The sequence below is a fragment of the Miscanthus floridulus genome, chromosome 14 (assembly GCF_019320115.1).
Source record: "Miscanthus floridulus cultivar M001 chromosome 14, ASM1932011v1, whole genome shotgun sequence".
In the NCBI taxonomy this organism is placed as follows: Eukaryota; Viridiplantae; Streptophyta; class Magnoliopsida; order Poales; family Poaceae; genus Miscanthus; species Miscanthus floridulus.
Window position 1 is genome coordinate 21,413,601 of NC_089593.1, and position 71,553 is coordinate 21,485,153.

General features: G+C 46.8%; 4 protein-coding genes and 1 long non-coding RNA gene across 5 annotated transcripts; 2 read left to right on the forward strand and 3 right to left on the reverse strand.

Annotated features, from left to right (window-relative positions):
* The first annotated feature begins 12,342 nt into the window (after positions 1 to 12,342).
* LOC136505955 (uncharacterized) lies at positions 12,343 to 14,238 on the forward strand. The gene is made up of 3 exons (XR_010771363.1): positions 12,343 to 12,694; positions 13,294 to 13,435; positions 14,105 to 14,238. It is a non-coding gene; the product is annotated as an uncharacterized lncRNA (long non-coding RNA).
* Positions 14,239 to 14,789: 551 nt separating this feature from the next.
* Positions 14,790 to 15,643, reverse strand: LOC136503167 (uncharacterized mitochondrial protein AtMg00810-like). The gene is made up of 2 exons (XM_066498329.1): positions 15,239 to 15,643; positions 14,790 to 14,825 (listed from the first exon to the last, which is right to left on the reverse strand). The coding sequence occupies exons 1-2, from the start codon at positions 15,641 to 15,643 to the stop codon at positions 14,790 to 14,792; spliced, it is 441 nt and encodes a 146-aa protein (XP_066354426.1).
* A 19,036-nt stretch (positions 15,644 to 34,679) lies between these two features.
* LOC136504874 (NDR1/HIN1-like protein 1) lies at positions 34,680 to 35,825 on the reverse strand. Its single transcript, XM_066499912.1, has one exon. It carries the CDS (start codon positions 35,649 to 35,651, stop codon positions 35,019 to 35,021), a length of 633 nt encoding a protein of 210 aa, XP_066356009.1. The 5' UTR covers positions 35,652 to 35,825; the 3' UTR covers positions 34,680 to 35,018.
* A 25,929-nt stretch (positions 35,826 to 61,754) lies between these two features.
* Positions 61,755 to 63,214, forward strand: LOC136503168 (receptor kinase-like protein Xa21). The gene is made up of 5 exons (XM_066498330.1): positions 61,755 to 61,823; positions 61,915 to 62,038; positions 62,162 to 62,374; positions 62,479 to 62,532; positions 62,838 to 63,214. The coding sequence occupies exons 1-5, from the start codon at positions 61,755 to 61,757 to the stop codon at positions 63,212 to 63,214; spliced, it is 837 nt and encodes a 278-aa protein (XP_066354427.1).
* Positions 63,215 to 63,700: 486 nt separating this feature from the next.
* Positions 63,701 to 69,843, reverse strand: LOC136505493 (exocyst complex component EXO70A1-like). The gene is made up of 12 exons (XM_066500651.1): positions 69,609 to 69,843; positions 69,422 to 69,517; positions 68,479 to 68,684; positions 68,051 to 68,272; positions 67,510 to 67,636; positions 67,223 to 67,435; positions 66,751 to 66,956; positions 66,026 to 66,226; positions 65,842 to 65,941; positions 65,091 to 65,191; positions 64,854 to 65,000; positions 63,701 to 64,358 (listed from the first exon to the last, which is right to left on the reverse strand). Exons 1-12 carry the CDS (start codon positions 69,780 to 69,782, stop codon positions 64,262 to 64,264), a joined length of 1,890 nt encoding a protein of 629 aa, XP_066356748.1. The 5' UTR covers positions 69,783 to 69,843; the 3' UTR covers positions 63,701 to 64,261.
* Between the last annotated feature and the right edge of the window lie 1,710 nt (positions 69,844 to 71,553).

Below are 71,553 nucleotides of genomic sequence, written 5' to 3' on the forward strand. Positions count from 1 at the left end.
CACCTGGCATCATCTGCACGCTTCATCGGACCACACACGTCATCCTCTTCTGCCTTTGTTTTGTTTGCAACTTCCAAATGGGCCCATATGTCAGGTGTTTTTGGGAACCATGCCATTAATTTCCCCTTAGAGGTATAATAAGAGGCTGTAAGTAGTATGCTGAGGTGGAGGAGAGGGGCGAGAAGAAGGAATGGGCTATACATTTACATCCGGCTTAGACACAAGAACCAACAAACTTTGCGAGATAGATAAATGGGCCACGTATTAATAGTGAAGATATAACTACTATATGAGTAGACTGAAAGATAGATCGCAAAAATTCATACAGCCAGCAGCCGACTGTATTATTTCTCTTGTCTCGTTGTGTGGTCTCCCCTCTCTCCGTTTCGCTCGAGGTTAGTTTGGCCAGCATAGCTTATCCACGACGATTCAGTTTTCTAGGTGAGTTTTGTTCGATTTCTGCTGTACATCTATTGAACTATTTTTTATTTTTTCTGTTGTACATATGTGTTCTAGAGTTTCACGTTTCTGTCCCTTATGCGATTTTGGCCGAGGGACCTTCATCGTTGTCTAATCTAGTCTCTAGTTTTGTTATTTTTCCTTTTGTATGTTGGATCTCATAGATTTGGTCATGTGCCTTAGTGTGATTTTGGTATTGCTTTGTTTTTTCCTGGTTAAACATACTCTTGCTCATTTCCTTCCTTACGCCTTGTTTTGATTTCATCGAAGTGGACCTTGTTCATTTCCTTCCTTTCGCCTTTCTAGATTTATACTAAGTCATTGGACTATAATGGACCCAAACTGTGTAGTCCTTCACATAAAGCCTCTCATGATCAAGTACCATTTGATTGTACTCACATCTTTCTATGTTAATTTGCGCTTGAGTCACAACACGGACAACGGATTCCGGTTTCATTCTCTGTCATTGCATGCTTCTCTGCTACTTCAGTGAATCCATTCACTTCATCACGGAAATGTGGCTTCCACCCTAATGAACCATATATACATCCAAGATTTATTGTCCATGTTTTAAGACATTAAATAAAGAAAAAAGTTAATTGATATATGTAACAGTAACCAGTATATAAAACGCCCCCTAATTAAACAATCAATATTCATTTTACAACTGTAATCAACAAAACTTAAAGAAATTAGTTTAAACTATTAATATTCAACACATTATTGATACAGACTTAATCCCTACTTAAAAAGTAACTAACAGACCATACAAACCCATCAACTTTACATTAATCATATCATTATAAAAAAAACATACATCTAGACATGACTACCAAAAGACAATTAGTGAATTTTTGCACCAACTAATATTCAACTTGTAGTTTGATGCACTTAATCATCTTTCGAAAACAAAAAATATGGATGTTGAGCAAAAAAGTAATTATAATTTTTCTAGATCTAATCCCTATTTTAAAACTAACTAATATACCACAAAGTTAATACATGGCCACTAAATCACGATAGAATCTTGTTACCCTACTAAATTTGGCATCGAAAGTTTTGGTCTAATTTCTTTCATAAATGCAATAGAAAGAAAATCAAAACCCTTGTACTGTGTTAATGGGAACCATCCTTAGTGGCCGTCTTTGGAGTTTGGACGGCCTGTCCCTTCTGTTCGCCCCAATGGATGTGGTGATTCGAGCATGCATGGATATTTCATAGTATATATTTGTTGCTGTTTTAATTTTACAGAAAAATAAACCACCCACGTGCATAGGCCCGGAGCAATAATCCAGTGACACAAAAATAAAGTTGGCTCAATTGCATGCCTTTGTATTTCTTAGAGTTAACAATAGTCCCTGCAGGACATTCACAATCCTTAAACCACGGAATAGTTTCTCTAGTCGTCATGTTATCAAGAAACCCCTTCTATAAACCATATAGTAACCTCTGATCTCTCCGTGATATTCTCTCTGCATTTTTTTGCCTCTCCCATGCTCTCTCTCTCTCTCTCCTTCCGTTTCTCCATAACAGACGCGCAGCAATGAGGGGCTAGCTTGTACCGAACTCCAACTCCTGTGCGGCACCGCCCTATGTGTGACGCGTGTCCTCTGGCCCACCATACCGACGCATCGAGATGTTGGCGACCCTGCTGTTTCGTTCCACTCTGTCCGGCCCAACACTCCGACGAGTCCGTGTTCTGTTCCGTTCCGTTGGCTGGTGGAGCGATGCAACGAGATTACATAGACGGCGTATAGGCCGTGCCATACGCGAGTCAGAGTACGGCAGTCGGACTCCCGTACAGCACCGGCTATACGCCGTCCACGTATCGCTCCGTACGCATATTTATCTCCCACACACATGCGTCGTGGTGGGGCCAGAGGAGCCACGGAGACCGAGCCAGAGTATCGGCATCGGTGTTGTGGGGCCAGCAGACACGCGTCATGCGCGCATAGAATTTTTTTCCGGGGCTAACGTGCAGCAGCGAGCGACTGCCTCCTGTTGTTCACATTTCACAGCACAGGCACGGCCGTCCCTTCCTGGCCAGGAGCCGAGGCCAACCAGAGACGGAGCAGCAGGCCGCCTAGCACGACGCCCACGAGGTGCCTAGTCTCTCACCTGCTCTTGCTTTTTCTTTCCGTGATCCCTCATCCCACCCAAGGCCCAAGCCAAGTAAAAGTCCGACATGTAGCCGCTCAAATTTGCTTCTTCGGTTCCTGATATGGTGTTTGATTTATTACTGAAATTTGAAGAATTGAAGGCTACTTTCTATATCTTATTTGTCCGGATTTAGTTTTCTGTAAGGTGGCCGCCAGTCGCACGGCGAGCAGGACAACCGGCACGGCGGCGAGCCGGGCACACTGCACGGCGACCGGCAAGGCGCGGGCAGAGCGGGCCTACACGCTGGAAACGAGTGCATGCCCCATCGCTGAAACCACATGTTTCTTAGCATTTTGGAGGTTAGGACAACTTGTTTCTTCTCTAAGAAACAGTTTTGTATCGGTCACATTACTTTGATTTTTATTTTTCTCCCGCTTATTCCCCTGCTCTCGTCCCTACCTAGTGCCGGGGACGACGGGCTCACCATGTAGGATGACCTCAACGCAGAGGCGGTGGCCTTGGCCTCGGTCGCGATCGCGGTGCGGTGGCGCACAAGATAGTCAGGATAAAAAAAAACAAAAATACTTTGCCAAGGGCGTCCGATCGTCCGAACGTTTCCGTACGCAGACCCGCAGACCGTGACACAGCCCAGCCCAACAGTCGGCATCCTTAACAACACTCGGACGCTTCCAGTTCTCCAGAAGGCTTTCTACACTCGGACGCTTCCAGTTCGACGCTTTCGTTCCGTGGCGCCATGACCACACCCCGCCACACCGCCTCGGTGTTCTCCACAACATCTGAGTGCCCGCAGGCGGACATCTCCACCGTGTTCGGGCACGGCCGCCCGCCTTCCTCCATCTCCGCCGTGCCTCTTGTCCGTCATGGCCTTTTCTACCGCGTGGATGGCCTTCTCCACTGGAGCGGTGATATCTCGCGCCAGATCCGTCGCGGCCTTTTCCACCGGACCTGTCGCCTCGCGGCTTTCTCCACCGGAGCGACGAGCTCCGCGCCATCGACGAGCTGAACACTGCTGAACTCCACACGCCGACAAGCTTCCATTCCCAAGCAGCAAGGAGATATTGCGTTGAAAGCGCATGTTGCAAACATATGTTTAAGGTGTTTCGAATGTATGTTGCAAGTGTTTCGTATCGGTGTTCCTAAAGTAAATCCGAATGTTGTAAAAGTAGATCGGGATGTTGCATTGCAATGACAATGCACATATGTTTCAAGTGTATTTTTTTTTCAAAATATTTCATACGTACGTTGCAAGTGTTTTCATCTGGATGTTACAAAAGTAGATCTGGATGTTGTATATACATGCATGTTGCAAGCATATGTTTCAAGTGTTTCAGGTGTTTCATATGTCTGTTGCAAGTGTTTTCATCTGGATGTTGCAGATGTTTGCTATGGTTTTTCAAGTGTTTTCCCGGTGTTTTTGCAAGTGTTTCAGACGCATGTTTCAAGTGTTTTATTTGTTGCAACTATTGTATCTGGATATTTCAAAAGTATATTGGGTGTTGCACATGGGATGTGCGTGGGAAGCGGTTGGCAGCGCGGGGCGACGTCCGGGGTGGTGCGGGCCTGCTGCTAGGACGCTCGCTCGCAATCCCGATGCGCTGGGGTGCTCGTTCACTCGCTGAGCAGGTACCGTCCAACACTAACGTCCCGTATCGGACGCCGTATCAGACGTCCAGACGCTAGCAAATCTCCGTAAAAAAATATGGGGAAGCAGGGAGTTGGTAGAGGGGGAAAATGCTACAAAAAATTAAAAAGCTCTTTACATCCCTCTGGATGGTGGGGCTGAGTAGGAAAATTTAGAAACCTCCATAAATTAGGGGACTCGAGTTAAAGAATTATATACAGTATTTTTTTCTCTGGCACCAATAGTAAAGCATGAGCCCCTATTTTAAGATGCTTGCAAATAAAAACAACAAGCTTCCATCTTGAGTGGATCGATTACATTACAGATCCATCCATCGGTAGGTCCATGGACCATGGGGGCACGCGACTTGTCGAACTAACACAAAGAGGTCACAGGCGCCAAACGAAACGCGAGAAACCAAATTACATGAACAACAGGCCAGCACTTACATATGTATAGGATGCATGATGGCCCATGCATAGAATGATATAATCTTGTGCTGTATCTTATGCATTTGTCAGATTTTGAACTGAATATTGTAGTCATTCATATTTCTGTTTGAATAACAAATCAGTGTATTGTGATGGGTTTTTTGGACAAAAAATGATGGTGGTGGTTCTGGTTCATATTTGAATATTTCATTGTAGAATTCATGTGCATTTTCCTTAGAGACCTCACATTTGGAGAACTAACAGACATCTTGTAAACTTCAACTCTTTGAGTAGTTTTAACAGTGTTGATGCAAATTTCCCTACCAAGTTTTTATTTAAAGGAAAGGGTTCCTGCCTAAATTTGAACTATGTTGCATTCTGTGAATAAAATTTTGATTGTAGATACCAATGTATACTGCAATATTTTCCACATTTCCTTTGTTAATGATAGGAGAATATTTGCAACCACTAGTACAGAAACGACCTTTGATCCAGCTTGAAATTTGGCTTTAGTCCCGTTATTTTTCGCGCCCGGGAGTAGAGAGACCTTTAGTCCCGGTTTGTAGCTCCAACCAGGACTAAAAGTCCCTGCCCAACGGCTACTGCGGTAGGCTTTTGTTGCAGGGGACTAAAGGTCCCCTCCTATATAGCCCTTGTTCCTCCCTGAGCCTGAGCCACTTCGAGCTCAGTGTTCTTGCTTCATCGCCGGCCTCTCTTCTTCCTCATCACCGGTGTATCACAAGATTTCTTCCATTTCTCCATCGATTCTTCGGTTCTAAAGGTTAACAACTTTATACTCATGTTTCATCAGTAGCTTATTTCATTTTATAGACTAGATATATGTGGTTTTTTTATGGTAGATTTTTTATTATTTGTAAGCCATTTAAGCTCAAAATCACTTTAAAGTTTGCGTATTTGGATGAAGGAAGGTTAAAGTAGTTATTCAAAACTAGTATTGAGTTTTCATTTCTAGCATGCTTAGCACACTTCATGGTTTAGAGATATAGAGAATTTTAGAGTTTTTTAATTTTATTTGTTTATAAAATTAGAAATTTATATTATATTAAAAATGAGTATAGAGAATAGATGACAACTGCTTCCGAGTCCTCGGCCTCTCATCGGGTTTCGAAGCGACTGAGGCCGGACCTTCCTCTCCTTGCATGCAGCAAGTGTGAGGAGAAGATTGTGATGGAGTACCGGGTGAGGAAGGAGTGTCCCAACAAGGACCATATCTTCTATAAGTGTCCGTCGCAATGTGAGTTATTTTGTCGTATTTGATGATTATGGTTAATTTATACTTATTTTCATGATGATTGTGATTAAAGTTCTAATTTTTTGTTTTAATTTCAGTGGGATGGCACTGGATGTTCAGGCTGGTACTGGGAGGAAGAGTATGTTGAACACATGCAAAACTCTCTTGCACAGGTGGCTACGGCGGCTGATGAAGCAGTGATCCTGCGGAAGAAGCCCATAGATGTTGAACAAACGCATGATCTTTCTGTTTTAGTTGGGATTGGTCGCGAAATCCTTATGCTGCTGAAGTGCATTTTAGCTTTAGTTTTTTTAGTGGTAGTTGGGATTGTCTACATTGTAGCGAGACTTTCATAAATTATGTTCTAGGTTTTAATATGGTATGTATGTCATGTAATGTAGATGAGCCAGCATTGGATGTACAATGCTGATCGCCGCTCCCAAGAGTTCATTGAGGGCGTGCATTCTTTCTTACGTGTGGCCGAGGTAAACAAACGTGATGGTTTCATGTGCTGCCCATGTGCCATATGTAAGAATTTGAAGGAATATTATAGCTCAAGGAGTCTTGATTCACATTTGTTGAAGTAAGGTTTCATGCCAAACTATATTTGTTGGACGAAGCATGGAGAAACCGGAGTTGTAATGGAAGAAGGTACAATGGGACGATGATGACATTATTGATGAATATGGTGCCTTCAATGATACTGCAGTGTGGGAAAGTGAGAAGAGGTAGTGGCAGAAGATGAGCCCGCTGATGATCTTGGTTAGGCCATTCATGACACACAAAGAGAATGCGAAAGTGAAAAGGAGAAGATCAAGCTCGAGCGTATGCTAGAGGATCACAAGAAATTGCTATACCCAACTTGTGATGTGGGACAGAAAAAGTTGGGTACCACACTGGAATTGTTGTAATCGAAGGCAAAGAATGGTGTATCTGACAAAGGATTTGGGGAGTTACTGAAAATCCAAAAGAAGATGCTTCCGAAGGATAATGAATTGCCCATCACTACGTATGAAGTAAAACAGGTAGTCTGCCCTTTGGGATTAGAAATCCAGAAGATACATGCATATCCTAATGACTGCATCCTCTACCGTGGCGAGGAGTACGAGAAGTTAGATGCATGCTCGGTATGTCATGCATTGTGGTATAAGATCAGACGAGATGACCATGGTGATGTTGAGGGCGAACGTCCCACGAAGAAAATCCCTATCAAGATTATGTGGTATGCTCCTATAATACCACGCTTGAAACGTCTGTTCAGAAATAAAAATCATGCAAAGTTATTGTGATGGCACAAAGAAGACCGTAATGTAGACAATATGTTGAGACACCCTGCTGATGGGTCCCAGTGGAGAGCAATCGATAGAGAATTCCTAGAGTTTGCAAATGACGCAAGATACTTAAGGTTTGCTTTAAGTACGGATGGTATGAATCCTTTCAGGAAGCAGAGCAGTAGTCATAGCACTTGGCCTGTTACTCTATGTATCTACAACCTTCCTCCCTGGTTATGCATGAAGCGTAAGTTTATTATGATGCCAGTGCTCATCCAAGGCCCAAGGCAACCTGGCAACGACATCGATGTGTACCTGAGGCCACTAGCACTGATACAGAGATGGGCTTTACTCCCGGTGGGGAACCCCCTCTAGTCCCGGTTCCCCACCCGGGAGTAAGCATCCGGGACTAAAGGGGGGGTCCTTTAGTCCTAGGTCAGGAACCGGGACTAAAGGTCCTCCCAGCTTTAAAAAAATAATGCCTCCCACCGCTGCGTCTCGTGAAATTTGAACCCAAGACCTCATGCATTACCTCACGCGTAGCTTACCACCCCACCTACACAACACATCTAACAATGGATAGGATGCTTCCCTTTTGAACTAACCCATCGGGGGACCTTTAGTCCCGGTTGGTGTTACCAACCGGGACTAAAGGGTCCTTTAGTCCGAGTTGGTGTTACCAACCGAGACTAAAGGTTGAAGAACTTTTAGTCCTGGTTGGTGGCTCCAACCAGGAGTAAAGGTCCACCTTTAGTCCCGGTTGGTGTCTCCAACCGGGACTAAAGGTCCCCTACCACTGTGCCGAGCGCAGTAGCCGTTGGGCAGAGACCTTTAGTCCCGGTTGGAGACATCAACCGGGACTAAAGGTCTCTCTAGTCCCGGGTGCAAAAAATGCCGGGACTAGAGCCCATTTTGGCCTCGGATAAAAGGTCTGTTCTCTACTAGTGTAGTTGAAGAACTTCTACTTTTGTGGAACAGACCAGGTATATGTGTGTGGACAGGTAACCAAAGAAACTAATTAGCTGGTATCATTGATACAGTGACCAATCTAGCTTGAAACATCCATCATGCAAGTAAATAATCAGACATATTGTGATTGAAACATTATGTCAAAAGGCAGTTGAAAAACAATTAGCCTAGGAGAAAGATTAAAGGATATAAATTTATCAATAGAAGGGGAAAATGAGAAACTAAATTAGTAAACATGGTGTGTTGTTTACTCTCAGACGTTCCAACCTGCTTACTATCAGGAAAAGAAACTAATAAGATGGAGGGCATGGAAAAAAAGGGAGAGCAAATTAACAAACTCGTTCTGGTCTCTAATATCAAGTATACAAACATTCATAGTATGATGAAAATGAGTACTAACTTTGTCTTCCTCTCTATGGCATGATTGGCAAGGATTCTAAAGTCTTCTTAACATTGAATGAGAAGTTATATAAGGATTTTAGCTTTGTTCAATCTGCTACCTTAATCCATGGCATCAGATTATTGAGAAGCGATTAAAATAGACATCTGTTAGAGCATTGGAAATAATTTTGCTTCACTGGTAATGAAAATAGGACACTTACTAATAGATGTTGAATCTTTAGGAGGTTGGTATGCTCGTACAAATGCACATGCACTAAGTTGGCTTTGGTGTCGTATCCGGGGATATTAATTTAAAATTTCATTCAAAAATGCCTGAAAACATACATTTTCTTGCAGGTTCTTCTAATACCCACTTCCTATTCTAAAATTCTCCTAAATTTATTTTTTCTTCAAAACAATATCAAAATTCAATAACTTAACCTTAATCTCAAGATACGTTGCATGGACTAATCAGTAATACTGAAAACCATGTGAAAAAAATAAAACATACCATTTGTACGATAGCAGCCTAACCCTCTGTCCAAGCAGTTGAATTTACCGCAGAGATGCATAAAGAACTTTGGCAGGTATATCTTGTACCACCATCTTCCTAGGGAGCCTCCAGAATTATTAGCAGTTACATTTCCATTGCTCTCGCCTTTGCAGACAGAGCCATGTGCGAAGCTAATAAAGTGCAAAGGAAATATAATTAGTTATCGGCATAAAAAAGTTATAAGCCTAATTTGTTTTCATGATAATTGTACTGCTCACTGCAAATTAATGAGATTTTTTCCAAAACATTAAAAAATGTACGACAAGAACAATAAGGACAATGACAATGTAAGTACAGCATTAACAATGCATCATGTGTCAGTTTCATCTACTAGCATTTGCACTGAATTGAGACACATTAACATTAGCCATTAATTTGCACTGAATCACTGAATAGAGTAGATTCAGATAAGATCATGTGAAAACAGAAGAAAGGCAGGGGCTTGTGACCACCAGCATCCTCCTTCCAATGCTATGAAACAGCCAGTACAGCATAGCTATGAAATCGGTTCAGCACACGGTCTCATGCGTTTTGAGAGTCTCAAGAACAATCCAAGCCAATTACCTTTGCCTGAAGCTCGCAAATGGCAAAGCGTCCCTTCTCCAGCTCCTTTGTTTCCATCTTGCACCAATTCTAGAAGCAGATAGCCACCAGCTAAACCATTAAGATCACATAATATTGTATTCAGATACCAGATCCAACTAACCCCTAAGCACAGTGCAATAACAACTCGATGTGGATTGTTTAGATCGATAAACCTGTTCATATACATCAAGTTCAAGAGATCATGGCTAAACCAGCACACATGTTCATAAATCAAATCTGTCGAATTCCAACTATTAAGGATAAATAACAAACCAGGAGATTCCATCAAGTGAAGGAGGGATGAAAATAATACCTTTGGAGGAGGTTCAGTGGAGGGATCAACAAGAGAAGGCATCTCAGATCAAGGTGCCAGTGAGCAGATCCATGCTAGGACGGAGCCCTGCTAGACGAACGGCGGCTTGGGGGCGGGGCACGGTCGGGGTGGGGCGGGGCGGCTGCGGACGCGGCAGTCGGTGCGCGCCCACGGTGGCGAACGGCGAGGCTGCGGGTGCCGGCGCGGCGGTTCACCACGTCCGGCGGAGAAACAGCAAAAGGCGGTTGGTTCAGAGCTGGAGAGGGATCCATGGCCTCCTCGACGCGTCCATTGGCGGCGGCTTTGGTGTCGCATCCGGGGATGCATGCCTGTGGCGGGCACGGGCGGCGGCGGCGGCGGCGCGGCCTGCTGCGGGCGGGCACGGGCGCAGGGTGGGCGCGATGGGGGAGCGGCGGCATGCGGCCAGAATCACGGGAGCAGGTTTTGTTTCCTTGCAGTGACGTTTCTTTCCTAGAAGGGAGACGGGATCACAGGCGTGGGTAGACTGACGAACCAAAACAAATGTCTCACAAAAAAATATCCACGTTTTGTTCTTTTTAGTTGTAGGAGATTCTTGTCAAAAAAATAATTTCATTTATTATTGTGACTGAAATTCATCCATTTTACTGCTTGACCTGCTAGCAATAGCTTCTAGCTGACCATATACATATAGCTTCACTTAGTGTTCACCTTTGCTGGATCAGAATTTTGGATTTGAATGGCATCCTTACCATATCGTTTCCCTGATTCTGCAGTTTTTTCTCACGCTATCATGCTTCATCGCCATTGGCGTCAATCTGAGCCAGTTCATCTGCATCGGGCGGTTTTCTGCGGTATCCTTCCAAGTCCTGGGCCACATGAAGACCGTGCTTGTTCTGTCCCTTGGGTTTCTCTTCTTTGGCAAGGAAGGCCTGAATCTTCAGGTCGGTATTGGGATGGTCCTAGCTGTTCTTGGAATGATATGGTATGGAAACGCATCTGCTAAACCAGGTGGCAAAGAGGGCGCAGCGTGCTGCCGGTGAGGTCTGCGAGCCTCAAGGGAAGTTCAGAAGAAAAGGACGGTGCGGAGAAGTAAACTTGCTAATCTCACTGCGACTGAGATGAGAAACTAAATTTCTGGTTTGGCAGAGCCTACACGCTGGAAACGAGTGCATGCCCCATCGCTGAAACCATAGGTTTCTTAGCTTTTTGGAGGTTAGGACAACTTGTTTCTTCTCTAAGAAACAGTTTTGTATCGGTCACATTACTTTGATTTTTATTTTTTTCCCGCCTATTCCCCTGCTCTCGTCCCTACGTAGTGCCGGGGACGATGGGCTCGCCATGTTGGATGACCTCAACCCAAGGGACTCATTCGCTCTGTCCGACGCCAACGTCCCGGATCGCAAATCTCCGTAAAAAAAATATACGGAAGGGAGTTGATGGAGGGGAAAAAATGCCACAAAAAATTAAAAAGCCCTCTGGATGGTGGGGCTGAGTAGGAAAATTTAGAAACCTCCATAAAACAGGGGACTCGAGTTAAAGAATTATATTTTTTTCTCTAGCACCAAAAGTAAAGTATGAGCCGTGTTTTAAGATGCTTGCAAATAAAAAACAACAAGCGTCCATCTTGAGTGGCTCGATTACATTACAAATCCATCGGTGGATCCATGGACCATGGGTGACTTGTCGGACACAAAGAAGTCACAGACGCCAAACGAAACGCGGGAAACCAAATTACATGGACAGGCCAGCTTATATACATATATACATATGTATGTATAGGGATGCATATGATCGCTCATGCATGAATGGTCGCTATATATATACATATACTGATGTAGCCGGCCGCCGGTTGCTGCTGTATCATCATCATGAGGTATACATACATATATACGAACATATTACGTACGGGATATCAAAACAAGACCGACTTGTCAGGGTCCCTAGGTCCCTGCTGGGCCTGGGCGGCGATCGCCTCGCACCGCTTCTCGCAGTTGAACACGCCGAGTCGGCTGAGCTCGGCGCACCCGGCCTTGCAGTCCGTGACGGCGGACGCCGGAGGGGCGGCTTCCAGCGCGATGAGCGCGACGAGCAGCAGCGCCGCCACGGCGAGCACCGTCTTCTTGGCGGCCGCCATTCTTGAAAGCTTTTCCCCTTTTTTTTGGTGGGATTTGTTGGTGCGAGACGTTGGATCTAGTGTTCGAGCTAGGCTTATATAGGCCGGAGGGACCGAGGGAGTAGTAAATTGGGAGCGCGTGTACGTGAGGCCACGAGAGCTTCGCGCTCTAGCGTGCAATTATATGCATGCATGCGTGCGTGCGTGCGTTTGGTTTTGAGCACGTCCGTCCGACGACAGGTGCGCTCTTCCAGATCCAGGAGGCCAAGCTCCTGGCTCCAATTACATCCTCCCAGGCTCCTGGCTCCTCACACGCCCTCCGTCCTCCCAAGCGCACCGCCGCCCAAGCCGCAAAGGGCCCCTGCGGCACCGCGCGTGCGCTCAGCTCCACCACCGCGAGGACCCGTGCAGTCCACTCCGACGCCGCGCTGCCGCGCCAAGCCGTCGTCAGACCAAATCCCACGACGCCGTCGCTCCGCCACGCCCTTCCCTGCTCGGCTGCTCCGACGATCCAGGGGAACGAACGCCGCGAAGAGGAAGGACCGTTGAAGGAGCTCCGAGCAGCCGAAGAAGCGCGCCCTCTCCCCGCGGCTGTGACCTACAGCATCTAGGGTTACGGTTCGAGCCTTCGAGCCCTTGGCCGGTATGCTGCGTCTCGCCCCTCCCTAACCGCATCTTGAAGTTGAGTTGAGTTGGGTGACACATTTGGTGTTTGAGAATTTTGCCACATTTTAATAAGAATTTAGTTGGAGAGAGATGTTGCTATGCTGCTTGTACTATAGTTTTCTTTTTCCTTCTAACTATCACTGCAACAGTCATGAGAGGCTTTTGCATTACACATATATAGGCCCCGTTCGTCTGGCAGAATTTTGGCTGAAACTGGCTGAAAAATACGGTTCTGATTGAATTGTTGTAAGACAAAAACACTATTCCGACTGAAAAAGAAGCCGAATAAGCCGAATATGAGGTAAGACGAACGGGGCCTAATCATTACATGTATTAGGTTTTCTATGTGACCATCTTAGGTTTTCTACTATAGTTTGGATACATATTTATATGAGCAAAAATCCTCAATATATTTCCTCATTTAAACACTTCAGTAGCAAAGCTACTATGGTGTTATTAGATAAATCTTTATTTCACTGAATATTCTGTGGTAAGGGCAAAGCTACTATGGTGTTTACCGGCAACTTAGACGTGACTCACTCATAAATATGTTTTGTTTTTATTTCCCAAAGCCAGGTTCCAACTTCCAAGTGAAGAAGAAACAGACCTTTCAAAACTGATTACTACTACGTTGTTCTATGGATAGTTTGACCACAAGTGCTCTAGCACTAATATCAAGGCTTAAATATTGGTGGACTGGAGCTTGGAGACTATCTTGGTGAGTTCATTGTAATGCAATCACAAGCTCCCATCCACTTCTCCATTTGGGTTTCAAATCCCCTAAGCTGTTGGTAAAAGAAAACCACAATGAAGGAAGAACGCTACAACTGTCTGATTTATGGACCAATCGGATAGAAATCCTTTAGAAAATAATAAAAATAACAAGTTCTGGATTATACCTATACTGATATTTTTCATTATTCAAGTGCCTGCAGTGAGGAGCTTAGTGTTTTGTTCCATCCACAAATGACAATAAGCTGCCCAATTGGTTTTCCAACCTCTTTTTCAAACAATGATTCTCTTAGGGCTTTGACAGTCTTCTTGAATATATATGTCGACTGACCCCAGTGTTCCTTTTAGATACCCTTTTCATAAAACATACTAATATGGTTTAACTCTTTAGTTCCAACCATTACAATTACCTGTAGATTTATTTGTCAGATGAACTCAAAACTAGGTGTCATTGGTAAAAGAAAAAACATTGATCCAAAAAGACTAAACTATATAATTGCTAATTGCTATGAACTAAGGTTACTACTTTTGCATCTTTTCTTGCCAAAAAAAGAGAGAAAACTAACTATTTGCGTCTTGAGGTTACCATTACCACAAACTATTTCAATGTAACTATATAGGTATTATGGTCTCAGGTTACCACTAAATTTTTCAGGTTGCTACTTGATGCTGTTTAGTCCAGTTAATGAGATTGATTGTCCTCTTTCGGCACCAATGATAAACAGCCTGCTCCCAGTAGTAGTCGCAGTGCTCCCAGGAGCTTGGTGTCCATGGTGACAGGCGTAGTCCCTATTCTACACCCTTGACGATTGAAAGGGCTGATAACGACCTCCTGGCCTGAGGTGGGGCTGGGAATGCTCGGCTTTGCTGAAATTATGTGCTATGTTTTCAGTTTTCAATGGAATATATTTTTTTTGAACGGCTATGTTTTTACTGTTGGCCCATAGGATCACTGGCTCAGGTGAGTGAACCACTCACCAGTCTTGTCGAGCACCCGCTAGTGTTACCGAGCACCCACTAGCCGTGCCGACCACGAACAAGCGTTATCTGGCCCCACGCACTATGGCTAGAGGTTGAAGAAGAAGGAAGAACAGAGCATACACACAGTACAAGACACCAGCATTGGCCGAAGCCCTGTTTGGGAGATGGCAAATTTGAACTCTCTTTACTGAGTTGCCGTGGTAGACTATCTCTACAACTCTATCCATCTAGCCCCAGTACAGCTGCCCTGTTGCAACAGTGACTAGATAACATACAGGGCTGACTCTGCGCCGGCCTCTGCATGTGGCTACAGTGCTGTAGGTGAGTCGTGCGGCGCCTGCACCTGCAGCGCTACAGTATCACAGCAGGGGGCCTTTCGGCACCGCCTTCCCTTGCTGTATTCACGCAATGTAGCAGTAGATTAGCTAACAATCTTCTCCTAATCCTGCTGTTAACCCTTGTACCCTCTCTATGCCGATCATCTCCTTCAGCTCCGTGAGTCGAAGACGTCCGAGCGGCTTGGTAAGGACGTCTGTGAGTTGTCAACCAGTTTCGACGAACTTGATGACGATCTGCCCTCCATCGACACAGTCCCTAAGGAAGTGGAACTTCACGTCGACGTTTTGCTCCGGTCGTGTAGAACCGGATTCTTCGCGAGGGCGATGGTGGGCTGGTTGTCCACCATAAGTGCTGGTGGGTGAGCTTCCACGCCAGTCAGCTCGCCTAGCAGCCGGTGCAGCCACACAACTTGGCACGCTGCTGTGGCTACCGCTACGTACTCTGCCTCACACATAGATAGCGCCATCACCTTCTGTTTCAACGACAGCCATGAAATTAGAGCCGACCTGAGGAAGACGAGCATGCCAGAGGTGCTCCGTCGTCCGTCGAAGTCCCCCGCCATGTCTGCATCGCTGAACACAGTGAGCTGCAGCCTACTCCCACCAGTCTTTGGGAAGATGATCCCATGATCCACCGTCCCCTTGACGTAGTGCAATAGCCACTTCACCGCAGCCCAGTGATCCTCTCTGGGATCCCCCATAAAGCGACTGACGTAGTCCATGGCGAACACAATGTCTGGTCTCGTGTGGACTAGGTAGCGTAGACCGCCGACGATGCTCTGGTAGAGTGTTTCATCCACCTTCGTCGTGGTGCTAGCCTTCGTCAGCTTCAGCCGCTCCTCCATTGGAGTCACGCATGGCTTGCACTCAGCCATGCCGCTCCGCTCCAACAGTTTGGAGGCATACGCGCTCTGACCGAGCGTGAGTTCCTCCTTCCCCTGTCTCACCTCGATACCAAGGTAGTAGGAGAGTGCACCGAGATCGCTCATTCGAAAATGAGCCACCATCTCACGCTTGAAGCTATTTATATCCTCCGTGCACGCACTGGTGACGATTAAGTCATCCACATATACGCCGACGACGAGCTCCTCCTTCCCCTATCGCCGCGTGTAGAGCGCGTTCTCGGTTGCACACCTCTGAAACCCAAGCTCGCCCAGCGTGGCGTCAAGCTTGGCGTTCCATGCTCGAGGGGCCTGTCGTAGCCCGTAGAGCGCCTTGTGTAGTTGGAGCATCCTGTGCTCCTCTCCCTTGACGGCGAAACCTAGAGGTTGCCTGACGAGGACTGTCTCCGCTAGTTCACCGTTGCGCTAGTCTTTTGCTGCTGCCAAGGCTAGTAGCAAACGGACCAACTCCATGCGCGCTACTGGTGCAAAGACCTCCTCAAAGTCTATGCCCTCATGTTGAACAAAGCCTCAGGCGACGAGGCACGCCTTGTGCTTAACAATGGTGCCGAGCTCGTCTCGCTTGATCTTGTACACCCACTTCAGGCTGATTAGACGGCATCCTGGAGGTGGATCGATGAGCTGCCATGTCTCATTTTCCTCGATCACCTTCATCTCCTCCAGCATCGCCCATCGCCAGTTTCTGTCCCGCTCGGCTAGCGCGAATGTGGGTGGTTCCTCTGCACTGACGAGCAGCAGCTATGCGTTATTGAGGAGCCGACCAGCCAGTCCTGAGGGTCCTGTGCCACCGACGATGTCATCCAGCCTACGAAACCACACCTCCTCACCTTCGTGGAAGACATCCACGAACTCAGTGATGTCACTTAGAGGTGAGGCGAACTCGATTGGCATCGATGGAGTTCCCTGTTCCACCGGAGTGCTTGGCATAACACCTTGAGTGCTCGGCACCCTCGTTGCAGTGCTCGGCACTACTTCTGGACAGCTCGTCATTACTCCTGCAATGTTCGGCCATACTGTAGGAGTGCTCAGCCTTAGTCTTGGAGTGGTCGGCACCACTGCAAGACGTCTTGGCTCCGCCATGGGAGTGCTCGGCACCCATCCTATTGTGGTCGCCACCACTGCAGAATCTCCCGGCACCACTCCTGGCGTGCTTGGCATCCCTCCAGGAGTGCTCGGCACTCCTCCTGGAGTGCTCGGCATCCCTCCCGGAGTGCTCGGCACTACCCTAGGAGTGCTCGGCTCTACCGCTGGAGTGCTCGGCACTCCTCCCAGAGTGCACGGCACCTCTTCCCCAGCGTCTCCACCACTGTGGATGACTAAGTGCTCGACGACGAAGGTGCTGATGAAGCCGCCAGCTTCCCCCGTGCTCGGACTGCTCCAGTCCCAAGCCACCTTTTCATTGAACACGACGTCGCGTGAGACAAGCACCTTGTCTTCACATGGGTCGTAGAGCCGGTACGCCTTGGTACCCTCCACATAGCCTAGGAACACCATGGGTGTGCTCCTGTCCTCCAGCTTGGTGAGGTTCGACTTCATCTTCCTGACATGGCCGATGCAGCCGAATGTCCAGATGAAGGACACGCTCGGCTTGCGCCCATACCAAGCTTCGAACGACATCTTGCCCGTCAGGGCCTTGGTCGGAGCGTGGTTGAGGATGAACACCGTTGTGGTCACCGCCTCATCCTAGAACCTTGCCGGCATGCCTTTGGCCTTCATCATGGATCGAGCCATGCCAACCACTGTCTGGTTCTGCCTCTCCACCACGCCATTCTGTTGTGGCGAGTATGGCATGGTGTGTTGTTGCCCTACACCCTGATCCGCGCAGTACGCAACGAACTCCACCGAAGTGAATTCGTCGCCGCAATCAGTTCTCAGCATGTGGAGTTTCTTGTCGCTCTCGGCTTCCGCGCGCATCTTGAACTTCTTGATCACCGCCGCCGCTTTGTCCTTGCTCGTCAGGAGTTGCAGCCATATGTAGCGACTGCAATCATCCACGAGTAGGAGGAAGTACCGTCGATCACCGTTTGTAGCAAGCGTGATTGGCCCCTAGAGGTCGCCGTGGATGAGCTTGAGAGCGTCCTTTCCACGATACTTGGCTGCCTTTGGGAATGGTAGCCTCCTCTGCTTCCCAGCCAGGCAGCTGTCACACAGCTTCCCTCCGTGCTTGATGTGGGGTAGCCCTCGGACCATCTTCTCCAGCCGACCAAGCGCGTCGAAGCTGAGATGTTCGAACCGGGCATGCCACATCCACGGTTCCTCGGTGTGCCTTGCCGCCAGGCACACCGGCTGCTCTACCTTTAGGTCAAGCAGGTACAACCAGTTCAGGGACCTCTTCACCTTGGCGAGAAGTCACTGCTCCTGCTCTATGATCCTAAGGACTCCATCCTCGATCAGTACCTCGCTACCACGCTCATCCAGCTGACCAATGCTGATGATGTTGGAACGTAGCTACGGGATGTAATATACATCCGTTAGCGCGCGGTGCTCCCCGTTCTGGCACCTGAAGATGATGGTGTCGCGCCCTTGGATTGCCACCCTTGTGTCATCACCAAACTTCACCGTACCGGTAACATCGTCGTCGAGCTCGAAGAAAGATGCCTTGGAGCCCGTCATGTGGTTGCTGGCACTAGAGTCTAGATACCACCGTTGCTCCTAGTCGACGCCCACATGTCTGAGGTAGACTTGGGCACGTGGTTCGTTGAGGTTAACGGTCTTCAGGGCCTTCCCAGGTCCTTCCATCGTCGTCGCCTCTTCCCTCTCCTCGGCCTCGACATCGTGCAGTGCACAGAACGTCACCATCAGGATAGTGGCTCATCCTCATCATTAGTTTGCGCCCGATGAGCCTCAGCCTTCTTCTTCTGCTTGCGATTTGGGCACTCCCGTGCCCAATGGCCCATCTTCCCGCATTGCCGACAGGCGTTGGGGTCGACCTGCTTCTTCTTCTTCTTCAAAGAAGCCTTGCCGCGGCGCTTGCCATCACCACTGCGGCTGGAGGAGGCTGCCTTCCCAGAGTTCCTCCGAGCAGCCCACTCCTCTTTCGTCAGCAGGAGTTTCCCGCTATCCTTCGTTGCTGTCACCTGCTCTAGGCGCTCGTCCATCGCTCACAGACGGCCTGTCACATCCTCAATGATGAGGGTGGACAAGTCCAGCATCGTCTCTATGGAGAGAGCGATCTGGATGTACTTTATCGGCACGGAGTGGACGTACTTGGAGACCGCCTCTTCTTCATCAATGGTGACACTGTGGCTCTTCAGCTTGCTGATGAGCGTCTGCAGGCGGAGGGAGAAGTCCTCCACCGTTTCACCATTCTTGAAATTGAGGTTGGCGTACTCCTATTTCAGAAGCTGGGCCATCGCCTTCTTTGCGCGGTCGGAACCGACGGCCATCGCCGCAATAGCCTTCTATACCTCCTTAGCAGAGCTCTTTGCCCCCAATGGCTCCCAGTACTCTGCTGGTATAGCAGTGAGGATAGCCTCCAATGCTGACATGTCATCTTCCTCATTATCGGTGCCCTTATCTACAGCATTCTAGAGCCGTCGGGATTTGAGCTTGACCTTTATGGTCTACGACCACTCTCCATAGTTGGTGCGAGTCAGCGTCGGCCAATTGGTGCCGCTGACCTCCCGCACCGTGAGAACAACGACCTCCAGTCGTGGCTACGCAGCCACAGCAGTGCCACTGCTGTCGCCCATCTCTGAACCGCCTATCATCGCCAGCGGTTAGTCTGGCGACGGCGCTTGTACGGCTCTAATACCACTTGTTGGCCTATAGGATCACCGGCTCAGGTGAGTGAACCACTCACCAGTCTTGCCGAGCACCCGCTAGTGTTGCCGAGCACCCACTAGTCGTGCCCACCATGAACAAGCGTTGTCCATCCCCACGCACTATGGCTAGAGGTTGAAGAAGAAGGGAGAACAGAGCATACACACACAGTACAAGACACCAGCATTGACCGAAGCCCTGTCTGGGAGATGGCAAATCTGAACTCTCTTTACTGAGTTGTCGTGGTAGACTATTTATACAACTATATCCATCTAATCCCAGTACAACTGCCCTACTACAACAGTGACTAAATAACATACAGGGCTGACTCTGCGTCGGCCTCTACATGTGGCTATAGTGCTGCAGGTGAGCCGTGCGGCGCCTGCACCTGCAGCGGCTACAGTATCACAGCAGGGGCCCTTTCGGCGTCGCCTTCCCTTGCTGTGTTCACACAAGGTAGCAGTAGATTATCTAACATTTACCTTTTCTGTTTTCACTGGAATATATTTGAACAACAAATGTTTTACTTTTCAGTTTTCAATGGAATGCTCTATCTGAATGTAGTTGCTGAAATTATGTGCTTTGTGTTTAATTTTAAAATGAATATATTTTCTGAACAACTATGTTTTTGCCTTTACAGTTTCCAGTGGAATATATTTGAACAACTTTTTTTTTGCCTTTTATTTTCAATGGAACGCTCTATCTGAACATAAATGTTATGTTCATGTGCTTCAATTCCATGAAGTATTCTCCCCTGAAAATGGATGCATTTCCAATTTACTGTTACTTCCAAAGTCATCTACACTTATGAACCCTTCTGATTTTTGGGTTTCTTTATGGCAACATTTATACAAGAGATGAACTATAGTGTAGGTTAATGATATCAACAAGTTTTGGAATTTTAGCTCAACCCTACAGTTCCTTTTGATGCAAAATAAATTAACTGTTATGTGTTCTTGGCCAGCAATGTGTGTAGCGCACGTACCGACGGCCGTGTGGGCGGGGACGTGGGCGCGTCTGCCGTGGCCCTCCCACCCGCGAAGACAGGTCCAGCGAAACCAGGGTGGTCGACTCCAGCTTCTATGAAGCAATCTTGTGGCCGCAGCGCTACACTTGGGCAATGACATCAACGAGGTTGGCGTCGTGGCAATGCCGATGGTGCTGTATGAGCCGGCCATAGGCGATGCGTGCGCGTCCACGTCCAGTGGGTGGAACAGCAATGCGCTGCTCAAGAGGACTAGGGACCGCTTAGCTGATAAGCCATGGCTGAAAGTACTGTCGACTGATTTGTTATGAGAGAAAAATATTGTTCGTTGGCTGAAAAAATATGGCTTATAAGCCAAGCGAACAGGGCGCAGTTCGATAGACACACTGAAGTTGTGCTCCTAATTCTCTGTTCATGACAATGGGTGCAGATTGAATAAAATTCAGTTCAATTAGTGATGTCAGTCATTTGTTTCTTGCTATTATGACCCATAACTATTTTATTGTATGCCATATGTACGAGTTATTTCAGAAAGGGGAAAAACGACAAAATCAAGGCTTCATTGAATATTGATAGGACCAGTAATAGAAAATCAAATGGCACCATTTCCACTATATTACTTGTAACTATATTTGGAGCATTGAGCACCCATCGGGACTCGAAAAATCTGACAGTTGTTTGGCGATATCCAACAATGTAGAACATCTGAATGCTTTTCAAGTTCACTTGTAATTTATTCTTAATGAAGTATGTGACGTTCTTGAGAAAAGCTATGCACTATATTTTCTCTGTATTGATCAATTTATTCTCTTTTTGCAGGTTACCATGTTGGCAGGGAATACAATTAGAGTACTGTATTTAAGTATTTAACTATCTGCAATAAAAAAGTATAGGTGACCCTGATGATTGTTTCAGCATTTCTGTGTTCTTGACATTCATTTTCCAAACTTTTGCAGACCATTTTTAATTTCTTCTATATATAGGGTAGAAAATCTTATGAGTGGATTGGTACTTTGACTAGCAAATTTTGTGTACGCTCTACCCGAGAACAACCACCTGTATTATTCACTTAAGTTAATACTTTCATAATAAGGAACCTTAATATAGCTTTGTCTTGCAACATCACCTATAATTAATACCTATGTTACATTATAAATTGGATGATGCAAGTTTGTTAGTAGATGAATGTAATTGAGTCATGTGATGTTCCTTTGCTTACTCTAATAATAAGTAGCTGAGCTAATAGTCGTTTATAATCCTTGTAAGTAATTACTTATGCATAATCTTGTTAGTAGACCAAGTGAAGAACTTGGTTGCTCTTGTATGCTGAAATGGTTACATGAGCCGTTCATGTCACTACTACAATAAGTATTTATAGGGGTGGTTGGTGATGGTTTGTAGAGGCGGCTTGGTCAGCCGTCCCTATCATACTGTCTCTACAAATCATGCATTACAAATCGATTTATAGAGGCGGCTGACACCAGTCGTCCCTACAAATCGATTTGTAGGGACGACTATAGTACCAACCGCCCCTAGAATACCTGTTTGTAGGGGCGGTTCAGTCTAGAACCACCCATACAGTATATTTTTCCGTAAAAAAAATTCAAATTCTACTAGAACATATATATATATATATATATATATATATATATATATATATATATATATATAATTCAAATATGACAAGAACATATATAATTCAAATTTGACCACAAGCACAAGATCATTATATAAACTACCATTACAAGTCCAATTCACAAGAATATATACAATCCATCATTAAATAGACATAATTCAGAATCATCATACTTGCTTGGATCATCAGACAACCACCTCATCTAGCTGCTCACCAAGCTACCTAACTACACACCTGAATTGGTGATTGGGATCATCATACTTGCTTGGATCATCAGACAACCATTGAATTAAAATCACAGTTCACTCAAATCAGATAAATTTTGGTATAAGTAACGTAGGTGAGCTCACCATCTCATCTATTCATTTACAGAGACATGGTTATTGTCCAAAAACCATCATAGGCCAAGCATCCTGTAATAATATGTAAGTTCAGTGCATCATATTGGTAGAATGGAAGACTGAAATATTTTTATTTGTAAAATGCAAGATTGAACTCTACAGCTAGCATGTATTTAACAATATAAATTTAGCCTTTTTATCCAACTATTTATAGTTTCTTCGAAACATTTTTTAGCATGACTGACAGGTGCTCTGCCTTTTTAGAGCATTTACTCTCTAATGGCATTCAAAATGCTTCGTAATTCAGGAAATATTAACTTTGAGCTAGAAACCTGATGTGTAGAAAGCAAAATAAAAACTGGATCAGGGGAAAAGCTAAAAGATTATATACAGAGGATGCATACTTGGTAGCACCTTTTCAATTACTCTACAATTCTGTGGACACCTGGAGCTAACTAAGTAAAAGCAGAAGCAGCATCAAAATGCTAGACCTGATTTTGCTTTAGCCCCAAACTACAAAAGGTAGTCATAGAGCAATCAATCAAGAAGGATAGTGAGTAATTTTGTTTTCATCTAGAATGAGAGGTTTTTTAGTAACCTGCACATTCTATCGTGAAGCCTCATCACAGTCTATCCTTATCAATGCACAGGCACAAAACACTTTTCACAGTCTATTCTTGAGATAATTAAGTATACTAACCAAGAGGCACAAGACAAACTTACCAACAAATTAAACCCATCAACTATCATCTTGGTTTTCAAAAGACTGCCTCCAAATTAAAGAACAAAAGAAGTGATTGATCAACAAATTAATTTCAACGTGGTAATAGAAACTTTGGAGTGTAGCTACAAAATCTAACGCTTACATGCATTGGCAGCATCTTGGTTAGCAGAGGAACTGCTAGTACTCTTTTTTCATCTGCATAGCAGAGGCACATCAATTAATAAGTAAAACTATCAAAAATTAAGTAACAAAATAGAAGAAAATGAGACATTCATTTACAGAGCCTTATAATTTCTGTATAGCATTCCAAACGGTATCACATAATAAGGCACATTCCATACCACAGTATCACATAACGAAATGTTGTTTTTATACACTGAAAATGAGATATTTGTAATGCTTTGGAATTTAATAAGGCACATTTCAGATCACAGTATCAGATGACGGAGCATAAATGCCAGGAGGCTTACTTGCATCAGTGATTGCATGAGCTTGTATCACGCATGCATATAATTTTTTTAGCATTAACCATTACACATGCACTCATGCAATAGATGAAGACTAATCTAGTTAAATTAAACATGCTAGCATCACATGAAAAGCAACTGAAAGAACCATATCATTTCTTAATCCCAACCTAATGGTACCTAAGATCATAGACCTCAGGTTCATCCATCTACACTGAAACTGAGAGAAGTAATAGAAATTTGAAGCAAAAATAGAAAAAACTGCATAAGGACATGGCGCTTCACACCTGAATGCTTAAATCCCTAGGCACATACATTCGATCCACGATGTAAAATCAGAACCAACATGTAAATGCAATTAATGGAGAGAAGCACACACCTTTCGTTTGAGGATTATCACTTTGCTGAGGGGAAATCCTCTACCACCTTCGTGTTTTCAAAAGATGGAAATGGAACCTGATTTTGCTTTAGCCCCAAACTACAAAAGGTAGTGATAGAGATCAATCAAGAAGGACAATGGGTAATTGTTTTATTCATCTATAATCAGAGGTTTTTTAGTAACCTGTGAATGGCAACTCTCTTCTCAAAGCTAACCAAGCCATGAAGCAGATGGTAAAAACAACTCAAGCATTATCCAAGTAATTTCACCTTATCATACACATAGGACCAATGCCTGTGCAATCTCCATCCTAACTTTGATCTGTTGCATCCTCTCAACATAGGTAGGCGCCTCCCTAGGTTGGCTGTGTACTGTGGCAGAACCGCCCAAAATAACACACTTACGGAGGCGCTCGTCTTCCACTAGACACTAAGCACCCCGTAAGCAAGTTACAATGGGCGGTTTCCGTCGGGCACACCCTAGGGAGAGCCCGAAAGATCCACATTTTCCCCCTAAGGATCTAATAATGAGAACGAGTTACAATACATAATCCATTTCATACATCCAGAGTTCTTAAAAATTACATTATTACATTTCCAAAGTCAGAGTGCGGAATATTAAACAGTAGAATTAAAAATAAACATCTATCGATAATGAACAAGGATCCGTCTGTGCCCACCAGAAGAATCCTTCACACAACGATACTCCTCAAGCATTACCTACAACAGGGGTAAATAAACTCGGAGTACACAATGTACTCGCAAGACTTATCCGACTAGTGGAAATAATTTCCCGACTCCAAGGGATAAGCAAAGCTTTATGGTTTGCTGGTTTCCTTTTACAGAAAGCAATACTACTAGTGAGTCCTTTTTTATGTTATTATTAGTAGCCATGATTAATTGATTATCTAGCCATTCTATGTAAGCATCTATTCTACTTTCAAGCAAGAGTTGAGCAATCAGTTCCATTTCATCCATTTTATCTTTCAGTTCTTACTACGGTGCTAGACCCAAAACAAGCCGTACTGGATTGCCCGATAATTCGCGAATCAATGCCCCTAGCTGGGTACCCCAAAAACACATGCCCCACTTGTACCCCAGGCACAAGCAGGACCAACCCATCACCCTCCTGTCATGGGGTCTAGGTCCCCGTCCAAACTTGGACTCCAAGCCCCTGCTCCTAAGTCCCGGACTTAGTGCGGTGCAAGAACCTCCACCATCCCCGCCTCCAATCAGTCGGTTCGGAAAGAGCCAGAACCCACGACAAGAGAGCAACAAGTCTTCCCTGCGCCCATACCCAAGTATGTGCTCGGGATAATAAATCTGTGACTTGCCTCAAGACATGCAACGGTCGGTCCTTAACCGACACAGACAGGGAAAAAAGTGTAACCAAGCTATGCCATGTTGGCCGCAGGACACAACCTCTTACACCCACCAATACCTAAACCATATCCCCGCCCGATCATCATTTTTCCTTTCCACCAGTTTATCATCAGTGATCATAATTATCATTTATTGTGAGTAACGGTAGGTTACTCACGCTACCGATACCCTGAGCATAGCAGCTACTCGACCTATACTAGTAGGACTCATAGGTAGATATATTTATGCATGTAGTTTTCATAAAATTCCTATAACATAAATACACATCATATATATTCAGTAATCATTCAAAAATAGGAGGTCATGCACCGAGGCTTGCCTTGGGCAGGCGGTGGGTCAACAAAGTCAGCAACGAACGGCTTCGGGGCTCCCTCCTGCACGAGAATCTCCTCGTATTCCTCAATGACCTCCTCATAGTCCTGCTCGTCCATGGGCACGAACTCTAGCAACTCGTGATCTACATGCATAAAATGATGATGCAACACTTAGTAATACGGCAACAGGAACTCTTAAAATAAAAATACATCTGTCAAGCTACTGAACTAGCTCTACCGATGAAGACACTAAGTTAACTACTGTTACCACTAACAAGTATGAAGCATAGCATATATTATCTTAGCAACTAAAGGTATTCTTACTTTTAATATGGATTTACTCTATATATGATTCAACAGGGAGTACTAGCTACTCTATTTATCAACCTACTTTAGGGCTACAAAAATTACAGTGAGTACATAATAATCTAATGAACCTACTGTACAAATTTCATGGCTAAATCAATCATCAATTTGCCACAAAAATAACATTTTTGTGAACCTAACAAATTTTATTTCATAATTTTTGGATATCTATAAGATTTACTACAATTTATCAAAGTTCAGTTCAAAACTAAATTGAATAAGCCTTTATTAATTCACTGGAAAATAAAAAATCAATTTCCTTAGCGTGGCCCACGAGCGAGCGGCTCGGCCCACTCCAGCGCAGTGCAGCCCACGTCCATTCAGCACACGTGCCTGCAAGGCTACAATGCACCAGCGCGACCCACGTGGGGGCGTGGCCTAGTCCGCGTGACGACGACGCGCGATGGGGATGACCCGCGTGCGCCGGTCATCTTGCGAAAACACCCTCGGCCTATCCGGTAATTACGCGAGCGCTAAGAGCATTATTCCGCTAGTCTGCTATCTTACAACTATGCCCCTCCCATTATCCATCTTTACCACGGCCATACCCTCGCCCCCCCCCCCCCCCCCCCCCCCGCGCGCACAGGCGTGGCGGCATTGGCACCGGGTGGTTACGTCGGCCAGGCCAGCCCTTCCCCGCCCTATCTACGGAGCCGATACCTACCTAGGCATGAACGTGAAGCACTAGGTGAAGGAAGCGCGAGCTGGGACACCGCAGCAAGGCTGGACCACGGTGGCGGAGCTCCTGCACTAAAAACGGTGACGTTCCGGTGAGCTACAACAATACCGAGGCAATTAGGACACCGAGTGAGCTCTAGGCACTCACCACGGGCCTAGAAGAGGTGGCGGTTCGACCGGAGGTGGCCTGAGTCAAGCTGGTCGTGTGCGCACAGACGGTGCGGTGGCGCACGACGGTGGTAAGGCTACGTCAGGGGTGGCTAGGCGGTGGTAGCGATTAAGCAAAGGTGCGCAGGGTAATGAGCAGATGGAGGCAAAGCTGGTGGTATAATGAATTGGACACGAGCAGCAGAGGGGTGGGGCTTCACCGCCGACGCGTGCCACGGCGGTCTTAACGACCCGGCAGGAGGAAAACTCCAAATTGGAGCATGGCACAGTACGGATCACGGCGCGATGGGGTCGAGCGGCTGGCTGACTACATCGTGAAGCTATGGATGGAGTTAATTGGGTCGAGGTGGCTCCACCTGGTTGAATTGCAAGCGTGGGACCGGCGACCAAGGCGATAGAGGAACAAGGGACGACCGGCATGGCTTGGCATGACGTTGCCTTGGCGGCACGCGGCTGTCAATCGGTGCACAAATGCGTACGGCTACAGGGCGATGGGGAAGTGGCCAATGTGCTCAGGATGGTGGGCCGCACGGCCATAAACTGCAAACCGACGACGGTGGCTCCTACGCGCCACAGCGGATGGCGCCGGTCTGAGGAGGCAGCAGCGCAGTGTTGACGTGATGGCAAGGCAGGCAGGGCAAGCCCATGCTTGGCAAGGCGATGTGCGGGCAAGGCCAAGTGTGGCCACGCACGCACAGTACCGCTAGGTGAGCGCGAGGCAGCAGAGCGGCCAGGCAGACGCGATGGCGGTGGTAGAGCGCACGCGGGCGACTTCGCTTAAGCGGCCATGGCCAGCAGCAGTGCAGTGACATGACGCTCAGAGTCAGCGACATGGCAATGCGGCAGCAGTGGCTGAGCCAGGGCAGCAGGCCCGCGATGATGGTGGTGGTGGCCGAGCGGCCAGGTCACCGGGCGCAGCGTGCGCATGCGTGCATGAGCGCGTGCATGAGCGTGGCAGTGGTGGTGCGGGTGTGCACGCCAGAGCACGGCAACGGTGGGGCGGGTGTGCCTAGGCAAGGCAGAGCCACGGTGCCAAGCCGAACCGAGACAGTGACCGTGTCCAGACGCTGACACCGTCCGGAACGTGTCATGCATGATTTTTTAAGCGCTCTAAAAATTCACCTCGGTGCTTCAATTGCTAAACCACCAATTCTATACTCAAGAAGGCATGTTAGGCTACCAAAACCCACCATGAAACCCTACCCCTACTTAACCCAATTCGCTTACAAAAATTACCGAACTTAGCTTCGTCGAAGTGTTTTCTAACTTAAGAAATTCAACTAAGTTCTTATCGGTTTCACGTCGAATTCGATTTCCAAGCTATCAAGTATGCTAGCTAGCGAATCCCATTCTCGACCGGAAGTATTTCACTGCCACCTACGAAGTTTGTACTACAAACTTTATCAAAGTTTCGTCTATGCGTTCTATAGCATTTTCTTTTAATAAAAATTCATTTAGAACTCTAAGTGATATAACGCGACATGAAACATAACATTCGTTTCGTGTTTCCGATGAACGTTTTAAGTTACGTATATTGCTTTACACCCTATATTACACACATTTACACATAAGTATGATGCTCATGCAGTGTTTTAGCAAAAGACTGTACAGTGTAACACTGAGGGTGTTACATGTACGTGACCACCAATCACAAGAATAATTAGAAGAGAATGGAATGGACAAGAACACCTCATCGGAGCAGGGAGCCATGGTGAGGAGCCATGCCTGCTCTGCAACAGACAATTTCAGCCCAACCTGCAAGAAATGGCCCTCTATAGCGGCACCCACAGTTGGAAGCCTCCATGCCAAAATTAAAGGAGGAACAGAAAAAGAGAGCAAGGACTAGCGAACCTGTGCGGAAGCCGAAATGAATGGAGGAACACGTGCCCATGAGCGGAGGGAGGTGGAGCACCGGGAGCAGACACGCAGGAGGCAGTGGCTAGTGCCATCACTGGCCCACAGTCGTCCACCATGCCATTGCCGCCCTTAGCCTTCGGCGGCTTCGTGATAGGTGACCTGCGCAGATCCGACAGGAGGACAACGGATCCGGTCGGCACTGGATCCGCCAGATCCGCCGGGGGCCTCCGCCAGCAACGAAGACCGAGCGGACAAGCCTATGTCCATCCCGGCGCCGGCGAGGGAAGGGGACGGGGAGCAAAGCACCTTAACCTGCGCAGCGACCGGGCAGCAGTCGTTCCGTGGCCAGCTCGCGTGTATCTCGCGGCACAGTGGCGGCGGCCAGCTGGCACGACTCGCGCCCAGTCGGGCTGTAGGCGGCCAGTGGGCCTGCTCGCGCCGCCGCACCACCTCCACATGGGGGCCCATAGGCCATGACGCTGGGGCCGCCAGACCACCGCGCTGTTGTGCCGGGTGGGGCCACCGCACCTGGGCCCTCCTGTGTCGCTAAGAGAAGAGGGAGGGAGGAGAGCGGAGACAAGAGAGATAAGGAGCCACCACCGAGAGAGGAGGGAGAGGCGGATGTGGATGCGCGAGAGGGAGTTAGGGTTGGAACCTTTTTTGCTCGGGTTGGAGAGAGTGACCCGAGGTGGAAGAAGGTGACTGCTATATATACAACGGGCATTTGTATGGGCGGCTGGTGATTCAGCCGCCCCTACAAGCCGCCCCTGTTGTGCTGGAGCCCGAGCATGCCACTGTAGAGGCGGCCCCAATGCCAGCCGCCCCTAAAAAAACTCCATTTGCTACAAACTGTTTTTTCACATAGTGTGTTAAGTGGTGGTTTCCATGATGCAAATCATGTTTTCTGTAAATGTGTTGAATACAAAAGTTATAGATAACTTCCATGTCTTGCTTTGTATTAGTCTCTTCTATGCACGATATCAGTCTACTAGAATTTCAATTTGGACTTAGTAAGGCCTTGGATGCTACACGTTTTCCAGGAGTTAGAAAATGGACGATTCATTCATGGATTGAGTTTGATATGTGCAAAAAAGGGGAGCCGTGGCATGGATGCTTTTATGGGTTCTATATGGTGTTTTGTTGCTTGATTAAATGTTGTCGGTTGTGGATTGTACATTTCTGTTTGATGCTATGTTTGTGGCACACGGCACACTGGGTTAGTGGTTGTTACGAACATGAATTAGCACCCAAGAAAACGTAATAAACAGGAAATATGTGCATGGTTGTTTTGACGCTATTAAATTGGTGCCCATGATTCTTTAGCTTAAAAACATGTTGCTAGGATCAGATGGACTGTAGTATCAGATGACCTCAATTTTTTCATGCTCCTACAGCATTGAAAATTTTGAGAGTCGTGGCAACGCACTGGACGGAAATTTGAGCTCCTCTTAGCATTGAAAATTTCAATACTCACGTAGAAATGCATAGGTGAAATTTTCGAGGCTCCCGTAGCAACGCATTGCGGAAAAAAAAAAAGAAACAACAACAACAGGGGGAGGCGCTCTGCTGCTCTCCGATGAAATCGGGCGGGAACCTTACCGATGGCCACTCCACCTCGCGGCCGACCAGCCCACCACCAAAAGAAATTCTGCCCACTGATCGCCTCATGGGCCCTAACACACGTGCGAGGAAAGGAAAAACCTTGAGGGCCCATGTAGCCCTTTTGCACCCAGCGGGAAAAGGGGGCCTCCAGACGCGCGAGGTCACAAGTCCCTCGCAACTCAACCGGAGACAACGCATGCCATGGTGCTGCACTGCGCCTGATCGCAAGTGATGGGAGAAGAAGAAACGGAGCTTTCGCGAGCCAGTGCCACGTCGCACGCTGTGTGTGTCGCCCTGTTCGTTTGGCTGTCACGGGTGAAAGTACGGTTGACTGATTTATTGTGAGAGAAAAATACTGTTCGTTGACTGAAAAAGTACGGCTTATAAGTCAACGAACCGAGCGTGTGTCTGTCTTTGAGAATGAATGGAAACAACAACAGGCACAGGCCGGTCCTCCACTCCATCGTAATTCATAATTTGGCGCGTCGGCGTCACGTTTGGTGGTGCAGTTGACGGTCGATCGCCCAACCAAGGCCAACTGCCTGTTGCGTGCTCTCTCCGTCTCGACTCCCTCTTATCACTCTCTCAAGCACCGAGAGAGACCGCCGGGATATATGCTCTCATTAGGCGCTGAAACAATCACAGCTATTGGTGGTGGTGCTAGCTAGTAGAGTACTGCTACTCCCTAGCGTACGCGCGTACGTTCATCACCTTCACCGTACCGTACGTTTAGCATAATATCCAACGACGCACGGCTTAATCTCGATCATCTTGAGGCAATAATAAAACGAATAATTAAAAGAGTACTTCACCACAACTCCACAAGCAGCGAAAAAGCACGCTCAGTCAATCCTTGCTCGGCGGCTCCGTTCTTGCTCCGAAAAAAAACCGAGCCACTACAGATGGATCTTTTTTTTCTCTACCTTTACCGCTCACTCTATCTGTCCATTAACACCACACGTATCTTTTTCCTAGCACTAGCGCTAGCACGGATCTATCCATGGACAGATGATGGATAGAATGGAATGGACCGGTGACGGACGGGCGCTACCGATGCAAATTCTAAAGCTTTGGATGCCTAGTGTTTTCCTTATTTTCTGTGTGCGGCCCTCTTGGGTTCGCTTGCTTTCCGCCGGTCGTGCTCGTGCACCGCTCATTTGCGCACTGTTATATCAGCCACTTTATTTTATTCGTGGGGCCTGCTAAGCCTAATGATAGAACAAAAGTACACACGCGATGACTCGCCACTCAATATTTGTAGCTAGTCGTGTTCGTTCATCCGCTCGTATATGGCACCCCTTCTCTCCTATCTTTGACAGCACAACCAGGCACCGGACACCGTTACACCGATCGAGCTAGAGAGGCCGGAGTCCTCTCTCGATGTCAAAAGCTTCTTAAAAATACTTATATCAAGTTATTGGTTATTATTTCAAGTGCACAATATGTATGGAGTGATTTTTATGCGTTTCTCTGACCGTTGCCAGTAATTAATTATTTCCTAATAAAAAAATAAGAGAAGGGAGAAAACAGCACGCTGCTGGGAAAAAACCAAAGGGAATCCAGCAAATAGAGGCTCAAATTCGACGGGTTATGGTTGTTTTATAGGTGCGTAGAATTTTTTATGCTGATAGTGCAAATACGGTGACGATTTGACTATAATCACTGTTTTTTTTTCTCGTGCGACTCATACATCCGCCCCTCAATAGATCGAGGAGATGTCGGAGACATGCATGGACTCACGCAGGAAATTTACTGAAGCTCGGGTGATTAGAGGGTTTGGATGAAAAATTGTTAGAATTCTATCTTCCCTTTTGTCAAAGTCAAAATTAAATAACGTTTGGAGGATCTAAGTAATGAAATTTTGGAGATGCTTCCAAGGCAAAATTAGAGTACCCCTTCAATTCTAAATTATAAGACGTTCTGACTTTTTTTTACGTACACTGCAAGCCATGTATGTAAAAAAAGCCCAAAACGTCTTATAATTTGAAATGATGAGAGTATGATTACTTATACTTATGTATATACATAATTTAGTTAAGAAAATGTATGAGCGGAAACTGAACTTGTCACGATATGTCACAAAATGCATTTTTAAAGTTCATGTACTTATTATCTAATAAGCGAAGCCACTTACAAAGTTCAGAGGCTGCTGATGCATTTAACTCTTCGTGTAAATTAAGTTGTACTTTATTTGCATACTGACTGGCAGATTTACTCCCCTCCAGGACCTCATGGATCCGGATCAAGATCACCTTCAATTTTTTTGACATTTAGCGGAGCGGTTGGCCTCGTGGATTGGTCGGGCTAGCTTGCTTGTCCCGTAAAAAACACGACGAACGCAGAAGCCACTGCCACGACCACCGACCACGGTCGTGTCATGTACAAGCGACGATGATGGAGGCGACGGAGGCCACCGCCACCCAACGGTTGGCAGGGTAAGAAGAAGCGGCCGACGACTGCTCTCGAGTCGTCCCCATCCCATCTCCATCCATGGACAAGCATGGGGCTGCGCCATGCCCATCATGCATGCCCATGCCATCCCATGATCGATCCCCGTCCCGTCGCGCGGCGAGACAATCGACCGACCTCTCAAAAGCGAGGTGGTGGTGGTGATGGAGTTGCTTCGCGGTGTAAGCAAACGTCAAACCGGAGCCCCGGAGGAAGCAGATTAAAAGGAAAGCGACGCGGCAGCGCACACGAGGATCGGATCGGAGCGCACGGCGACGGCGACGGCATGGCGCGTCCTCCGGGATCCTGACGCGTCTCCTCCCACTCTGCCTTCTCTGCCCTTTCACTACGCAAGCTTTCGGTCTCCTCTCAAGTCAAGCCTCGAGCAACTTTGGAAAAGAGTCGCCCGTTTTCTACCTCCCGGCAAATGGCGTTGGCAACCAAAAGTTCCTCGGCATGGATGGGGGACCACCAGCCACACAACTACCTACACTGCACACACGCGGTTGCCACCAGCAACATCGATTATTCAACCTGTTCGGCTGGGATAGATTATTACTGCTGGCTAGTTTGGTGTAAAAGAAAAATACTATTCTGGTTAAAAATTTACGATCGTTTACGACGACCAAGCGGCAGCACCTAATAATACGAGTCGTTGCCAGAAGAGAATAGATGCTTCCACAAGCGAAAGCCAGCTTATGCATCGGGCAAACTGGCACACTACCCTCCTATAGTAGGAGCACTAATGTACAAAACAGAAGGAAAACGGCAGGCACATGTGATTCACCATGCTCAGTACATACCCCCTCCTCACTGCTGGTGTCTTCTCTAACCCAACCCGGTGTCTTCTCTAACCCAACCCGTCCCCCCACCCCCCAAAAAAAAATGGTTTCCTTAGTTGTGAAGTGAAGCTCAGGCCCCAGTTGGCCAGTTGTGTGTTGAATTGAGACACAGAGAGAGAAGAATGATGAGTGCTGGGCGATCAACCACCGCTTTGGCACTAGAGAGAGGATCATCACAGAGGAGGAGAGTCCCCATGTGTTGTGTACTTGGGGGTTTCCGGTTTCCCCACAGCAGATCTCGCCTTCAACTCAGATACAGCTGACTGCCTCGGATCTTCTGGTGGTAAGGTTGTTGCCACCAAACTCCTTGCCCCAGCCCCCCAACAAGACTCCAAACTCTAGATCACGCACTTGCATTTGTAGTGTACTTCTACGCCTTTTTCAACAAAAAAAAAAAAAAAAAAAAAAAACTACTAGTACTAGAGATCGATTCACCAGAGATGATTTGGCTCCGAGACCAAGAGAGGGGCAACCATACAACGTCATCCCTTTTCTCTATCTTTAAAAGGAAGGAGAGAAGAAGAACAGTTTTTTTTTCAAACAAAAAAATCCACGAAAGAGAGAGTGAGGGAGAAATGCAAATAAAGCAACCTCACCAAAACGGCTATATAACTTAGGGGGTGTTTAGATCCGGTGACTAAAGTTTAGAAGATATCAAACGAGGGTGTTGTATGGGGTGTTCGAATACTAATAAAAAAACTAATTACAGAATACATCAATAATCTACTAGACGAATTTATTAAGCCTAATTAATCCGTCATTAGCATATATTTACCGTAGCACCACATTGTCAAATCGTGGACTAATTAGGCTTAAAAAATCGTCTCACAAAACAGTCTCAATCCGTGCATTTAGTTTCGTAAATAATCTATATTTAATACTCCATGCATGTGTCCAAACATCCGATAAGACAGCGACTAAAGTTTACGAGGTGGAACCAAACACCACTTTAGTTATCCCCTTTAACTGTGGTTGATCCTCCAAAAATAGGTTTATTCACAATTAAGCTGCCTCTTAACAACAGTCAAACAGCAGCAACCAGCTAATGAGACGACGGAGACAGCATATATGACCGTAGTAATTATAGTTATCAACCCTACCGAAACAAGAAGAAAAGAAAAGAAAAGAAAAAACGAAATTACCCTCCTTTACATCCGCATCACTGCAGCAATAACACTAGCAGCAGCGGACAGAGAGAGTTATTACCAGCAGCAAGCAGCCATGGCCCATGGCCGGCCATGTCGACCGCCAGCCAAAGATCTCTGCTTCTTTGGAGGCGGGCGGCGCCTCTGTTTCTTCTTTCTTGCTCCTTGCTACGGAGTATGGACAACACAGCAGCACAGACAAGGGACCGGACGACGGACGGACCTCACCTCACCTCACCTGAGGCTGGCAGCCTAGACCTCGACGCGGCAGTAAGTGGTGGTCTGGAACTTGAACCCACTCGCCCCGGGCTCGCCGTTCCCACCGGTAGTGACAAGGAACGCCGGGCAGGTCACAAACAGGTGGTAGTGGCCGGAGATCCAGCTGCCGACCTTCCACCGGACGCGGCCGTCGATCTTGACCTGCAGAATGAGGTACCCGGACTGGCAGTCCTGGCGGAGCGCGTCGGCGAGGTAAGGCGCGAAGGGGACGTCGGGGCCGGACAGGACGGGCGACCAGATGTCGACGTCGCCGTGGCCCTGGTACACGGCCGGGAGCGACGCCGCCACCGTGATCTGCTGGTACTTGTACGACGCGTACACGTCGAGGCGGTCGTAGTAGACCCCGACCTTGTCGTTCGGGTTGCGGGAGGCGACCGTGATCTGGAGCGCGGTGGAGAGGACGGAGGAGGAGGTGCCGTTGGAGAGGTCGAGCTGGCGGAGGGACGCGTCTTGCAGGAAGAAGCGCGGGTGGGTGGGGCGGAGGACCAGGTAGATGATGAGAGCGATGATGGCGACGAGGAGGGCGAGGACGAGTAGGATGGCCAGGAGGCGGCGGCAGGAGCGCCGGAGGTCGTCGTCGCCGTGGTTGCCGCAGTCCTTGCTCATGGCTGATGGTTGTGGTGGAGGAGGTGGTGAGTGGGTGAGCTGTGGTTCTTGGGAATTGGGATCGAGTTGGATTGTGAAGGTGGAGTGGAATGGAATTGGATGGAGAGGGGGGCGAGGAGGAAGGGGAAGGGAAGAGCAGAGGAGGAGGAGGGTGCTGGTTTGTGAAGGTGAGTCAAGTGGGAGTTATTATGGGTCAATTAATAGGCTACTAGGAGAGAGTGAGAGTGCGCCAAGAAAGAAGAAAGAAAAAAAAAAGCTTTGGAGGGCTTCTGAACTAATAAACTTGGCTAATACTGGTTTGTTGGGAGAGAACTGGTAGCTGACTCGTAATTTCTGACTGAAATAAACATGCGAACGGGCCGAAGGTTCCCAGTGAAGTTTCGAGGGGGCTTTTTGCTTGCGCCTGCAACGTGTCTCATGTGTATTCTACCTCTCACTCTCTCGTAGTCGTAGACTCGTTAGGTGAAGTGAGGACTGACTACTGAGGATTACCGCTGACTTGTGCAGAGCAGTGAGTAGTACTAATCAGGATGTAGACATGTTGTATATATTATTGGCTGTGGTTAGGATTAGGAGACTTGATGACGCACAGCAGGGTGCTTTATTAGTTGCGAGATCTCTCTCGGTCAGCCGAGCCCGAAACTAACGGTACTTACTCTGCATAATATACATACATACGACTGCGAGTTCCCATCCATTCACATGTTCGCTTTGGTTTCAGCCAGCCCAAATCAGCCAGCCAATAGTATTTTCCTTTCACAACAAATCAGCACCAGTCAGTCCAAACCAGCCCAGAAACCAACCAACGAACAGGCGGATCGTTGCATCGGTTTTCATTCATGTGCAGGCAGGTTTGAGGAGGGACACACGGTGGGTGGGCTCCGAGTTGGATTGGAATGCTTTCAGGTTGCGATTCGTTCCAGCAACCTTATTACGTCCTTGCTCACCGATTGCTCACCGGACGTAGTATATCGGATTACCCACTTGCTATCTGCTAACTACTAGTACCTTATTACGTCCTTGCTCATTTCTCTTTTTCAAAATAAACTTTTCGAACCACGCAGTGCTATCTTTTCGAATTCGCCGAGTACTCCTAGCGCCGACGTAGCAAAAGCGACCAATCCTGCTAGTGGTAGTGGAACTCCCTCTCCTTTGCCCAGTCAGAATCAGAATCCGATTCGGCGCCCGGCCCTTGCCTTTCAGGCTTTCAGCTTCTAGTTTCACCTCCCCTGCCTACCAGTAGCGGCCAGTCCCCCAGTGCCAGCCGCGCCCGTGCAGTGCAGGTGCAGCTTCTCACGTCAGGCCATCATCACGGCGCGACCGTGCGAGACTCGAGCAACCAACCACGGCAAAGAAAACAAAAACGGCCTGTGTCGTGCTTGCAAACTTCACGCGGAACAGTCCCGATCGGTCGCCGGAGTGGCTTTTATTTGATGCGTACATGGAGAGGTATAAAGCAGCAGTATACCGAGAAAAAGGGCCCCGGCCTCTCAGCTCTCAAAGCGCTCTTTGTTCCTTATCAAAAACCACGCTTTCTTTCTTCTTTTTTTAACGGTGCGCCTTTGCAGCATATAGGAAAGCAAAGCAAAGCAAAGGCGAGAAAAAAAAGCAGAGAGAGATCGCTCGCTGCGTTCAGAGAGTGGGCGAGTGAGACTGTGAGAGTGACTAATAAAAACTAACTCTTCCTGTTCAAGGACAGGGACGTCCACGTCTAGCCTAACGCATCGCGATCAGTTACCAAATCACAGCAATGTCAAGGCAGCATCATATCACCAGTGACCTGACTGTCATAGAAATACTTTATACTCCCTCCGTTCAGAAAAGACAGCAACTACGTGGCTGATGTTCTTCAGAGACTGATCAAAGCAGATGACAATATGAAGGCTCCTGTCCAGTATTGCAATATGTAGACGACATGGTCATCCTGATACGAGGTGACCCTGGAGATGCGACTGGACTGTCATGTCTGTCGGTCCCGTCTTGTACAGTCTGATGACAGATTCTGCATAGCATTTCTCACAGTCACAGGCCACTCTGACGCTCCCTGCCAACCGTTACAATCTTGCTTGCAAAACTCTCCCACGCAACCCCTCATCACACCCACCATCATGTGGCCAGGCCACTGGACACAGCAGCAAGAAAATCATGAGCACTGTCATGCTTATACTATCACCAGTGCCTCATCCTCACTCACACATGTTGCCATGCACCATTTTGCGCCAACCACGGCATGTTCTAGGGCAGGCAACTACGCAGCATGATGCGACAAGACAGAGCATCTGGGAAGGATGGTGAGGTGGCGCCGGCAAACATCTTCCAGAATAGGAGTACATCATGCTGTGCTCCTCGCAAAGAAATCATTATTCTGTTTTTTTTTTTGGAACAAGAAATCATTATTCTGTTTGAGCATGCCGACCAAACCCAGAAAACGGACTATGCTCTACACCACATATGCAGTGCTGATTCGTCAAAATTAGGCAATAATTGATGGAAGGCTCACTCTAATGCAGTGCCAGCAAAACTTTCAGGTGGCAGCATCAACAAGCAAGCAAGCAAACAATTTGACAAGCAGCACCACCAAGACGTGCCCAACCAAACATACAGTTTTATAACACCAGCTTTTGACGGTCAGGCCATGATTGAGATACCTAACCTACCATTAGTCATTACCCACTGCAGTTTAGATTTACAAGGAACCCACAAAAGGTAACTGCAACAATTGCAGCTCAACAAATACAAGACAAACAAAGAGTCCCTGTTGTTATAAAGAAAAAAAAGGACCAAAACCCCTCCTACGCTGCGTCTGACTTGCAAACATCCTAATCCAGCAGTCGAGTAAAAGTTGCCGGAAGCACAGACCCGGTGTGAGGATCAACAGCATGAGCAAAGGCAACATATGATTGGCCTGAAAATTATTGACCCCCACAAACTGAAATCGGGAAAAGGATCCTGACTCCTTAGGTTGCATATACGTCAATAAATGTCTTCCCAAACGTTAACATGGAAGGCTATTCATCAACCAAGTAATGAAAGAACGTCAGACCTTTGCGATACAGGTGTTGCAGAGGAGCCATAGTTACGCTACATCAGTAGTTCACTTCGGTGCCATTTAGCTTGGCAGCGAATGAAGCTTTTATACTTCAATCCGTGTTGATCATCGTCAATTTTCAACTTTGCCAAACAGCATCTAATGCATACGATACATTAACACTTAGGGACATAGAATTAAAGGGACCCTTAGTCGCTGAAATGACAGTGGGCATCACATAGGGAAATCATTGTATTATCTACAAGGAAAGTAAGCCAAATGATATGGGTTCCTCCATAAAGGACAACATAATGAAATTGGCAGCTATGTGGCTTGTGGCATGACTACTCTATGCGACAATATACCGGCTAGTAGCAGCGTATATGTCACACCCCGCCTACTATAAGATATACCAGCCAACTACCAGAAGATAGAAAGCAGGTAAACAAGTTTGAATCCCAAATCACAACAAGCTAGAAACTAACTTGGTATTAACCAACTGTCAATTATAGTACTTATCCTAGGCTCTGAAAGGCCACAGGGATCTTGACAACTACAATGCTAATAATGATATTTCTTACATGTATCTTTTACCTATGAAAGTTGCGCTATCAATTGAGAGTATCCCAGAAGGGTATTGGTCATCGTCGCTCTTTCCAAGCAGACATTTTTTTTTGCTTAAGTCAATGACTTTGCATGAAAATGCATTTCCCAGATAAATGAAAATTATTTGTCTTATCTGTTCTATTTAAAAGCTTCTTTTCATGCCGAACAATGAATCCATCCAAGCCATGCTTTATATAGAACATGAAATATGTTGCAATAAATATAATGACTCATTTTTACTATATGGTATGAGTATTTAGGTCAAATTTTGGGCAATAAAGTAAAGAACTGGACCAAGATATTACTCTGCATTCAAAATTTCTGCTTGGCAACCACGACTAAGTGCCATATTCTTGCTATCATACTTATGCACACCAAGCTCAACGCGCCTGAAAGCGCAATGCCACCATTATTGTATTTACTCATGCATATGACCTAGAAGGTCGATATCCGTAATGCATAGATTGATTATCAATTAAAGAACAATTGGTGATCATTAGCCCCAGAAGAATTGTTATGGCTAAATTATGGGTTACATCGGTAACTACAGGTGTAAAGTCTAGAAGGCTACATATGCATTTATTGAAATCAAGAAATTGCAGAACAATAGTTTATAATCCACCAGAAGTTATGGGCTCAACAAGAAGTTGAGAATACTCCTCCTGTAGTAGGAAATACACGTAGTATTCATGTAACTGCATTAAAAGTCCAAGCTAACTGCATACAAAAATAGTAATAGACCTCCCTAATAAAGTGCGTAATATTTTCCAAATAAATCACCACTAAAGCATACATATACACCACTAGAAGTTGTTGAATGGGAAATTTTAGTTTGCTATTAAATATCTCGGCATTAGGGGGAGATGAATGCCCATATTATGAAATGCCTTGATATTTATAAATCAAAACGCACAAATCCAAACTAAACTAGTTGTTTAGTTACACTACTCTATTCTATAGTATGGAGTTATGCCAGATAACTATTTGTATCAATGAGGAGCAACTAGATTGGTTAAAGTCTAAATGAATGCTTCTACCCGAAGTAGATATGGATATACTCGGGACTAATTTCATATCCATTTGACCTTGGTATTTTGATTAAATTATGCGGGGACGCCTGAAAATAAGATCTAGTGGCCTAAGTCACGAGCACATGCTCATGAAGCAAGCTCACATTATATGTGATAAAACTCCTCTCATACTCTTGTAGAGAAATCACCCTGCTGGTGAGTTACCTCACGACGAGGTTCATCTTGAAGATAAAAATCCTAGCAACGTGTGTGTACTATAAAGCTATGAATACGGAACGACAATGGATCTATCTTTCGGGAAACAACAAAGATCATTATTAAGATGTGAAAGGATCAAGATGCCCAAGAGGGGGGTGAATTGGGCTAATTCTAAATTTCTTTGCAATAATTAAATCCTATTGTTAGCACAATTAACCCCTTGTGCCTAGAAAGTGTTTCTAATGTTCTACCGCACAAAAAGTCTTGCAACCTAAGTTCCAATCCTACTCTAGCATGACAATTCTATGAATGTAAAGACAAGTATTGAATTGCTCAAAGTAAATGCTCAAAGTAAAGAGAGAAGGAGGAATGCGGTGATGTTTTGCCGAGGTATCGGAGAGTCGCCACTCCCCACTAATCCTCGTTGGAGCACCCGCGCAAGGGTGTAGCTCTCCCTTGATCCGCGCAAGGATCAAGTGCTCTCTACGGGTTGATTCTTCGACACTCCGCCGTGGTGAATCACCCACAACCGCTCACAACTTGAGTTGGGTCATCCACAAGCTCCGTCGGATGATCACCAAGCTCCCAATCACCACCAAGCCGTCTAGGTGATGGCGATCACCAAGAGTAACAAGCATGGACTCTCACTTGACCACAACAAGCCTAATGAGAAGGGTGGATGCACACTTTGCTACTCTTGATCTCACTAATGAGGGCTCTCTTTGAGATTCACAAATCTCAATCACCTCACTAGGACGTTGCTCTTCTTGGCACTCTCAAAGGTGTTTCTCAGCTGTTGAAATGAGCAAAAGTACCCCCACACGAATGGAGGAAGTATTTATAACATGGGCTGAAAAACGAACCGTTATGTGCCTCTGCGGGGTGACCCGACGCTCGGGTCATGTTGACCGGACGCGCCGGTTAGTTCACCCCGAACTACAGTGTTTAAAGTGTGACCAGACGTGTCCGGTCGTGATTTTCCCTCTTTGGAACCTTACTGGAGTCGACCGGACGCTGGCCCTCAGCGTTCGGTCACTTAACCTCTCAGTGTTCGGTCACTTCCAGACGACTTCACCTTGATCAAATGAACTGGCCGAACTCTACGCTAGTGTCCGGTCACACCGAAGCCAGCGTCCGATCAGTATTTGACTCTCCATTCACTTCCAACTTTCGAACGTACGTGAATGAAGTTTGCTCCAATGGATCTAAGGGCTTTTTAGGAGCTACCTAGTGCTAGGTTTAGCAAGTGTGCACCACACTTAACCCACTAGACTCACCTAGGTCAAGCTACCCGTCCATACCCCCCTTAATAGTACGGCCAAAGGGAAAACAAAGTCCTAAACTACTCTAAGTGTCTCTTCCACACCAAACGACACTTAGAACTAGTATATCCTTAACCTTGTCGTCCATCCTTTGAAAACTGAAACGATTTCCATCGTAGGGGCATAACCACCATGATAGCCCAATCGATCTTCATTACCATGACCTAACTTAATTGCCTCTGCAAAACACACGTTAGTCATAGTAATCATGTATTATCATTAATCACCGAAACCTAACTAGGGGCCTAGATGCTTTCAAGATGTTTAAAGTCGAAAAATATGTGTCGACACTTGTTTGCCTCTATAATTGCTAAATGAGTCTCTTTGTGAGAACTCGGATTTGGAACAAAGTTTATGGCAAGAGTGCTTGAAGCTCTCATATTGGGTCAAATGAAACATGCAATTGAGGTTGAACCAAAAATCGCTATGTGAAATCTTGAACCTGACGTTCGATTAATTATGGGTCATCATGAGTGGTGAAAAGCGATGGTTCAAAAGGTCCTAACAAAAACTAGTTCCGGTATAAGTTTTACAAATAAGTTCCATCATATAATGAATCTGGTTGCATGAATTAAAATATGCAGTTATGGGATTCTAAAAATCCATGATGAGCAACATTTAAATCTCGTACCAATATTGTCTTTTATGTGAAATGATCTCCATATAAAGATAATAACTCCCTGAAGGATTTTCCTTGAAGGAATATATGGTTATAAGTCTAAATGCACCAAAGTAAGTTAATTCCTTTGAATAAATAAAGACCCATATAAGACCCGAGAGATAAGAATGAAAAGAGAAATTAAAAGGAACAAAAGTATACCATATAAGCACATGCCTATTTCATGAGGTTTTACTATGGGTGTGTATATACTTGTGATATAAAACGTTTTCCACCTGAAGTTTTGGAATTAAAGTATCCTCTAGAAATTAATATGATATATTGGTGTTACTAGCAATATTTTCCCTATTATGCTAGAAATACAGACTTGTGATATCGTATTATGTATTAAAATAAAGGTTCCCGAAGAATCTAGAATTAATTCTAGAAGGAGTAACCACGATTGTGAATAAAGAAAAAATATAATAATTATTGATCACATCTTAAAGATGCATGTCATTGCAATTGTTGAGTGCACAAATATGCATCCTGATGTATGTATGATATAATATAATAAATTTCTCTAAGCATTATTCTCTATTCTCAATATTCTTGAAGAATAGCGAGACAAATGTCATGAAGCTTAAATGTTGTGGAAATCTTGTATCTCACTTGGACTATCCATGTCTATGTTTATTTCCAAATACTGGTTAATGTCATGGGAATGAATTACTTCAACAGATATTGTCGTCAGGGGGAGTATTTACAAGATATTGATTGTCATTCAAGAGACTCTGAAAGTCTCAAACAATACATAGAAGGTGTTATTCTAATGTTGACTTCCTAACCTCTGTTGAAGGCTCTACCGTGACACCATTTATGAAAGTGAGTTTATTGTTTATGTACACTTCATATTTTTACCTCACAAGTTCCAGAAGTAAGATGAGGTTAACATTATGAAATAATCCTTGTAATGTATGCGATATACGTGTTAAGTCTCTATGTGCATATGCTTCCTGTAGAAAGCGTTCTTGGCATAGTAGGACAATTCTACAAGGTTCACGGGGAGAACTTCCCTAGAATATTAATCCTTGATCAAAATTGTAGAGAATTCAAAATGATATGATTCAGAAGGTCACAATTTGTCGTGAAGACATGTTGTACTCTTTTTTCCTCGATGAGTTTTCCAGAAGTTTCTCATGTAAGGTTTTTAATGAGGCAACAATATGCAAACGCATTAAGCGACAATAATATACTCTTTCTCCATATTTTTCCCATTGGACTTTTGGAGTTTTAACGAGGCATGTATTTGTTATGGTATTCACCTTAGGGGCGGTGTTTAAAATTCCTCAATTAGAGGATTAATGAGCTCATACCATGTATTCCTGATGGGCTCATATCATATATGCCCTGTAGACATGTATATAAAGGAACCATATGTACATCTATATGGGCTAACGAAGAGATAACTCTCCTCATATATCTATGTCTTTTGTGTGTTATTGTATATTGTTCTTAGGGATTAGGCAACGGAGACAGGATCAATCTACCACTTCTATACGTCTCTTTTTTTTAATCACGAGCAGGAACACGTCCGTAGATAGGCTGATTCTTGACACACACCAGGCCTACTGGAACTTCTCTTTCCAAAGGACGAGGCCTAGCAAATACTAGTACAGTAGTACCTCAGACACAAGGTAACCCGTAAGTGCAAGGCCGATGCTGAAAAAATTTCAAACCGATAAATAGTACCACTTTCGTCTTATTTGACAAATATTGTCCAATCGTGGACCAACTAGGCTCAAAAGATTTATCTCGTGATTTCTAACTAAACTGTGTAATTAGTTTTTTTTTCTTACCTACATTTAATACTCCATACAAACGGCTAAAAATTGATGTAATAGAGAGAGAGTGAAAAAACTTAGAATTTTGGTGGCATCTAAACAAGGGGCAAGTATAGTAAGTCCTACTCAGCATGCAGCAAAGAGATCCATGTCAACAGAATCCTACGTGGAGGAGAGATAACAGATGAGAGAGAAAGAAGCGGGTGCTCCATCTACCGCTGGGCTGAAACACAGCGTCCGAGACAAAAAAAAAAAAAAAAGCCTTCTTGCAGTTAGATGCCGACAGAGAAGCAGGCTGTAAAAGGTACTCTGCCAATCATCGTGGGTTTGCACATACAAATAATGCTTCATTTTATGTTTACTTGTTAGCAACTTTTTATTATAGTAAATTTAATTATTTGTTTTTTTTAAAAAAAATTTAGATACTTTAATGTATATAACACTAATAAAGTATGTTCAATAAAGAATTATATATATAAAAACTTGATATATCTAAAAAAAATCTTTTATAGAAAAAAAACATATGATTAAAATTACTATAGTAAAAATTTGGTGACAAGTAAATAAAAACGGAGTTAGGGAATGCCTAACTGTCCTATACAGCCGATTCTTCCATCTAGTCTAGTACTACTTCCTATAAAAACATATAATTCTAGTATAGAACGGTTGTCTAATAAAGCATGCAATTTTAGCTCTATAGGGTAGCATAGAGTGGGACCCGCTTGATAAAAAACCATAGCCAGCTCGTTCCTATCCGCAAATTCATCTGCTGCCGTGCATGGGAACCTGAGCGGCACCAGGAACGAGACACAAGTCGCTAGCTGGCGCGCGTGGCAAAGAATAAACGAAGGGCACATGCGTAATTTCGTGTGGTCATTGAGCTCTCCTCGGGAGTGTAGAATTGCGGAGCGTAGAATTGCACAGGGAATATAACATGAAGGCTGTTAGTTTACGTGGCATTGGTATAAGCCTGCTAGCAGCCTGTTGCTGGCTTATCTATCCTTGCTCTAAGACTATCTTCAACACACCAAACCTAAATATAAGACCCATTCTAAAAATTGGGTCGAGAACAGTTACGGGTCACCCATCCAAAAAAATTTTCTTTCTCCAACAACCTCGTCTACAGGAACAAAATATCTCCCCCTCTCTCCCTCTCTCTCTCCACCGGCGACGGTGCACCCGCGCGCACGCGCGCTCTCTCCCTCTCCCTCTCTCCACCTGCGCTCGCCACCGCTCTCTCCCGGCTCCCAGATCCGGCGAGGAGGCCGGCTGCCCATCACCACCAGCACCACTCCGTCTCCCGGTGCCACCACCAACACCTCTCCATCCGTGCACCACCACCAGCTCCTCTCCATCTCCTGGCACCCAGATCCAGCGAGGAGGCCAGCCGCTGCACTCGGATCAGGCCAGTAGGAGGCGCTCCCTCTCCTCCTTCGGTCGTGCGCCTCTCTCTCTCCCTCCACCGGCCCCCACGATGCTCGCCCGCTGGCGCTCCGGTGCGGCCAGGCCTCAACGGTGTCTGCAGCCGCGACAGGGCCTCCGCGATGCCCACCCCCTGGCACAGGCGTGGGAGCCCCTTCCTCGGCAGGCGGCGCTACGGCGAGCGCGCCCCCTGACAGCGGCCCTGGGCGAGCGCCCCGTCGTGGTCCTCGCCGTCATCTCGTCCGCGGGCCCACCACTACGAGCGCAAGATTTTTGCGTCGCCTCCGACCCAAAATGGGTGCTGTGTTTGCGTACTCGGTTGGAGGCTATTTTTCCTGCTTATCCGCTGTGCACAACACATTTTTGGGGATGGGTTGTGTTATTGGAGACAATCTAAAACAAGTTCAGTTGTTCTCACACCGTTCCTCTTGCTGAATCCCAAAGTCAACTACAAGTTTGTTGACCATACTTGCGACCATGAAGGCGACAACACCGACAATAACAGAACGTATATATAAGATTGTCATATTAATTTCCTATATCTAATAAGCATTGCCCAAGTCAACTTGCCAGTTTTATTTTTTCAATACACCTGTCGGGTTCATAAACCCAGGGTCCCTCACAGACTGGCTTCCCCACAAAGGCTCAGCACAAGCAGACAGTGCGCAACACATGGGCCAGCCCAAGAGTCTAAACAGCAGGCTAGAAGGGCGATCCAATCACCGACCGGAAGGTCTGGCCGAGGAGGAGCAGCGTCCGTTTTCCGACTCCGGCCCACCTCTCCGACCGGAGCGCTCACTTCGGCCTCCGGCCGCCTCTGGACGGTCCCTCCAACCAGAAGGCCTGGCAAAGCACTACCTCTGACTCCGACCCCACGTATCCAACAGGGGGATACAAAGACCCTGCTCACTGCTCTTCTCCGACTGGCACAACCAAAGCTGATTGGGCCAACCGACCGGGGACGCCCGCTCGAAACAGGCCAGGGAACAGACGGAGAAAGCAAGGCAAGGCGCACAAGTCAAACCATGATACCAGGGACCGTACCCTATACATCTATAGGAATAGTACTCTACAACCGCCCTGACACAAACAGTGTTGTAGGCACCGATATTTTCCCTACAGTATTGTGGGCACCATTAACTCCCATATGGTGAGGCCCCCCACATACCTCTAGGCATCGACAGTGTTGTGGGTGCCGGAATTTACCGTACCGAGTGAACATGGTGAAACTCCTCACATGTCTCTAGGCATCAATAGTATATGTAGGTACCGACATCTGCCATACCCAAAACAAGACGACGTAACCTCCCATATGCATCCGACATCCAACAGTGTTGTGGGCGCCTACCTTCATCCTATACTTGCCGGCGTGGGCAACAAGGTTTTGAAGCATACGTACTCTCTCCCTCTCACTTGTAAGGCCATCCCCTTCATCTATAAAAGGGGATGCGCTCTCTCCCAAGAGACTCAGTTGATTCAAGTTCATGCAAGTCATTCCAAATTCATTAGATCGATCAAGTTTACTAGTTCACAACCATAGAACCGCCAGGCTCGGACCTTAGGCACACGCTTGAACACTTAGCTCATAACGGAGCTCCTATCGCTCTTGGCCCTTCCGACTAGAGCCGACCGGACCTCTTGTACACCCCATCTTTTTCCTTCTCATTTGTAACCTCACTGCAAACTTCGAGCACCTAGGCTCAGGAATAAAATCACCGATCGACTCAAATTGGACGTAGGGCACATTGCCTGAACCAGTATGAACCCTGTGTCATTGAGTGCTAGGCCACCTCCGATCACAACGTATGGCAAAACTACAAATATTTACTTGTTTGTCACTTTCTACACCGACAGTTGGCGTTGTCCATGAGGAAGACGTTGTACGTTCAACACTTTTTAGTCATTGGATGGCCCACTTTTCTGCCACCTTCGCCATGGTAGGCTCAGGCGATACGATTCACTTTAGCTCACTAGAGTTTCCCACACTCCCACCTGTTGGGATGTGGGTTCCACCCATCTTTAAGCCATCACCGGCCTTCCTCCTCGGAAGCCTAGACCTCATCGCCGACCAGCTCAACGTACTACACCTCCGCGAGGAGGCCCTCATTCCAGCGCCCGTCGGAGGGGCGCCCTCTGTCGGCTCTAGGATGCATGACAACTTCAATGACGCGACATCTGCGCTTCATCTCAAGCAAACTCTCTGCTCAAACCCCACTGTGAGTAATGTACATGCTGTTATTTACTTACTATTCTCTATCTTCCACTAATTATCCAGAGGGATCCTGTTGTCTCCGTCGCAACAGCCGTACGATCGGTTCCCCTATGGCCTTGCATCTCCCGTAGACGCGTACGCCCGGGGGTTCCGAAGGATGCCGGCACCGCCCCCTCTCACGTCCGAATTCGTGGGGATGGCAAGCTATTCTCCCACCTGTTTCCTTGACCTCATGGATGATGATGTTGAGAGTGACAGCTCTAGCATCGGTGATGTGGCGCCTAGCCAGCGACTGTCTCGGGAGTACGCTATGGTGGATGCTCTGGGACCGCCACCGGTGGAAATAGAGTCCTTGTGTACACATGCCCCTCTGGATCCTTGTGCAGAGACCCCTAAGCTCACATGGGAACACAGTGAGGCACTACGACAATAGTGGTTGCACCAGCCACCGACTGCGCCAGCGCGCTCGGCGCACCACACTGCGACCCATGCACATAAATCGGTGAGCGGCACCTGAGGTTGCGCCCATCGGGTCCAGTGCAACACCATGGATAGGGGGAATGATCCCCCATAGTTCGCTCAGGCCAATCAAAACATCGCTGCTGCGGCTATGCTTCTGTGTGGCCTGTCCAAGCCAAACGACCCTCATGAATAGGCGATCCATCAAAACCTCCGAGCACTAGTAGAGACCGCTGCCGTTCAACAAGAGGAGAACTCCGTATCACGACGCCGACTCATGGCCTCACTCCCCACAAGGGGAATGGGGACGCAACAGATGGGTCGCTCCACCCGATCACCGCTACAACTGCTGAGTGCGGCACAGGAGGCCACATTGGCACCTCATCTTGACTTGACAATCACTCCGCACAGACTGCCTGTATACGCGCGGCTCGAGTCGAACCAAGACACATGCAGCAGCGACTAGAGTCCCAACCCTTATGGCCCGGAACCACGGACCTTTGTCCAACATCTCCAGCAAGCGCCGCTCCCACAGTGCTCCAATGGAGGCCAGGGCAAAGGCAAGGCCAAGCGCCAGGATCAGGATGAGGGCCCCTCCACGTAGAGGGGAAAAAGAACAGAAAAGATCATCGCCGACCGCCTAACTCCACGTTGGTCGCCACGGGTGATCACACGGGCATGCAGCCCTAGTAGGACCCTCTGGGCTACTTCCACGAGCTCATGGAGAGCCCATGCACCAACCACGACTACAAGGACTGCCAGCTCCTCAAGCGCCTTCTGCGGCAGGCCAGCGGGCCAAAGGAAGAAAAAGGCAAAGAAGCAGCGACCAAGAAAGGGGGCGTAGTGGGCAAGGATCCGGATGACTGAAGGTTGAAGTGATCTGACCGAACGCCTACCGACTGAAGGACAACAACGATGACACTCTCATCGAATGCTTGGAACAGCTATGTCGTTTTTCTTCCCCTAAAATTCAGTCTTACCATTATTTACTTAATGTTTGCTCCGATAAGAGCACCCCGACCCGAACACTTTTCGGCCCAGGTTGTTCGGGGGCTCCACTAGGATGCACTACTACCTCTCTATTTTGTTTACTATCATATGGTGAAATTCCTTCCTACCCAATCAAAAGGGTAGTTCGTTCCTTTAATTTACCTTATGTAGCTTTGCTTTAAAACATTCTGACCGATCGCACCCTGCCTTCACCTACGATTACGAGCAGCTGAGCCTCACGGGCCATGCCCCGGGCTCCCAAGGTTGCAGCCTATGGGACAAATGGACAAGTACGAGAAAGAAAGAATAAAAAATAAAATTATGCTAAGGGCTCGTTCGGTTGAGTCGTTTCCGCCCCAGAATGATTCCCGGTCAAATCTGCTACGTACAAATTAAACGGACATTCCTGGCCGGAACGTTTCCCGGACGTCGTTCTCCGGGAACCGAACAGGGCCTAAGGAAAAACTAACGAAAGGGACAAGCTTCCCCGAACGGAGTGACTCCATCATAAAAAACAAAATCAATTGTAGTCATTAAGCACGCAAGAACATTTACACGGGGGCTCCCCCACAAACTTAAACTTTTTACGTTTACTGAACTACTTATATTTTACAAGCTATTGGACCGGCTCGACGGCATCTACTATCGGTGCGACCGGCGAAGGCACGGGCTACTCACTCACCAGCGGGACAACATTCGGCTCGGTCGAAGCCGGGGCCATGTCCACCTCCGACCCAGGCTCCGTGCCATCCACGGGCTGGGCAACGTCCTCTCGACGCACGCTTCTAGCCATGTCTTCATGACGGACGTCCATCACCCACTGAGCAGAGACTTGCTCTGCCACTGACCTCGCATGCGGCAGCAAGCTCTCCCTAATCGATTGGATGTCCTCCATGCTCAAGCCATCAACGTACCCACTATAGATAGTGGTGAAGTCCAGGTTTGGATGGTGTGTCGCCACCGAAGTCAACACCCCCGACGCTCCATAGAATAGCCCCGCTCGTGATAAGGTCCCAGACCACATCCGAGACCTCCACCAGTTGGACAGCGGGCACGCTAGTGCTTGGCACTGACCCGAAGACCTCCGAGACGACAAGCTGGGCAACATTGTGGATCTAGTCAAGTCCCCCCTCGAGAGCACATTGCTCTTCATGGGACTTGGCTAGCTCCTCTGCATTCTAGCTAAAAGTCACCTTGACCATCTCCAGGTCCTGTTCTAGCGACTTTACCTTTTTGCCCAGCTCTGAAAGAAGGGCAAAAAGCTCAGAAACAGGCTGAAGGAAGAAACCAACATAATGAAAAATAGAAAAAGTACGTACCAACGTGGAAGTTCTTAAGGGTGGAGAATTCCTCCGCCTACTGGGCCACCTGCTTGCGTAGCCGGGCCCTCGCCTCCTCCGTCCCCATCACCTGGCCCCAAAGCATGAGCACTTCTTGGTGTGCCTCCGACCGGGCCTTCCGCTCTGACTCTAGGGCCTTCCACGCCAACTCCAGGGCATTCCGCTCCGACACCAAGGCGCTCCGCTCTGACTCAAGGGTCTCTAGGGATTTTTGGAGCGCCACCTCGGTGTCCGCCAGGGATGTCCACAACTGAAAGGTCCTAATATGGCTAGAGGGGGGTGAATAGCCTATTTAAAATTCTATAAATCAACTAGAGCAATTTGATTAGTAAGACAAATAGCAAAATGCAAACTTGCTCTAGCTCTATGAGGGTTGCAAGACACCTATCCAACAATTCTAGTTGCAATGATTACTAGACACACAACTTGCTATGATCCTACTCACTAAGAGCTCTCAATCTTGCTACACTAAAGAGCTCCACTAGATGAACTTAAATAACAAATCAAGCTCTCAATTCTAATTACACTAAAGAGCTTGCCACAACTAGTTTGCAAGAATATAAAAGAGTGAGTAGGGTGATTATACTGCCGTGTAGAGGGATGAACCAATCACAAGATGAAGATGAAATCAATCACTGGGAGAATACCAAAGGGCAAGAGACAACCGATTTTCTCCCGAGGTTCACGTGCTTGCCAACACACTACATCCCCGTTGTGTTGACCAACACTTGGTGGTTCAGTGGCTAAGAGGTGTTGCACAAACCTCGTCCACACAATTGGACACCGCAAGAACCTACCCACAAGTGAGGTAACTCAATGACACGAGCAATCCACTAGAGTTACCTTTCGACGCTCTGCCGGGGAAGGTACATCCCCTCACAATCACTGGAGATGGCCACGAACAATCACCAACTCATGCCAATCCTCCATCGCTGCACCAAGCCGTCTAGGTGGTGGCAACCACCAAGAGTAAAAGTGAAATCCATAGCACAACACGAATACCAAGTGCCTCTAGATGCAATCACTCAAGCAATGCACTTGGATTCTCTCCCAATCTCACAAAGATGATGGATCAATGATGGAGATGAGTGGGAGGGCTTTGGCTAAGCTCACAAGGTTGCTATGTCAATGAAAATGTGCAAGAGCATAAGCTTGAGCCAGCTATGGGGCTTAAATAGAAGCCCCCATGAAATATAGCCATTGTACCCCTTCACTGGGCATAAGTCATGGTGACCGGACGCTCCGATCATACTGACCGGACGCACTGGTCATGAATACCAGACGTGTCCAGTCTCCATACTGGACGTGTCCGGTACCTACCAGACCACCACGTGTCCCACCATTGCCTCCAATGGCTCTCTGATATGTCCGACCGGATGCACTGTTCGAAATGACCAGACGCAGAGCCGCTGCGTCCGGTCGAGTCCAGTAAGCCTCCAGGGCCGATCGGACGCGTCAGTTAGAAACTGACCGAACGCTGAGCCTCAGCGTCCGGTCGAGTACAGTAAGCACCCACGGACGACCGGATGTGTCCGGTCACTCCGAACTGAACGCTGCCAACGTCCAATCAACTGCACTACCGAACACCGACCATGTAGATTCATACCGGACGTGTCCGGTGTGGCGCCCAGATGCGTCCGGTCGCACTGTGCAGTTCAGTCCTGAGCCACATACCGGACATGTCCGATCTCCATACCGGACATGTCTGGTCACTCTGTGACCAGCGCGACTAACTCGTTTTCAACTCTATCTTCTTCACCCTTGCTCAAATGTGCGAACCACCAAGTGTATCACCTTGTGCACATGTGTTAGCATATTTTCACAAACATTTTCAAGGGTGTTAGCACTTCACTAGATCCTAAATGCATATGCAATGAGTTAGAGCATCTAGTTGCACTTTGATAACCGCCTTTCGATATGAGTTTCACCCCTCTTAATAGTACAGCTATCTAACCTAAATGTGATCACACTCGCTAAGTGTCTCAATCACTAAAACAAAATGGCTTCTACAATTTTTACCTTTGCCTTAAGCCTTTTGTTTTTCTCTTTCTTCTTTTCCAAGTTTAAGCATTTGATCATCACCATGCCATCACCATCGTCATGATCTTCGTCATTGCTTCATCACTTGGAGTAGTGCTACCTATCTCATAATCACTTTGATAAACTAGGTTAGCACTTAGGGTTTCATCAATTAACCAAAACCAAACTAGAGCTTTCAGCAACCCCACCTCAGTCTCCACCTGGCGGGCCTTTGCCACCTCAAGCCCTCACTTGGCCGTGGTCGCCCGCTCTGTTGCACACTGCCCCTCCGCCCGCGCCACGGTCACCTCAGCTGCCCAGTCCTGGGACTCGCGGTGAGCGGACTCTAGCTGATGCTCAAGCTCAGCCACCCGGGCATGCTCCATCCGAAGAAAGCGGGACTTGCGGGATGACATCTCCTTCAAACCCTACGAAAAACAAGCATGCTGAGGCAACCAACAAAAGATTCAGAGGTCAAGGACAAACACGAGAAACTCACCTCCATGGTGAGCTATAGGTTGACCTCAACTAACTGCTAGGTGGACTTAACCCGCTCCTGGGCATCCCTAAGCCTCACGGATAGGTTGGCGAGTTCAGACACCGTGACGAGTCCTTTCCCCCCAAGGATGTCCTACACTCCTAGGAATCCCAAAGGACGAACTGCACCTTTGCTGGGTCCTCAGGGTAGGGCCACTATAGGTCACCCTCTGGCAGCCTGCCAAAGGGCCTAGCCTCCGACTGAACCACCGCCAGCTCCCGTGACGACACCGGTAGCTCCACCATGCCATTAGCCTCATCGTCGGATGGGATATCCACCACCTCAGTTGCGTGAGCCGTTACCAGGCGTTCCTACTCCATCTCGGCCACGTCTCCCCCCGATGCCTTCGGCTCTGACCATGAGGGTGAGCCATGCAGCCCTCCACCCAATGAGGCAGGGAGCTCGGTCTCCCTCTCCTCTTCCATCGTAGCTAGTGGAGGAAGGGCAACGAGAGTTACCTCCGACGCGACCTCCACCGTCAGCACCGGGATCACCACTAATGCCGCCGCTGCCGCTGCCACCGTATTAGCAACTGACCTAGGAGGCACCACCCCTAGAAGGAAAGGGTTCATCGCCGCCACCCTGTTCCCCCACTGCTCGCCGCGACATGCTATAGGTGGGCCTCCAAGTATCCTGCACGAAAGTTGGGGAGATGCTCAACCCCATCATCGCCCAGCCACTGACAAAAAGTGCAGATAAGTCACACTCCAAAAAGACTCAACAGCAAAAGATAAAAAAGAAACAAAGAAAAACATACCGGGAGGTAAGCGACACAGCTCTGAAGGCAAGACCTGACGTCGACGGGCCTGTAGGGCAAGGACCACTCCTAGGCTATGACCCATGCCCCCTCACTTTAGTCAGGGGCGGAGTCATCCCAACCGGCTCCTACCCAGCCTATGGGTCGCCGCGACCCTCGGCTCGGGACTTCTCGACCAGAGTAGCGGGCGGGGCATCCTCCGACTATGAGTCGCGCGATGCACGGGTGCCAGTCCACTCCTTGGACCGCCCGGCTTGCTCGACCACGTCCACGGCAGGTGGGGCATCCTTCGGCTACGAGTCGCACGCTGGCACCGGTCCCGGTAATGCACGGGTGCCAGTCCGCTCCTCGGACCACCTGGCTTGCTCGGCCGCGTCCACGGCAGGCGATGACGGGATCAGCGACGCCACCAAGGGGCACGGTAACCACGTCCGCTTTGCCTCCCGTTCACCGACGGCGTCCACGCTTGCTGCACGCTTCCTCAGCATGGGAACTACTACGTGCCTCTCCTCCTCCTGCTCATCACCAGTGGACATCGCCGCAGGGTCACGATGCTCCATCGAGGTCACAACGAACTCCTGACTTTCCTCCTCCTTAGAGAAAACCAGGTCATCCACATCCGTGGGATCCTCTGACGTGAGCTCTGACTCGATGTCGCTCCTATGTTCCCCTACCTTCACGCGCCGGGTGATCTCCTTCTCCTTCTCTTGCTTCCACCGAACCTCCCTAGTTCTCTTCTTCTTCCTAGCATCTACCGCCTTCTTCTAGGTGGCCTGCCGGGCCATGCCCTCCGGCCCCTTCAGAAGGTGCGGCCGGGACCTATACGCATCAAGCCCCTACGCAATAGGCGACTCAAGATAAAAAAAGCAGGAAAACAAATGGGGAAAAGAGCACGAAGTAAAGAAAGAGGAGCATACCAATTTGGACACCACCGAGGCATTGAGAGGTATGGGCATCCCCTCAACCTTCTCTTTGGGATTCAGCTATAGCACCCGGTCAAGGCGACTCTAGACCTTGTCATCCGGCAGCTCCTCCGATGACACATGATTAGGGTCCAACGCATCACTATACCTCCACATCGGCCACGCCCTCTCCGCCAATGGAGCAACTAGCGGTGGTAGAGGGTGTGGAACACCCGTACCCCATCGAGGCCATGCCGCACAAGCTTCTAGAGCTCCTCCTTGATGATCTCCACCCTCTTCTTTTCCTTATGGGCCCAACCCCACGACCAACTGTCCTACTTCTCCAGCCTCCCGCTAGTGAACGCCGGGAACGGCGCCTTCGCCAGATTCCTAATATAAAACCACTCCCCATGCCACCCCTCGTTGGAGTCGCAGGGGATATACGTAGGATACGAGCCTCCCATGCTCGGTTTCCTCTACAGGGCAAAACCCCCCACCAGCGCGACCTCGACCGGATTCCCAGCCGGTAAGGCTCTCCTAGAGAATAGCCACCGAAAGAAGTCCGCGTGCAGCTTCATTCCGAGGAAAGCCTCACAGACGGTGACGAAGCCGGCGATGTGTAGCACCCCCATTAGATTAAGCTGCTGTAGCTCCAGACCCCACTCATTGAGGAGCCCACGCAGGAACCAGTGCATGGGGTATCCTAACCCACGCTCATGGAAGGTGAGAAAGGAAACCACCTCGTCAGGCCGAGGTTGTGGGAACTCCTCCCTCACGGGAGCCCTCTAGCGCGCCACGTCCTTCGGCGACAGTGACCCTTTCACGACGAAGGCCTTCAACACCGACTCCCTCATAGTGGACAACCTCCAGTCCGACATTTCGCTCCAAGATCACAAAAGGATTGGTGAGTTTTTTCTCTTCTCCCTCGCTCTCTCCCGTTTCTTTCCTAGAAACCGTCGTGGCTCTCAAAAACGCTCATGACAAGAAGGAAAAGGAAAGGAGGTGGCAGATGAGGAATAGGCAAAAGAACAGGGCGAAAACCTTCTCCCTTCTCCTACTTAAGGAAAAGGGTACAACAGTTAGGGGAGGGTGCGCCGATCAGGAAAGACGAAACGGCGGAGAGAAAAAACCTCTCTCTTTCCCATTTAATGCATATGAGACGTGCCCTGACCGATGAGACATGCCCTGCCCGACGGAATGGCTCCTGATCAAACAGGACGTGGCCTGAGTATGGCCCACCACTACCGCACGCCAGCAACTACCGCACATCGGGCACAAGAACCAAAGCACCACCGCACACAGGCGGCTCTCCGTATCCCTAGGTGGGACTTAGAAAAAACCCAAAACGAGATCTCCACCAGGAGAGACCGTTGGGCTTCTTAAGTTGATCAAACGGCTCAAAAAGACACACCGAGGGATAGGTAAGGAGCGAAAGGGACGCCCCATGTTGGCCATGCCGACTCCGTCATGAACGACAAGCACGGGTCTCGGTCAGACATTTCCGACTAGAGCTCTTCAAACCTCGTCACTCGAGTCATCAAGGTAACACTACCGACCCCCTCTATTTCTTTATAAATGATTTCATACATCCATACGTGCATTCATTCCATACGCTCGTGCCCCCCCCCGGACAATTCAGGCCCTGAACCGCCCGGGGGCTCAGGAACTAAACATCGCACGTGCAGCGAAATGCATCACAACGCTCCGTGTTGCATCACGAAGCGGCAATTGCCTCATTCGACATGAGCAACAATAGAGCCAGAGGAGAAAAATGCAGATGAGCCTCATGCAACCCTCGCCCAGTCTGGCAGATAGGGTCATCTCAATCTTCTCGTTCGATCCTAAGCCTCTGCCAAGCCCACAGAATCTCCATCGAGGGGAGGCCATTAGGCCACCTAGGTTGGTCTCTAGAATAACCCAGACATCTACCGAGTTATAGGTAAAGGACCAGTGGAATGTCACAAGAGGGCTATGCTGACCCCATCATGAACGACGAACCTAGATTTCACTCGATCATACCCGTTAGCGAACTCACCGAGCGCGTCACTAAAGCCCAAGCGATCGGGACAAGCGACAAAACTCAGCCCCTCCGATTGTGAGGAACCAAGGATGGGGTAACACACATGACTCACACCAACCCCTACTAAGGCCCAATAGGGCTCGGGAGCTCAATACACAAAATGCCTAGGTCTACGACCCCGAACTCGCCCTATTTGGCTATGCTCCGACTGCACTCCAAACACCTGGGTCTGCAACCTCGAACTCGCCCCATCCGGCTATGCTCCAACTGCACACCAAACACCTAGGTCTGCGACCCTGAACTCACCTCATCAGGATCCACGAGCTCCGGCTCGCTCGATCCCCAAACTAACTATACTAACTGCCTCGGCTACGCGGGCTGCACTATGGCCAGGATCCACGACTCCGACTCGCCCGATCCCACGGCGTGCACCGACGCCAGGATCAGCGAGCTTCGTCTCGTCCGATCCCTATACTAACTGCCTCGGCTACACGGGCTGCACCGGGGCCAGGATCCATGACTCTGACTCGTCCGATCCCACGACGCGCATCGACGCCAAGATCCGCGAGCTTCGTCTCACCCGATCTTTAAAAACGCCATGGCTGCGCAATGATGCCTTGGTTGACAACTCCATCTCGACTAAAAGGCACACACACACACACCCGCTGACAAAACACCCCCCAGACGATTCTGCCCGAATCACCTGGGGGCTCGGGGGCTACACCCGCTGACAAAACAAAAACCTCCTCCGCTGGCAACACGAAAAACCCCCCAGACAGTTCTGCCCGAATCGTCCGGAGGCTCGGGGGCTCCTGTCGGGTTCATAAACCCAGGGTCCCTCGTGGACCGGCTTCCCCACAAAGGCTCGGTCCAAGCAGATAGCACGCAATACATGGGCTGGCCCAAGAGTCTAAACAGCATGCCAGAAGGGCGATCCAATCACCGACCAAAAGGTCTGGCCGAGGAGGAGCAATGTTCGTTTTCCGACTTCGGCCCACCTCTCCGACCGGAGCGCTCACTTCAGTCTTCGCCCGCCTCCAGACGGTCTCTCCAACTAGAAGGCCTGACAAAGCACTACCTCTGACTCTGACTCCACGTCTCCGACTGGGGATACAAAGACCCTGCTCACTACTCTTCTCCGACTAACGCAACCAGAGCCGACTGGGCCAACCGACCGGGGACGCCCGCTCAGAACAGGCCATGGAATAGATGAAGAAAGCAAGGCAAGGCGCACAAGTCAAACCATGATACCAGGGACCATACCCTGTACACCTGCAGGAACAGTACTCTACAACCGCCCTAACACAAACAGTGTTGCAGGCGCCGACATTTTTCCTACAGTATTGTGAGCACCATTAACTCCCATACGGTGAGGCCCCCCACATGCCTCTAGGCATTGATAGTGTTGTGGGCACCGGAATTTACCGTACCGAGTGAACATTGTGAAACTCCTCACATGCCTCTGGGCATCAACAGTATATGCAGGTACCGACATCTGCCATACCCGAAACAAGACGACCTAACCTCCCACATGCATCTGACATCGAATAGTGTTGTGGGCGCCTACCCTCATCCTATACCTGCCAGCGTGGACAACAAGGTTTAGAAGCATACGTACTCTCTCTCTCTCTCTCACTTATAAGGCCACCCCCTTCATCTATAAAAGGGGATGCGTTCTCTTCCAAGAGACTCAGTTGATTCAAGTTCATGCAAGTCATTCCAGATTCATTAGATCGACCAAGTTCACTAGTTCACAACCACAGAACCGCCAGGTTCGGACCTCAAGCACACGCTTAAACACTTAGCTCATAGCGGAGCTCCTGTCGCTCTCGGCCCTTCCGACTGGAGCCGACCGGACCTCTTGTACACCTCATCTTTTTCCTTCTCGTTCGTAACCCCACTGCAAACTTCGAGCACCTGGGCTTAGGAATAAAGTCACCGACCGACTCAACCTGGACGTAGGGCACGTTTTCTGAATCAGTATAAACCCTGTGTCATTGAGTTCTAGGCCATAAAAACTATAAATATTTACTTGTTCGTTACTTTCTGCATCGACAACACCCCTCCTGTTCCATAAAAAAAGGTCAACTTGCTAGTTTCAAGATAAAGACTAAATTCAAGATAAAGACTAAACACTTTGCAAGCCTTTCTCTTTGGAAAACAGGCACCACAATGATTGCAACATTCTACAGTCAACACTCAACAGCCAACTCCCTTTTCTTTCTTTTGAGACACTGGGCAAGAAACCAAGCCACTTAAAAAAGTATACATGTTAGCATGGCACTATTCATGGTCCGACACTCTGTTTTTCGTCCTGCATGGATATTTGGAATGCGGAAATACGCATGAAGTTATGTTCCCGAAAGAAAAAATCAGGACGGGTTGGTAGTTACCCACCATGGTGAGATAGCTATCACCTGTGATAGAAAATCCAGGTCCATATATGACCCTGCCTCTTGGATGCCCCTCTGCGCATTCCCATGTCTGACCCCATCAGTCCAGCCAACGTCGCCGCTATCTGCTCACGACTACAAGCTATGTCACACGTCCGATCCTGAACCGGGCGGTGAAGGCCGGCACGGGGCCGATCTGGCCGGCGACAGCTGCTGTGTAGGGCAGGCTGGTGCGGCCTGAGTGTCGGCTGTGTGGGCAGCGCGACTGCAAGGGCTGAGTGGCGGCTGTGTGGGCAGCGCGACTGCAAGGCCTGAGTGGCGGCTGTGTGGGCAGCGCGACTGCAAGGGCTGGGCGGCCGTCCAAGGTGGCTCAACGGTGGTTGAAAGCGGCGCAAACGCTGGGAAAGGCGGCGGCGGCGGCGGCGGCGGCAGAGAAGGAGGGGGGAGGGAGAGAGGATAACAAGATTAACCCTGAACATGCCTACCTTTATTGATAATTTTCCCTCGTCGGTACGTACAATAGGATTTACAAGATGCTAATGGGCTTGGCCTTAGTAGGGCTCGTAACCCCTTCAACTCATTTTTAATCTAATCTATAACGGCTAGGCCTTGGTCCCTCCCTATTTGATTAACCTGTTAGCCACTCGGACGTCGTCTCCTATTGTACTATGTCTTACCGACCATGACAATATAAAATAAACTATATATAGTAGAAATAAAAAGGTAAAATAACATTAAGATTGGGGGAACAGGAAAAACACCGAAGATAGACTAAGGCTCTCAGTTACTCAAATTAACACCAGTTGTTCCCACAATGGCCCTGTTCGGTTTACCCGTGTTCGGCTTCTTTTTTTCAGCTGGAACAGTGTTTTTCTCTCACAACAATTCAGGCAGAACAGTATTTTTCAGCCAGTTTCAGCCAAGTTTCAGACCAGCGAACGGGGCCAATAATTGGCCGGCCGGCTTGAGTTTACAGATCGAGACAAAAACTGATTGGCTGATCGGATGATGTTATTAGTATCCTAGGACGCACTACGTAGTTGCAGTGTGTCACTTTGACATTATCCGGGCTGCCTTCTGTTCCCACCTCTTCTCCAGTATAAAAATCCAGTGCCATGCGTCGCATAGTCTGCAGGTAATGGAGATTCTAGTTACCTTTATTTCTGATGTTCAACATCGTCAACTTCCACTTTGCTGCTCAGCTTCTGGTACCCTACAGGCAGCAACCAATTGCTTAGCACAGACCACCTTGCGCTCCTGTCCTTCGAGAACCTCATAACAGATGATCCCTCTGGAGTATTGAATTCATGGGCCGGGGAAGAGCATCAGACGTGGCTACTGATACATTTTATTTGACTCTCACTGCAGCTAGCAGCTAAGTATTATCAGCATACCTCTAGTAGTCATGCAAATGCATAAAAATAGAGTAAGGATGCTGAATGTGTATGAGAACCATTTACGGAAAAATTGTAAATTGCCTAATTGTGCATATGTGTATGATTTTGTAGTGGATAGCTCTTTGAATGCTCGCTCATATGAAAGCTCCCCAAATAACTAGGCTAACAAGCTTGTCAACTTAAATGGAAGGCCTATCAGAAACAAAAATAACTGACCAAAAATATACATTTTTTCATTCTCAGTCCTACTTATGTGAATTTTTTTACAACTCAAGAAGCTAGAATATATTATGCAAAAATGAAGCTCGCCTATTGGTCAACAACCACCAGGGGCTGCGAGAGGATTGGTCAGTGGCTGCTAATGTGTCAGTTCAAACATCCACAAAGTCAATTGCTTGGTGGCTTATACACAATAATTCAAGCTCCACCTGCCTCTACCTCCATAAAGCCAGCCTGTGCTCCTAATATAAATCCACTTCCTTTACAGCAAAACCAAAACGATCAGTGAGCTTTAGACAACAGAAACAATGAGACCCACAGAGTTGCCATCGTTGATCACCTTCCTTCTCACTACTGCATGCTGTCTGGCAAAGGCCACGCCTGCACAGTCATCCCCCCAACCTGACAGTAGCCACGGAGCTCTCACAAGCAATGCAACCGACCACCTTGCGCTCATGTCTTTTAGGTCACACGTGAGGAGCGATCCATCAAGAGCAGTGGAGTCATGGGGCAACCATTCCATTCCTGTATGCCGATGGCGTGGTGTGGAATGTGGCCGTAGGGGCGTGCGCCGTGGCCGGGTCACACGGCACTGGACCTCCCTGGGCTCAACCTTCTTGGCCGCATCACACCGGAGCTCGGCAACCTCACCTACTTGAGACGGCTCCATCTGCCAGGAAACCGCCTGTCCGGTGCCCTGCCAACGGAGCTCGGTGGCCTTCTCGACCTCCGCCATCTTGATATCAGTGGGAACTCCTTGGAAGGACAGATCCCGCCATCCTTCGCAAACTGCCAGCGCCTTGAGACGATGGAGCTCTACAGCAACAAACTGCAACGGGAGATACCCCACCAGTTGGGACTGCTAAAAAATCTCCAGGTATTGAGTCTTTTTTTTTTTTTTGGAACATCAGGTATTGAGTCTTGGCAATAACACTCTCACAGGAAGCATCCCTTTTTTTGAACATCAGGTATTGAGTCTTGGCAATAACACTCTCACAGGAAGCATCCCTTCGAGTATTAGCAACCTGCTGAATCTTAAAATTCTCAATGTCGCATACAACAACCTCACGGGAGAAATCCCACCAGAGATCGGTAAACTTAACGGTCTCATTGAGCTCAAGCTAAGATCAAATCAGTTGGTGGGTTCCATTCCTCGTACACTTGGAAACCTCGCAGCATTGATCCATCTAAATTTATGCTTCAACAAACTAACAGGAGGCTTCCCACCAGTGCAAGGCCTCTCATCTCTTAGTATCCTTGAACTGGGATCCAACAACCTCACAGGAAGAATCCCTTCTTGGTTGGGAAACCTCTCCTCCCTAACAATTTTAGATCTTCAGAAGAATAGTTTTGTTGGGCACATCCCAGAATCACTAGGAAACCTCAAATTGCTCACAGGGTTTTCTGTATCATTCAGCAGACTTACCGGTTCTATACCGAATTCCCTAGGAAACCTTCACAACCTCGTTGATCTTTTTCTGGACAGCAATGAATTAGAAGGTTTCTGCGTGACGAATCTACTGGCATTTTAGAGCAGTCAACAAGTTGGGCTGCTTTGAGGGGAACAATTGGCTATGCTGCTCCAGGTTTGTTCCTTATTTCTATTGTATGATTGTTTCCTTCCAGCATATTCTTCCCTACTTTGTTTTGAAAATAGATATTATTTCGTGAATGAACACGTTTTTGTATACATTTTCACATGGTACACATTACTAAAGAGGAAAGGTGCATGCCAATGCCATCTAATATTCTGATCTTTACTCAGAAGAGCATACTTTTGGATAAACCATTACAAAAATATACACAATTTTTTTTCTATTATTACCGGCATTTGGTTGACCTAACTGTTATGATGAAACTTATGGAGTTCCTTACATTTGTTGATTTCCAGAGTATGGACAGGGCAATAATGCCTCAACTCAAGGTGATGTATACAGCTTTGGCATACTATTGCTCGAGATGTTCACCAGAAGAAGGCCAACAGAAAATGAATTTGCAGAAGGTTCTAATCTGCATAAATACGTTGAGATGGCATTACCAGATCGAGCGATTGATGTCATCGATCAACATTTACTGTCAGTAACAGAGGATGATGAAGGAAGGACACGAGACAACCAGAACATTCGAGAAAAGAGAATCGCTTGCATCATTTCAATTCTTCAAATTGGGGTTTCATGTTCAAAAGATCTACCTGCAGACAGGATGCAAATTAGAGATGCTTTGAAAGAATTGTTGGTAACTAGGGACAAGTTCATTCGTCGCAGCTAATGTTGAAATAAACCTGTTGCGTTGTGTGTGCGTTGTGTTTTAGCTTGTTTTAGATATATGTTTGGGCACGGTGCTGACAGCACCGTGCGCGTCGTTCGCGTGGTGGCGGCCATTGCGGCTGTGACGGCGCCCACGTTCCGTGGCCGTGGGATAGCGGCATGGCGCGGCGGGCCATCCACTTGTAATCATTTGCTTGTAATTTCCTTTAAATAAGAGAAGAGAAAGACCCGAAAAGCTGCAGTTCAGTGCGCAGCACCAAATCCACTGTCCACCGAGTTCATCTGTGTTCTTGAGTGTTCATCGTGAGAGAGGAAGCGCGCCCCAGCGACGATTGATGATCCAGGAGAGAATCCAACAGCTAACAGGAATGCTGAAATACAATCAACTGTTCTTTCTATTTGGAAATATTTCAAATACAAGATCACAGAAAAATTATAAGCATAAGAGAAACCAAAAGGAGAAAATAAGGAGGGAAAAGCTAGCAGTGAAGACTTTAGTTTCAAATACCAGCTTTCCGTAATAAGCAGCTGGCTTTTACCCTACAAGGACAGTGATTGAATGGTTCTAAGTACCCACGATGCAAGACAGACAAAAAAAAAAGGACCAAAACCCCTACGCTGCGTGAGACTTCAAACATTCTAATCCAGTAGTCGACTAAAAGTTACCGGAAACAGAGACCCCATATCAAGATCAACAGCATGAGCAAAGATAACATATAATTAACCAGAAAATTATTAACTCCACAAACTGAAATCGGGAAAAGGATCCTGACTCCTGAGGTTGCATATATGTCAATAAATGTCTTCTCAAACGTTAACATTGAAGGCTACTCAGCCAAGTAATGAAAGAACGTCAGACCTTTGCAATACAGGTGTTGCAGAGGAGTCATAGTTAGGCTACATCAGTAGTTCAGTACCATTTACGGGCGATGCAAACAAAAAAGTAGTTAGTTCCTGCTGTAGAAATATTTGACATAAGCTACGGTACAAAACTTTACTTAGACAAGGCCTTTTCCTCTATACCTCTACTGCTCTGTTTTAAACGCTTCTACTGTCCTAGGAAGAACTGACCCAACATTTGATCCAATTCTTCTGGTGAGTATTTGATGTACTTATGAGGGTTCCTCCCACGTTTAATAAGATTCCTGAAAGTTAAAAATAGTGCTACAGTTGATTACTCAGAAATTATACAATATAATGAGAAGGAAAACAGATACAGAGAGTTCAATGTTCATCTGGAAATTGATGATTGGCCCCCATATGTTGGCATTTGTCAGTTAATCACTGAATTAAATAGACTGAAAATTGGAACAAGATGGCGGTGCATCCATAATTTTCTTACGACTCATTAACATTTGAGGTAAAACACAACAATCCCTAGCACTAGCAGATCTTTAATTTGCCATTTAAGACACTGACGTGACATCACAAGCACACTTTCTACCATTGCTAATAACATTTTTCATGTGAGAAATCTGAGTACTTGTATATTTTGGACTATTTAGAGTTTGGCTGCATGCATTTCAGAACACCACTTTTTTTACTGCAGTTTGTATAACTGAATAATTAACTGTAAACAATTAATTGAATGGAGAAATTGTGAGGCATCCCGAGCGGATAAAGAAGATTACTTCACATACCCAAAACGGCTAATGAAAGACCTATATGCTGGCAAGAGAACTTCAGCCACGGCAAGCCTCAGTTCATCTCGCAATTCCTGATCAGGAATGGTCCATTGAGACTGCTTTGCATGAAGATCTTCAAATTGCATATTGAAGGACTTGAAGCTGCCAAGGGAGCATACAATTTCCTTATCTTTTATATTCATTTCATCAAAAAAGGTTACCATGTTACAGAGAATATGCCATTGTACAGACCGTTCTTTGATCACAGTCCTTGAAACTCCAGTGCTGCTAACATCAGATGGTGATGACGAACTATTGCCACCTGTGACTTGGACGGAGAGTGTCTGGAAAATCTAAAATCATAGAAGCGGAGTAGTTTTAACAGGATGTGATTCTATACAAAAATATTTCCAATCGTGCACATAGACAAGAAATAAAATTTTAAACCATCTAACCTACAAGGACTTGAACATAAAGCATGCTAAGCAAGGGTGAAATAGTTATAACAGGATGCTGATCTGTTCAGTATTTCCTATAATGCACATACAGGAGAAAGAAAATCTTAACTCCAGAAATGTAAAGCGTGCTAGGCAAGGGAAAGTGTACAGTAAAAAAGTATGTCTTCTTCTCATCACACAAAAAAGTTTACTACAGAAATGGAACTAAATTCATGATGGGATATGTAGATTGCAAGTTCATTTAAACCTGGGAATCCAATAGAAACCTGAATCCAAAATTTATAGAGGATAACCTGTGGTTGAATTTTAAACCTTGGCTCTTAGTGCATTCTATCAGAGAAAAAATAACAACTGAATTTTTCATCAGCTACCACTAGAGTGCAGCATGTAAATCATCGTATTTTATAGATCTCCAACAGTGAAACAGGTAGAGGTCCATGATGTACAACAAAATATTATGGCTAAAAGGTGCAAAAAGATGATAAGCTTTAACACCAAGTAGTAAAATAGAAAAGAATACATCCTATTGCCGACGATGCACTGACCTTTGCCCATGCTACCCTCTTGTACTGATTAGCGTTTTGCTGCACAATCTTACGGTGCCTCTGAATCCAGTCACCATCAAGTATATCATTGGATTCTGATCTGAGGTGAGACATAACAAATTATTGAACAGGGACACCGCCAAGACATCTGTGGATGTGGATCTGAAGCACAAAAGAGACATACCTGCGAACAAACGTAACCATATAGTGAAGGTTGTTCATAAGAAATATGTGAGACAATGCAGGATCCTTGTACTGCTTAGATTTCCCATTCAAGTTATTCTGAAAAGCCTGCATAATCTTCATCGTTATAATCGCAAGCTGAGATTCAGTCTCACTGCCACTTTGAGGTTGCTGAAATAGTATTTTCAGTGTAGATTGGTAACTGTTCAAATGAGAATAAAGATATGTTAGTGTGGATGGGAGAAAGGTAACCGAAAAATCAAACCATGCTTAAATAAAAAAAATCATCATTATTTATAGCAAGCATAACAGATACTGCCTCGGATTTGTCAAGTAAAACAAGGCAATCGTAGAGAGCAAGTGAAGCTGTAAACCTAGAAAAACACTATTACTAGCAGGTTGAGAATCAAGAAATTGTGTCAAACCGCCAGTAGACTCCCAAATGCTTCGGGAGACTTTGGAAAAAAAAATAAAACGATGGAGCACAATGGATTGTCAATGGTCATTAACCACCTCAACATCAACAGGTATTACAATCCTCACGCATGTTCACAATGCAACCATAAGAAACAATATTGAGTTTTCCGGATGGAAGAAAAGGCATACTCATAAGACAACTCAAGACCAAAGGAGATGGATTTATAAATCTCTCTGGTTTGGATTAAGAGCTTATACTAATACTCATTTGTCAGGAAGGTATAACAAGATGGAAAGGGTTGTACTAACTCAAATAGGCCTTTTACATAATTCATCACTTCGATTGTAAAAGGATGGAGATTTCCATTCTGTACAATAGTCTTCGAATTTTCCTTTTCAACTGCCACCTCCAAATCAAGCAGAGTTTCTTGGGCAGCCTGCGCCAAGCTCTTAGTCAGGTTTAATGCAGCCTCCCGCATCCCAGAGCAAAAATTTCCTTGAAAAATCACTTCAACCTGGTAATAAGTTCAAAAAAAGATGAAGATGATAGTAATTTTTTTCTAGTTCTAACAATCAACATTGTTGAAGTTGATGACAAGACAATTAAAGACAACAGTAACTGTAACTTGCAAGCAATCATAATTTGCAACTTATAATGTTTTATGGCCAGTAATAACCATCATAACGACTGGCCAAAACTTGATGTAAAACTTAATGTATGTATGGACACAAACACATGATCCTTGTGATGAGAAGTGCTGAATGCATTATCTCCACATACCTCTGACTGAATTCCGTGCATTAATCCATACATCTCCAGCAGTAGAAACAAATTTTCATGAGATCTTTTACTTTTAGCAACAACATCACCAAAGCCGAGAAGAGTCATAACACTGCTTCCTGCCACTTCAGCAAAACATTGATCCTTTTTGAAAGTGATACCATCGAAAATTTGATCACAAATTTTTCTTTCTCCAGCCAGTAATACTTTAACCTGATTTAAGAATAGTTAATTAGTTTGATATCTAAACACATACAACACAATCATAATTTTAGAAGCATCCTTACTGTAATATGCATAATATGAGTCCAGGTTCCAACATTTGAGGACACCCAGTGCTGCATCTTATCTTCAGTTAGCTTTTCTATGCCCAGTTTTTGAAGACTCAATTCTAACGCTGAGCTGCGAGCATCTCTGATAAAAGAAACAAATCCAAGCATGATTCTGTAGATCACACAGTTAAAAATCAGGAAAGAATGATGATAGAAGTAGAGAAGGAAAAGTAATGGTCATTCATACTGCATGGCATTCATAAATGTTTCCAAATCAAAGATGCTCGAACTGACAAAAATTAAGTTACTCAGTAGGTAAGGCAATTTCCAAGCTCCAACAATTTTTGGTCATACAGTGTAAGCCGCTGACCAAGACCTGACTAGGTGTGCCACATTGCTTGCATATTTTGTCGCTATCGATGTATTTCCATCAATTCATTTACTCTCAATACTCATTGGCCAGATATCCACAAACAACCTGGACACATTATCATATTGTGATCTGTGTGTAAATAATCAGAACAGCTAGATGCTACATCCAAGTCAAGAAACCTACCTGTAAATTCTATAGCACGACTGTTGATTTCCATCCTGAACCAACTGATGAGCTATATCATGCAGAAGTGGTAATATTCTTGGGGGAATTAGTATTGGAGTCCTGTATGTAGCACTTTCAAAGCTTTTGGATAGTTGCTCTCCAACTGATTCAGAGTTCCCTTCTGATGTCAATGGCAGCTTTGGAAGGCAATCAAGTAGAAGTGCGGGCTCACTAGCTTTGCTGAAAAAAGAGATGCAATAGTTTACATTTGAACAGCCATCAAAATAATTGATAATATTACTGGAAGACCTCTAGGAAATACAGGACGTAATGCCCTACCAATTATAAGGATCAACAATGAACTTGGTTCAGAAGCAGACACATTAAAATTCTTGTTCAAGGAAAAGAAGTGGATGACTCTTCAACAAAGTACATGTAAATTTTACCTGTAAGTACTCATTAACTGCCTGAATTCCTCCTCAATCTTCAGCTTAGACTTGGTTAAGAGGTTGTTAACTTGATTCAGTACTCCTTCACAGCTCTTAAAGTTCTTGTTTGAGGAAAAGAAGTGGATGACACCTTTCAGCAGATCCACAGCTTCCAGGAAGCTCTTCAGATCCTCATGTGGACACCTCAATATCACAGCTTCAGCCTATAACTCAAAAACACAGATCACATTAACTAAGTGAGCAGACTAAACCTTATGCTCAAACAGTACTGACATATAAGTAAAAAAAATGACGATGTTACAAAAATATTTAATGGCACAAAACTTTCCAAAAATTATCAGCATGTTCATAAGAAATAGTAATGAATGCACTGTTTGGATAAATCATTAATGATCTAAGAGTGCCGAAGATACCCACTATAACATCTGCTGGAGAAAGTGATGAAGTACTGAACTAGCAAAAGCACAGAAGCCGATCAATATCAATGCTAATCTTACAACATGAAAACCAACTGGCACTTTGCGACTACACCAATATGGATAAATCCTCTAGTAATCTAACAGTGCCGAAGATACACCGAGTATAACATCTGCAGAAGTAATTCGACAAAGCAATGAACTAACAGAGTAATAAGCTCATCAATCATTGGTTGTATTCTTGACATCCGACTGCAGCTCAACCAATATGGCAACAATATGATCACTCACATACAGAATCGTCAACGTACAACCCATCTATGGACCTTTGATGAGGCATGCACCAAAACTAATCCGTGAGGCATGCACCAAAACGAGTCCGTGAGCATTGAATGCAGGTTTTGGCGCCCTGAATCCCATCCAAAGTCATCCAATACAACAATCAAACCCAAAACACCACCCCAACTCGCTAGGGGTTCAGAGCATTCTCGAACGGAATCCAGGGGACGGGAGCAGTCTCTCACCCGGCGGACGATCTCGAACTGCGCGAGGATGGCCTCGGCGGTCTCGATGGTCCTGTCGATGTTCTCGTTCGCCATCGTGCTGGCCTGCGCCCTCACCTGCGACACGACGGAATCAGACACGGGTCATCTCTCCCTCTCCGTACGCGTCCTCGCCGAACGGGAACACGGAGGGTGGCGGTGGCCGAACCTGGGCGGGGCGGATGGAGGCCTCGATCGCGGAGACGTGGCGGTCGAACGAGTCGAGGGCGGCGACCGCGCTGTCCGTGTTCTCCTCGCTCCGCTGCAAGGCGTCCCGCAGAGCGCTCGCCTGCAGCGACAGCGCCTCCATCCGCTTGTGCAGCCCCGACCCCGTCTGGTCCATCGCTCCGCGTGCCCCTCTCCCCGGCGAGTCGGCGGAGGGGCTGCTCGTGCTCCGGCCTGGAACTTTTCTGCGAGGAAGGGCGGTAGTGGTCTCGTGGAGGCGCTTCTATAGAGGGACTCTGGAAGGAAAGGACGGCGAGGTGACGCAATGCGGACAGGTGGCTGTGGAGTGTGGACCCGGTGTGCGTCACTGGTGTGGCAGGTCGGTGACTCGGGGTGGCGTACTGGCGTAGAGGGAGAGGAGACGGGGAAGCGTGAGCGCCGCTGTGAGATTCGTGCAAGTCATGGCGGTTTCCAGAATGGATGGCTGGATCTTATTTCGACTGTGGGCTCCGTCCGAGTTGGGGACAGGAAAAGCGCCTAACAAAACGTAATCGCAGGCTTTCAGCCCACTGCACAGGTCGTGGGCTTTCGGACCGCAAGGTCGGCCCGCTTTCGTCCGGTCCATGTCAGTGTAGCTTGTTAGCCTCACCTAAAGCCCAAACCATCGACGAGAAAAAAAGTCCAAGTTACCTCTCTTAACTATTGCAAAAGTCAAAAAAAAAAGCTATTGCAAAAGTCTGTTTTTTCTTCCTGAATTCTAAAACTAAGTAAACCACCTCCCTGAACTTTTAAAACCGTTCGTTTTACCTCCCTGACCGGTTATAAGCGGTTTTCAAAGGCAGTTTTATCTTTATCTTTTTTATTTATTTCGGCTAAATCTTTGTAAAATCATAGTAAATCACAGAAAAATTATAAAATAGAAAATCCAATTTTATTAGACTCCACATGAGTATATCTACACACTGCACATATAATATGGTATGCTTTAGTATAAATTTTTTGTTGTAGATTTAGATCTATGCTTTTCTGTAATTAATTCATAGCTGCAGTTTTTATGATCCAATTGTGGTGAAATTTTTATGGTAGGCTAATTATTTAATGCTTTGAGCTGATGGAACTAGCATGTAATGGAAGACTAGTCTTCATTTAATCTTTACTTATTTTTATGTATGGACAATTGTAATATTGTTGAGACGTTGTTATGGACATGTATTAATTAATTATCTATCTTTAGTTATTTTTATGTATGGACTATTTTTTATGAACAAATATATGAACAAAACACGTGTCCCATATGAAAAAAAAGATATATCAGACAACCCTAGAGGCAAAACAGGCCATTCCAACAATAACCTTAGTTTCGTGGATCTGGAGTTGTTGTGTACCCAAACAATTCTCTAGTGGATCCACGACGGATCCCAGATTCACCGGTGGAGCTGCTCCTTGGTGAATCAATGATCCAGATTCACTTTTGCAGCGAAGGATTTGTTCCAAGCAGGCTCTTAGAAAAGCAAAACATCACTTCTACTTCTCTTCGGCATACATTTACGGAGTATCATTCAATATTTTTCACAGAGTATACTGTGTCTACGGAATGCGGTAGAGACTACGTAGAGCATAGAGTACATTGAACTCGCACCCGCATTTTTCAGGTGTGACCGATTGCTCATATACATATTGTACCGATCGAGGAAGGCAACAGCAGATCATGCTGCCGTGGCCCGTGGCACCACATCATCGACCAAAAGACAAAAACTACAGTCACATCCACCGACCGAATGACTGAAATATATTATGGAGGTAGAAATTAGAAAATCAGGTGGCACAAGCATCCGCCATCCTTTGCAGCCAAGAATCGAAGCATCTTACCTTTACAGCCACCTTGGTGCAACATCCACCCGCAGCTCCATATTCCCATCACGGCATCACCCCATGATGAAGCTTCATCT

Bases quoted from the DNA above. Each gene is read 5' to 3' on its own strand.
- LOC136503168 (XM_066498330.1), top strand. From the start codon at position 61,755: ATGGAGCTCTACAGCAACAAACTGCAACGGGAGATACCCCACCAGTTG. The intron at 62,039-62,161 runs GTAAACTTAACG...ACAAACTAACAG, and splicing joins AGAAATCCCACCAGAGATCG to GAGGCTTCCCACCAGTGCAA. The intron at 62,375-62,478 runs GTTCTATACCGA...CTGGCATTTTAG, and splicing joins ATCATTCAGCAGACTTACCG to AGCAGTCAACAAGTTGGGCT.
- LOC136503167 (XM_066498329.1), bottom strand. From the start codon at position 15,643: ATGGCTGAGTGCAAGCCATGCGTGACTCCAATGGAGGAGCGGCTGAAG. The intron at 14,826-15,238 runs GTGATGGCGCTA...GCGTGAATACAG, and splicing joins GGCTGTCGTTGAAACAGAAG to CAAGGGAAGGCGGTGCCGAA.
- LOC136505493 (XM_066500651.1), bottom strand. From the start codon at position 69,782: ATGGACCAGACGGGGTCGGGGCTGCACAAGCGGATGGAGGCGCTGTCG. The intron at 67,637-68,050 runs GTAGGTTTCTTG...TTCTTTTATCAG, and splicing joins TCGTGCTATAGAATTTACAG to AGATGCTCGCAGCTCAGCGT. The intron at 67,436-67,509 runs GTAAGGATGCTT...TTCTTAAATCAG, and splicing joins CTCATATTATGCATATTACA to GTTAAAGTATTACTGGCTGG.
- LOC136504874 (XM_066499912.1), bottom strand. From the start codon at position 35,651: ATGAGCAAGGACTGCGGCAACCACGGCGACGACGACCTCCGGCGCTCC.